The sequence below is a fragment of the Mustelus asterias genome, chromosome 6, assembly GCF_964213995.1.
Source record: "Mustelus asterias chromosome 6, sMusAst1.hap1.1, whole genome shotgun sequence".
Taxonomy (NCBI): domain Eukaryota; kingdom Metazoa; phylum Chordata; class Chondrichthyes; order Carcharhiniformes; family Triakidae; genus Mustelus; species Mustelus asterias.
Genome location: NC_135806.1, coordinates 97,503,703 through 97,575,791, shown reverse-complemented (window position 1 = coordinate 97,575,791; position 72,089 = coordinate 97,503,703).

Here is a 72,089-nt window from a genome sequence, read left to right as displayed (position 1 = left end):
GTCAGCTTCATTGTGCTTGATGCTGAATCAATGGGCTCAAGAAATGAAAATAAGGTTCGGGGACAGAACTTCTAACTGGGTCACAGTGGAGCCCAATTCCCACACAGCCTCTCAAGTACAATAACCTGCTCATGAGTAGAAGTACTAATGTGAAAAATAAAAGAAGGATTTCTCTATTGCTTTATACCAAGTGTTCATTGCTGGACGAACGTGTTGCATATTTTAAGATAATGGAAATTTCCCGTCCTGCCCACCATGGGAATCGTAGCAGGCGGGACATGGGCCATGCAAAGGTCTGTTGACCACGGGTGGGATTTTCTGGCATTGGGGTGAACGAGGCCGGAAAATCCCGCCCAAAATGTTCAATTAAATATTGGGTGGGATTTTTCCTTATTCGCACAGACTGCCGGCTGAGCCGGGGAAATCCGTGGGCAGCTCGCCGGCTGCACAGGCAGCTTTTCTCACCACATTGTACAGCAATCTGTGCAAAAGGAAATGGAGGCATGGCCCAAACCATCACACTGGCAGGACAACGCTGGGCAAAGCTGGCAACACCAGGAATCCCGAGACCGGCGTGCCTTTTAATAATTGTGCCTCAATCTCCGAGGTTCGTGACCATTCTGGATGGGAAGGGGAAAATCTGAAAACGAGATCTCGCCAGTGCGATTCTCCTTTTCTGACAGTCGGGGAATTTTGCGCCCACATTACTGTTTGCAGGTGCGAAATCCTGGCCATAATATTTAATGTTCAGTATTTGTAGCAATAGTGGGCTTACGATGAGAGCAAATTGCAGGAAGTGATATTGGGGAAGAGTTTAATCTGACGGCTACCCAGAAAATACAAATAAAATTGCAATTAACCAACAAAAAAAAATCAAATGCAGATGATCAAATTGGCTTCTCCAGTGCTAATAACCTGTTAGAAAAACAGCAGAGATCTTCAATGTAAATACTTGGATTGTAAAAATGGTATTGGGATCACTAAAATCTCTTATTTATTGAAATTATTGATTTGTTAATATGTACAGTGCACTGTAAATGATTGTGGGTTCAAACTGCACTGTAGGACTTCAGTTGACATGCAAGCAAGTGCAACATTATTGGAGGCGCTTGTGAGTTTTAATGCACAAAATCCGTTCGTGCGCATAAAAAATGACATTCAACCTGCTGGCTGCAGTGTGAGATTTCATGCTGTATCGTGCACTCAAATCACATTTAACATCCATTCACAGAGACCATGCATCTCGCTGGTGGGCGGCATCTGATTCACACGCCCAGCCGTGAGCTCAGCACTCCCTAACTCTGGGTGCCATATTTAGATGGCGGCCCTGTACCGTGTACACGCACTCTTCAGACTAGGACAGCTCCAGTGAAGACCTGTCTCCCGTCTCACCCGCTGTGGGAATCGTGGCAGGCGAGACAGAATATTTGGTGGACCATTAAAGTCTCGTTGAACTTAGGTGGGAATTTTTGGTCTTGGGGCGTGCATGGCCAGAGAATCCTGCTGATGGTTTCCAAAGGCAGAAAGCATACAGTCCCGAAATTCAGCGATGCCTCACTGTTGTGCCTGTTGGCTGCATTCAAAGTCCAACAGGAAATGTTGTACCCCCGCAGTACCTACAGGAGTTCCACCAATCTAGCTTGGGATGTGGTCGCAGAGGTGGTCAGTGGAGACCACACTGCAGAAGAGAACAGCCACCCAGTTCAGGAAAATAATGAATGATCTCCTCCATTCCGCCAAGGTAAGTCAACCATCTCATCACTCTCAACTCACGGACTCGCAAACCCATCAGACATTCACACGGAACTCATTCACTGCCATCTCTAGGGACATCATTGCTCACTCTCATACACCCTCACATCTCCATCTGGCTTCATCGCCTCTGGAGTTGTGCCACTCACCACCCACACTGCCCTCATATGCGTCTTGTTCACACTCTTTCTATCTGTCTTCACGCAGAGCAAGCTGGTTCACAATAAGAAGGAGAGGACCCAGAACCAGGGTGGAGATCCTGAGATCAAGGTTCCCATGGACTTCAAGCCATAGAGCTGGCCAGAGAGAAAATAGACTGTGCTTGCTCTGATAGTGAGGTTGGCGGCACATACCAAACTGAGGATCCTGCATGACAGCATCCATCAGATAACTATACTGTGAGTCCTGTTTCACAGTCCCCTGCCATGCACTAATCAATTCTTTTTTTCACAGGCATCTCTCAGGGAAGCTGCCAAGAGCATCGCTGAACCAGACCCTCAACTCCAGCCCTGACGACATCTTGGATGAGGAACATGAGGACAGTACCTTTGAAGATCCGTCATACAGCTCATCCACACCCTCCACCGTCTCAGAGACACACGCCTCGGCGGCATTTATATCTAGAGTAGCTTTGCTATCACAATCTGGTGAGCACAATGCACTATCTGGTCCACGGCACATGGAGGCAGTGACATTTGAGGCCAGCATCAATTGGAGAATTCCTGGAGGCCAGGGATCTGCCCATGAGCCTCTGATCTTGGTCCTAAATCAATCCTCGACACCTGCTTATCCTTCAAAGCATCAGGGCAATGTAAGCGTGCTGTGCCATGATGCAGTGTCATTTGGAAGTTTCTGGGTGAAGTTAGAGGAGTAGCAATGCCTGTGGTCAAGTTGACCCAGGATAGTGGAGAGGTGTCCATGAGAATCCTCAGCACAGAGGCTCATCCTTCTCCTGAATCAGCTGGCAATGAGAGCCTCACGGGCATGTCCTCAGTTTGAAACTATCCTTTCTGTTGGCTCACCCTTCAGTGTGTTTTCACGCCCCCCCCATCCCACCCTCCCCCAGTCATGTGTCTCAGAGCAACCTTCCCTGCTGGTTACCCCCAATGGAGCCCTTGCCCTGCAGCCCCTTCCTTCCCTCAGTCCTATCCGGACCTTTCCCCAATGGAGCCCTTACCCTATAACACAGGGAAAGCTACCTCTGGCTGATGGGTAGCTGTTGAGACTTGCCTGTGGGGTATCCAACGTGGTGCTCTCAGAAGCCTGGCGCTGATCCCTGTGAGTTCTGCGTGATACAAGGTTCCCATGAACCAACCTTGGAGAACTGAGTGAAGTGCAGGTTGCCAGCTGCAACTGTACAAAACTCTGGTGCGGCCGCATTTGGAGTATTGTGTACAGTTCTGGTCGCCGTATTATAGGAAAGATGTGGAAGTGTTGGAAAGGGTGCAGAGGAGATTTACCAGGATGTTGCCTGGTATGGTGGGAAAATCGTATGAGGAAAGGCTGAGGGGCTTGAGGTTGTTTTCGTTAGAGAGAAGAAGGTTAAGAGGTGACTTAATAGAGGCATACAAGATGATCAGAGGATTAGATAGGGTGGATAGTGAGAGCCTTTTTCCTCAGATGGTGTTGGCTAGCACGAGGGGACATAGCTTTAAATTGAGGGGTGAGAGATATAGGACAGATGTTAGGGGTAGGTTCTTTACTCAGAGAGTAGTAAGGGCGTGGAATGCCCTGCCTGCAGCAGTGGTGGACGCGTCAATGTTGAGAGCATTCAAGTGGTTATTGGATAAACATATGGATGATATTGGAATAGTGTAGATTAGAGGGGCTTTAGATTGGTTCCACTGGTCGGCGTAACATCGAGGGCTGAAGGGCCTGTACTGTGCTGTAATGTTCTATGTTCTATCCCTCAAATCCAGTTGTGAAACATGTTGTTCTAATTGCACGCTGATGTGGGCTCTTAATCCAGTGTGGAGGGGTGACTGTGACAAGCAGGCACCAAAATGAGATGCTGATTTATGCTAATTATATTCACAACATTGGGTGGCAGGAAACACGGCCTGCCTTGCTGGCTAAAACACACAATTGCTTCCTTGTTTCACATTGTTGTAAATCCGTTTTTTGGTCTTCCTGTGAGATTTTGCTTTTGCGCCCACCATGAAGCCCACTGCGATCAGGGGGAGAAAATCCAACCAACGTGTCTTGGAGACATCCAAGGTCAGGATCTGATCATCACCATATGTGACTCTCTGAGCTGCAATCTCAGCACACACAGCTCCCACAGAGCTGACCGTGACGCAGCTCACTCCCTGCTGTGCACCAGGGCAAGGATACAACCCGAGAAGTTTTATCATTCAAAGCAAAATTGCCGTCCTCCTATTAGCATCAGCCATACTGCCGACCCAGATAAAACCAAAGTACCTCCTGTAATTTTTTAATCAGAATTTCCTTTATTCACTTTCATTAAGATTCACTTCAGTTTTTCCTCACCATGTTCCCATATTAATTCTGTATCTATTATATTCCAAACGGTCTTGCATCTGCCATGCCTATCCATCCTCCCAATCTTCATCTCCTTCTCACATGTTCTGTACTTTTATCACCAAATTTAAATGCTATTCATCATGCGAGGGGGAGGGGAAGGACAATATCCTTCACTCTCTTTTCCGGTATTCCTTTCCACAACATTCTTAACTATTTGTTCCACCATTTTACCACACAAGTGTGGTTCCGCAAGCTTTTAGCATTTGAATTGCAGACAGATTAAATATCACCTGGACAATTGCATAGCTAACACTATTGCACAGACTCACATAGGTATGGGTTACTACTGAACCATTCTCAAGACCTTCAGTTATCTCAGGGCAAGACCTCCTTATCCCACATCTCGTTGTTTGTTTTTTAACTGTTCTCTCTTTTCCTAACCCATGAGTGAGGTGATCTGAAAAGAATTTGGTTGACATGGCTTCCAGAGTTTGGTTTCCTCTTTCTGCAATCGCAAATAATTGTGGGTGGTGAGAAATATAGGGTTGGTGTTAAATGCCCTTTTATGTTGTAAAAACCGAGAGTGGAATTCTCTGGCCGTTCATACTGCCAGGATTCTCCAGTCCCGCCGGCAGTGTGCCCCTGCCCGCAGGTTCCCGACAGCTTGGGGTGGATCCAAGGGGAAATCCCAGAATCACAGGATACTACAGTGCAGAAGAGGCCCATCGAGTCTGCATCGACGCATGAAATGTCCTGACCTGACTACCTAATCCCACTTGCCAGCCCTTGGCCCATAGCCTTGAATGTTATGGTGTGCCAAGACAGAAATCCCATTGACAGGGACCAGAGAACCCACCGCCAGTGAACGGCACACTGTCTCCTCCTGCCAAGAAACATGCGGCTGGGAGTCCAGAGAATCCCACCTCCAGTCAGTAAATGCGATTCCTGATTACAATCAGGTTGTAATCAGCACTCCCCACCTGCAGACCACTTCACTCAGTAACATTCCTTATTCTTTTGCAGGAGTGCTGCAAATTCTAAATTATTGGCATGTTTTAAGTACAGATGTTTCAAACAACACATGACTGAAAAGATCCCATAGCTTTAATTTTATTACATTATTGTCTGTTTTGATATTTCAAATTTGGTAAAAAGAAGTGACAATACAATTGAAAATTACAGAATTAAAATTGTTTTATATTTTTTTTCTTTCCTTTGCTCTTGTTCCTGTTTAGGTGGCACAGTGGTTAGCACTGCTGCCTCACACCGCCAGGGACCCAGTTCAATTCCCGGCTTGGGTCATTGTCTGTGCGGAGTTTGCACGTTCTCCCTGTGTCTGTGTGGGTTTCCTCCGGGTGCTCCAGTTTCCTCCCACAGTCCGAAGGACATGCTAGTTCGGTGCATTGGCCATGCTAAATTCTCCCTCAGTGTACCCGAACAGGTGGCGGACTGTGGAGGTTACTGAAAAACTAGGAGATTTTCACAGTAACTTCATTGCAGTGTTAATGTAAGCCTACTTGTGACACTAAAAAATAAACATTAAAACTTTAAACATTGTTTAGTAATTCTTTATTCTTTGCAGCATGGGCTTTCATCTCTGCAGTGGAAAACAGTGTTGGAGTATCAATACTCATTCAGTTAACTGGTCCTGTTTGAGTTGAGAGGCACGGATGGAGAGAGCGCATTCTGAACCATTTTAGGGGTGATATAGTCAAGAGTAAAGAGTTTCTTACAGCAAATCCTAACCTTTGCTTACACGTTTCCTCCGAACACTTCCCCTGCGTCGGGTGTTGGTGAGACTGCACCTGGAGTATTGTGTCCAGTTTTGATCTCCTTATTTGAGAAAGGATGTGGTGGCATTGGAGGCAATTCAGAGGAGGTTCACCAGATTGATTCCAGAGGCGAAAGGGTTGACGTATGAAGAGAGATTGAACAGTTTGGGCTTGTACTCACTGGAGTTAAGAAGGATGAGAGGAGATTTGATTGAGGTATATAAAATTTTAAGAGAGATTGATTAAAGTAAATGTTGACCAAATGTTTCCTCTTATGGGGCAATCTCGAATAAGAGGTCACAGGTATAGTTTGTGAGGTGGTAGATTTAAAACTGAGATGAGGAGGAACTACTTCTTTGCAGAGGGTGGTGAATTTGTGGAACGCGCTGCCCCATAGCACGGTGGAGTCTGAATCATTGAATGGTTTCAAGAAGGTGATAGATATATTTCAGATTTTAAAAAAGGGAAAGAGGGATATGGGGAATAGGTGGGGAGGTGGATTTGAGACCAGGGAGAGATCAGCCATGATCTGATTGAATGTCGGAGCAGGCTCAAAGGGTTGGATTTGCCTACTGCTAATTCCTGTGCTGCTATGTCAGATGAACATGTAAGCTTTTCTTTCAGTCATTTGCTCTTGTGCACAGTCTCTTGTTTAAAAGGGCGGTATGGTGGCCCAATGGTTAGCCCTGCTGTCTCACAGTGTCCAGGATCCGGGTTCTATTCATGGCTTGGGACACTGTGCGGAGTCCATATGTTCTCCCCATGTCTGCGTGGGTTTCCTCCGGGTGCTCCGGTTTCCTCCGACAGTTTGAAAGATGTGTTGGTTAGGTGCATTGGCCATGCTAAATTCTCCCTCAGTGTACCTGAAGAGGCACCGGAGTGTGGTGACGAGGGGATTTTAACAGTAACCTCATTGCAATGTTAATGTAAGTCTACTTGTGACAATAATAAATAAACTTTTTTAAAAGTCTCCATCATCCCAGATGACACTTCAGGCGAGAAGCAAAGTTGAGAAGGTGGGGAATTCATGAATAACTTCAGCCGGTATGGGAATTGAACCCACGCTCTTGGCGCTACTTCCTCTTGTGCAGAAGTTATCTCAGTGGTCATCCTCTCAAGTTCCATGTTGATCATAGCTGTCCTACATGTGTTATTGATCTGCTGCAAGGCGTCGGTCAGTCCCATGCATATGGAGCTAATGTTCCAGATTGCATGTTGAAGAGTTGGCATCTTCTTTCTTTTTGTTTGTTCTGTTGTTTGTCTTGTCCATACAAGATACAAAGTTCGTGGACTCTTAAACTCCTTTGTTTGAGTTAATGTTGGTGAGGCCCAAATTTTTAGATTGAGGCATTAATGCATGGGTTTGTTTGGTACAGAATTCTAATAATTGATTAAAGCTACAGTAAGATATCAATTAGGGGGCCAGTTCACTAGATGGCTAATATGTGGTTCAGAATAACGCCAATACAGCTTCAATTCCTGTTCAGGCCAAGATAAACTTGCGACCTGCCTCCTGAGAGTGGAAGGCAATGGCAAACCACCACTCACAAAAGCTGCCAAGAAAACAGTTCAGGATGAAGCATCAGCACACAATGGGCCAAACTTGCCTTCGGGCAGAGAATGAATGAATGAGGTTATCAGTTAGCAGGATGACCAGTGAATGGTAGTGACCTTAATTAGGATTCAGACCTAAGGCTTTAGTGGAAACAATTGACTTAAATATTATTTTAGAGGAATACTGAGGACGTTTTTTTTTAACATGAAAGAAACAAAGCTTCTAGGTAGTATTTAATGTTCATTCATATGTAAAAATGGACGTGATAACTAGATTACTCGAGAAAAAAATAGAGGCCAAGGCCAGGGAAACGGGCTTTAAATTGCACCATGTATATTGTGGCACTATTCACATTCTCCCATGTAATGTGTAGAATGGTTGACATCAGTAGCATGGAATTTATTTACTTGGATTTCATGAATGTTTTCACTTTTCTTGTAACTCTAATGCTGATTGATAGATTTTCTGTTCTGAAACAATATTTTTTCATCTAATTTGTTTTGCTTTAGCTGACCTTGAGGTGAAACAAACAGAAGACGTATTCCCTCAATTGAATGCCAGGTCCGAGGTGTTTCTCTTGCATCATCAGATCAATGAAAAGTAAATAGCCTACACTTCTTGTTTCACAGTGCAGTATTGATCTTTCTTCAGCTTTTGCTTCCCATTTTTCCCTGCGTCTTGTGTCTTTCAACCCTTGGGACTGAAGTGATTGCCATAGATTGGACAAGCTAACAAGCACATTATGATGACCTGTATTTTGTGACACAATCGCACATACAAGCATTGGTATAAAGCTTGCACTGCTTTGTGTTAAGATAATGGTGCCATTTTGTAATGGCACAAGGAAGACTACAATAAAGCAACTGGGAGAGCGTGTCAAAGCTTCTCGAGCTCTAAATCTGTGTCCAACTTTATCCTTTTAGCTGGAGCCACACTTGCTAAGGAGTCTGTTCTCCGGGAAAGTGAACCAGGTAGCTTGTGGAGAACGCCATACACTCTTCGCTTTAGAGAATGGAAAGATAGCGGCCTGTGGGTAAGTGATAAAATCGTTCATACCAGCAGGAGCCTTTTGGTTGTAGAGTGATGTCCTATTAACTTGTTCCTATGATGTGAATAATTTCCCTTGCAATGCTACTACTGATTTTCACCCATAGAATCTTGTTTTGGTTTCATTAAATTTAACTTGTTTCCATTCAACTTCTTTAAATGAGCAGAATTTGTGAATCATTATGGCAATTTCTTTCTAAGGGAATATTGCTTCTCACGTCGAGGTTAATACGATAAAGATTTCTCAGTGTTCTCAATGGTTAAATTGTATGAAGGAATAAGCTATGACTGCCACTCTTTAATGAACTGCTTTGTACCGTACATTGCAGCTGAGCTCGATATTGATACAAAGGGATTGAAAAACACTCTTATGCTGTCCCCAAAACCTAACGAACTTATTTTTCTCAGACTGTACAGTATTATATGCCACAGCAGGCACGACAACTTCTTCGTTAAATGATCTTATTATTAACCGTTGATACCTGAGCTTAACATGTACAAAAGCTACATCTGCAATGCAGCTTTTCATTGACAGCGTTTTGCTGAAAACACCATTAGTTCCTTATTGAATTACTATTTGTTTCAGATGTTGTTCGATGTATTGTTCCTTTTCTTTCTTCAACAAATGTCCGATCATTGTTACTGTGAACTGACTGGGGTTCAGCATAACCCTGTGGGATCCAATTTATTATTTACAGATATGGATCTGAAGGAAAGAAAGTTGAGAACTGTAAATCATGTTTGGGGTTAGCCCAGTTCTATAACTATTAACACCTTCTGAGCTGCCCTGCTTCACAACCAGTGAGAGAATTGGAAAGGTTATCAGAAGGTTGCTTTATTATTAGCTTATTAACTGTCTTCTTTTTTGCAACTATCAGCTCGCAGCAAAGTAACTGTACTCCTGAATGACACACATAGATTGTGTAAGAGGTAGGGTATGCTGATTAAAGATTTAATTGAGCCTGTGCACATATTCAGATGAAACATCTAGTTAGTACCTTTCAGTTCAAACAAGGCATGAGTGCTGTCAAATGGTTCACCTTGTGAGGATGTAAAATAAGAGTCTATATGGAAGAAGAAAATTTAAGTTATTCCAATAATTTCTTTAAAAAAACCTCTATCAGATCGCAAAAGCTACCTAAAATAAGTCTTTATCATAAAACATTTAATGATTGACATTCTGACAATAAATACACTCCTGTATCAGAGTGGATGCACTGTTTGTTTGTGTCTGGTATTAATTTTCTGGGAATTAGTAAATCGGCCACTTTCTTAATATTTATCCCCCCCCCCCCCCCCCCCCCCCCCCCGAAGTGTCAGTGAGCAGCTACAAGATCTGTGGGGCTCTGGAGTTGCACCTTAAGTTCTGTAGCAAATTAGTTATGCTCCAACTGATCCTCTGCACTCTATTAAAGCTAGCATGAGAGAATACTGGTGGCTGCTATCCCAGCATAATTGTTGGATTGCACCCTGCAGAATTTCAGCGTACGTCTTGAAAGCCATGTTTAATCACTTTTCAAATGTTTCAATGAAGCGGCCCACCATCAATGATATTGTCTATTCATGACTATTACAGACACTAGTTTTGGACATCCCAGCAAGTCAAAATATCTCTCCATGTCTACACCCCTACACCCTTCATAATATTAAAGACCTCTATCAGACAATCTCTGCATTTTTTTCCAGAGAAAAAAGCCCCTGCCTGTACAATAGAAAGGAACTTGGATATAGTGCTGTTCCAGTGCACTTGCTGCTCTTATCCTTCCTACTGGCAGAGATCATGGATTTGAAAGATGCCGTTGAAGAGTCCTTGGTGATTTGCATCAGTGTATTTTATAGATGTTACACACTGCAGTCACTGTGTTCTGATGGTGAAGTGAATGAATGTATAAGGTGGCGGTAGATCGGCTGCCAATCAAATGGGTTGTTTTGGCTTGATGATGTCAAGCTTCTTGAATGTTGGTGGACCTGCACACATCCAGGCAAGTTGACAATATTCCATCTGGCATATGCCATGGAAAGATGTTGAAAATCTCCAACTTACATTTTGAAATTTGAACCCTTGTCCTCAGATCCCTAATCAGGGGCTCTGGATTATGTGTCCAGTAATATAGCTGCTATGTTACCATCTCTTCATGAACGGGAAACAAATGTTCATTTTGCCATTGATACCCATATTCCAAGAATGATGTGTTCCTGTTGTATTACACCCAATGAAAAGTAAATACGCAGCACGGCGTTTAAATCAAGTGTCATGTCGTGGTGCATGTTAGTTGCCTGAGTTAACGTGATTTAATTGCTTGTACTTGTGCTTTGAGTGATATCTAATCTACACCTCAAAGTGTTTCTCTTTTGGAAGGGCTAAGTGAGTACTATAGATGTTGCCTATAATAGTCTAGTACCAATAGAACTCGACTAGAAATTATGGTATTAGACTAAGGACCCAGAGTTTGTGGGCTCAATTCCTACAATGGATAGCTGGCTGAATTAAATACATTTGTTGATTAACATCAAAGAAATAAGCTTGAAAGCTGTTATTGGTGCGCCAGTGTGGAACATGATATGAGTGAGGAATCTGTTAATCTCTTTGGAGTACCTTTCTGGATCTTATACCATACATAATTGTATTAGAGATACTTTTGACCAACCCACATTATGAATTGTAACACAGTTTTCTGATCACCACAGGGCTCATCCATGGTCATCTCCTGAGCTTCCATGACACTTTTATATTATCTGAGCTTCTTTTGCGTACTCCCACTTTTTACTGTGGCTTTTCAATCTGCAGACATTGGAAATCCTTATGCTATAGTTAGCATTCCCCTGAATCAATACACAATATTCGCTAGTTAATGTTTCACATAAACATTGTGAATTGTTGGGAGAAAGAAAATGTTATTAAAAAAATTAAAACCATTTACTTTTTTTCCATCAACATGGCAGTCAACAAAATGGCTTGTACAAAAAGAAAACAGCAGTAAAACTAGAAGATAATTAAGAAAATAATAAAATGGACCACTCAACAATTGCATTGCTAATAGAACTTTCTAGTGAGCTCACTTCAGATAGGTGATGATTATATTCAACTCAGTCCTGGTAAGGTGTGGTGTAATTTGTTTACAGATGGCTGCATTTGCTTTTAATTAAAACTACTTTAAACAAGTCTAAAATGCCTTACAGTAAATTGTATGCAACTTTGAAGTGAAACAGTTCGAGCTATATTGGACCTAAGCAAGCTTTCCTGTCCACAATTGCCGGCATGACTTCTGCAGCATAGACATATGAACTGGAAAATGTACCATTTGCAAGAGAATGGATAAGTCTTTGTGGAAATTTTTATCTCAATTTCCATTGGCTTACTTAGATTTGGCTATGTTTTACATATGTGCAGTCATGGTGCGAGTGGAATTATTTTTCATCACTGGAAAACTAATTTTGGAATTTTCCCGTCCTGCTCGCCACAGGAATCGTAGTGGGCGGGACACGGAGCATGCAAAGGTCCATTGACCTTGGGTGGAATTTTCTGGTCTTGGGGCGAGCACGGCCAAAAAATTCCATCCAAATTGTATCATTTATGCCTTTATTTCATTCTCTTTTGTTGAAACACATTTTGTTGCCAGACGATCAGTCAGCTTCACGACATTAAATTGCTTGGAAAATGTTAAAGTTCAATAAAGAATTTTTGGATCAATTTTAAAATGAACAACAATCATATAGACCACATTTGAACAGAAAACATGAAACATGAACACACAGAAAAAGTCTCAGTAGCAAATCAGTAAAATAAAAAAGATTAATTTGTGACTACTGACCACTCATTGAAAGTGTGTAGTCCTTCTGAGGCCGTTATAAACAGAGCCAAACAAGCACTATCATATATCTCAAAATAATTTGTTGTAAGCTGAAACTAGTTATTTCAATCATATAAATCATTGGTAAGGCCCATTAGAAATATTGTGTGTGTTTTCAACATCCTGCCTTCAAAGACCTTTGATGCCTTGGGGAAGGTTCGGAGAAGAACGACAGGATGATTCTGGCTCTGATTTATAAAGAGTGATTCACAGAACTGAACATGTTTTCATTGGAAAAAAAAAGATTACAGGAGATATGTTTAGAAGTGTTTAAAATAATGATGTGAATGGATATAGTCAATATGAAGCAACTCATGTAACAGAACCAGAGGATACAAATAGACTCCAAGAAAAATATATTAAAGCTCTGTCAAATAGTTAGATAAAAAATTGAAGTAGTAGAAATAGATAATAGATCCATAAGTATAGAAAGAGAAAAGACTGCCTCGGTTTTTCAAGTGGAGATTCACAAAAGGAAGCGCAACATTCCTTACCAACAATAGTCAATAGCTATTGCAAGAACACAATTTATGCTTTTTTATATAAAGACGAGCAAATCATTTATAATGTTGCACATGATGCATTAGTACATTTGCAAAGGAGGTAGTGCAGCAGTAAGAAGGTTGAGGAGAATTGAGACTCTTAAGTGAAAGAATTATTACAAAGAAGGTTCAGATCTCTTCAGAGGCAATTAAAATAGATGTTTTTTGGCCCTGAAAATTAACAAATGGTATTTTCTTTACCCAGTGCAGATGGATAAAAATATTTGTGTCCGAAGGTACACGGCACTTGCCGCCCAGTTTTAACCGGGTCTCATTACCTTTCCGTTGGTGATCTGCTCATGCTCACTGATTGAAAGGGACCAAAAAAATCTGGTAGTTTCATAAGCCATCTGGGGCAGGAAGGTCACAGCGGAGGGAAGGCAATTGCTTCTGAAGGCAATGGAAAATTGGGCCCTGAGCAATCAATTCTTATCGAGCAAAAAGAACCATAAATGTGCTATATCAGTTTCAAAATTGATTTACCATTTACAATGTTGGTTGGAGCAGCCTGCAGTGGCCTGCGAGTTAGGCCACTCAATATGAAGGGCCAATGGGTGCATGCTCTCTCCTTTTGCAATTGAAAACTGCATTTGGGTTCTTTGAAGCCATGAGCTAGTTAATGAGGTCCCCATTTGTTTCCTATGGGCCACCCATTTCAAGGCCTCAAAATGGCAGTAATCTGGACATTGTGGAGGTAGTGAACAGGGTGAAGGGAGTGATGAATGATGTACTGCTGTTTTAATTGTGCTATCCACACCACATCTCATTCAGCCTGGGAGCATGGACATAGGCTCTGGGATGTTTCCAACTTCTTTTCATGGGACAGCAGCAGCTTAATGGCTGGAAAACCACCTGCATGCATTGCACAATATATTGTAATGGAGTTCACATATTACATTCTTATGAAGATTGATATATTATTTTGAATATATGCATCCATCTTTTGTCTTTCCACCTTTGTACTCTGACCATGTTCGTTTTTGCAATTATGAGGCTAATAAAGTTGTTATATTTGCGACAGTGTATTTAATTTGGGTTAAAATAAAGAGGGACCTGCTCTGAATTTGGCCTGGCAATATGCTTCGTTGGTTTGATTGTTAGAGGTTTCCAGATTGTTTTACTGAGAAGAAGGTACAAGGTTTTTAGACTTGAAGTCAATGGCAGCAGCATGTGTGCTAATAGTTGATAGACTGTGAGATTCCAAAGTCCCAGGAAAGTGTTGAGGATGTCAATGTTGAGTTGTGCTTTAAACTGTTAACTTACTTCCAAAGTAAAAAAGAGTTAGGCTCTTAAGGATAACTAACAGTATCTCTCCCTTGATACAAGGCCCATATGATGCATATTGCCATGGAAATGGGCTTTGAGAGGGGAACAATTTTGAAGATATACCTGAAAACACAACACAGCTCATGTACCAGGGTCGTGGTGAGAGAGAAGGGGCAGCGAGAGGCTGAAGGGCTCTTTGGCTCACTGTGCCATTATGCAGATGGAAACTTGCTCTCAGATTAGAAAAAAACAAATTCATGGGGAGTAAAGACAGGGTGGGAAGCTTTACCTATAGATGTAGTTAGAGGGAGGGGTCTCCAGGAAAACTCACACCATGAGTTAAAAGTTTCCAAGCTGGAAGAGAAACAGATTGGAAGTTAACCCTTGGGATGTAAGAATCACCTTGGATTGATTCCAGGAGAATTGAGTGCATGCGTAAAGGATCATGTAAGGTATACCTGTGCAGAAGAAACATAGGAACAGGAATAAGCCATTCAGCCCCTCAAGCCCACTCCACCATTCAATGGGATCATGGCTGATCTATGGCCTAACAACCTTCCCTGGGCCCATATGCCTTGATACCCCTGCTCAAGATAAAAACATGTCAATCTCTGACTTAAACCGAACAGTTGAACCAGTGTCCACTGCCATTTGAGGAAGACCGTTCTAAAGATCCACCACCCTCTGCGTGTAGAAGCGTTCTCTGACATCTCTCCTGAATGGCTTGGCCCAAATTTTTAGATTATGGCCCCTGGTTCTAGAGCCTTCAACTGGTGGAAACAGTTTATCCTTATCCACCCTGTCTTTCCCTGTAAATATTTTGAAGATTTCTATCAGATACCCCCCTCCCCCAACCTTCTGAATTTGCGAGAACAAAGGCCTAATTTAATTAATCTCTCCTCATAACTTAACCCCTGAAGTCCAGGTATCATTCTTGTAAACCTGTGTTGAACTCCCTCCAGGGCTAAAACATCCTTCCTAAGGTGTGGTGCCTATACCTGCTCACAGTACTCTAAGTGGGGTCTAACTATGATTTTGTACAACTGCAGCATAACATCTGCATCCCTATACTCCAGCCCTTTTAGATATGAAGACCAGTATTCTGTTGGTCTTCTTGACTATTTTCTGCACCTGTTTATAACATTTTAAGGAGCGATGCACCTGAACCCCCAAATCTCGGACATCCACTGAATTTAATTGTGTGCCTTTGAAAAAATACCCTGATCTATCAAAGATGTCAGAGTCATAGAAGTTTACAGCATGGAAACAGGCCCTTCGGCCCAACTTGTCCATGCCACCCTTTTTTTAACCACTAAGCTAGTCCCAATTGCCCCCGTTTGGCCCATATCCCTCTATACCCATCTTACCCATGTAACTGTCTAAATGCTTTTTAAAAGACAAAATTGTACCCACCTCTACTACTACCTCTGGCAGCTTGTTCCAGAGACTCACCAGGGTCTATGAAAAAATGGCCCCCCTGGAGTCTTTTGTATCTCTCTCCTCTCACCTTAAACCTTTTTTGATCTGAAATGGATAACCGCACACTTGTTTATATTAAAAGCCATTTGCTACAGCTTGGCCCATTCACCCAGTCTATCAATACCTAGTTGTAATTTAATGCTGTCCTCAACACTATCTACAATGCTGCCCAATTTTGTGTCATCTGCAAATTTGGTAATTGATTTTTTATGCCATTATCTAAGTCATTAATGAATATTGTAAATAATTGAGGCCCCAAGACAGATCCCTGCAGGATGCCATGAGTCACATCCTCCCAATTTGAGTACTTTCCCATTACTACATCTCTCTGTTTCCTGTCTCTCAACCAATTTCCTATCCATGTCAGCAATTTCAACTCCACCTTAGTTAACAATCTCTTGTGCTGAACTTTATCAAAAGCCTTCTGAAAGTCCATGTAAATTACATCCATCAACTTGCCTCTGTCCTCTGTCTTTGTCACCTCTTCAAATAATTCTGAGGTTTGTCAGGCATGACCTACCCTTCATGAATCTATGCTGACTCTCCCCGATTAACTGAATTTGGTTGTGCGAAAAGAAAAGAGGGGTTATTACACACTGTGGTTTAAAGTATAAGTTACCTTCAAAGATAATGTTTAGCCAATAGTGATTTTAGTTTTTTGTAACAGTAAATGTCTTAAAAGGTGAAAACTTGTTGCGTCATCTTTTCAGCTATTAACTGGAAGTTTAAGTTTATTTTCAAATGTTATTGATCTCTACGGAGATCATAGCAGACTTAGTACTTCAAGTTGTGTTACTTTCTGCTCAGTCAGGTCCATATTTAAGTCTTTAACTCATCTCGAGATCTTTCTTACTTTCTGACCAAATTGATAGGTCAACAATTAAGCAATATCTAAATCATATAAGAGGTATTGAATTAGGTGCTATTGTCACATCTCAAAAGTATCACAACGTACAAATGTCACACATGCACAGTCTGTATCATAAGGCATATTACAAATATAGCATTGCTGAGAAACCGCATTGTTGCAGCTGTAGTTTAAATGCAATGTCAATCCAAAGTCCAGGCCTGATCCAATGCTGTAGTGAAGATTGGGAGACTCCCTGCCTCTCACCATTCCACTTTGGAGTCAGTTCAAGCCTTAACATCCAATTTATGTTCTGCAAGTTTAACAGTGTAACGAAATAGAAAACAATTTTCACTGATGCTAAACATGTGTGATTGCTTCAAGATTTGCACCTATTTGCATACATATATTATTCATTAGCTACAACACCGAACATTCTTTTTTAAAAAAATTAAAGGAAAGCCAGCTGGTTCCTCATGACCTTGATAACCTGTCCTTGGCATGAAAGATGCTGCAGAATTTCAAGCAGCTGCCAACTTTAGAGTTGCAGGACACCAACGTGTTCTTCCTTTCCCCGACACAAGAAGTGGTGCAGTATTGCTGCCTCATTGTGTTCTTGACAAACATCCTTCTGCAACAACAAATAGGATCTAATTGACATAAGGATGTGTTTATTTAGAACACTTCCCCAGAGGGTGATTAAACAGGTAGATCATTAGACCTCTGCTTTGTTGAATACACTTTGCTTTTTTTATTCTCCATTCACATGATGTGGGCATCACTGGCAAGGCTAGCACTTATTGTCCATCCCTAATTGCCTTTGAGATAGGGTTGGCAAGTCACATTCTTGAACACAACTGAGTGGCTTGCTCGGTCATTTTAGCGGACATTTCAAAGTCAACCACATTGCTGGAGGTGAGGAGTCACATATAAACATACTGGATCTGGACAGCAGATTTCCTTCTATGAAGGACATGAGCAAAGGCACAAGGTTTTTATGCCAAGGCAATAGTTTTGTGGCTAGTTTTGATACTATTGAATTTTAAGGTTTTCCAGTTTCCATAGTAGATGTGAACTCATATCTTCTTCATTAGTTTAGGCTTCTGAGATACTAATCCGGTAACATAATCACTCTGCCACCATACCCCTGTTTAAGTGTTAAAGGGACAGACCAGATTGAACAAAACTTTTCCTCAGTTATAGAGGAGTCATAGAGGTTTACAGCATAGAAACAGGTCCTTCGGCCCAACTTGTCCATGCCGCCCATTTTTTAAAAACCCCTAAGCTAATCCCAATTGCCGCATTTGGCCCATATCCCTCTATACCCATCGCACCTATGTAACTATCTAAATGCTTTTTAAAAGACAAAATTGTACCCGTCTCTACTACTACCTCTGGCAGCTTGTTCCAGACACCCACCACCCTCTGTGTGAAAATAATTGCCCCTCTGAACACTTCTGAATCTCTCCCTTCTCACCTTAAACCTATGCCCTCTAGTTTTAGACTCCCCTACCTTTGGGAAAAGATATTGACTATCTAGCTGATCTGTGCCCCTCATTATTTTATAGACCTCTATAAGATCACCTCTCAGCCTCCTACACTCCAGAGAAAAAAGTCCCAGTCTATCCAGCCTCTCCTTATAACTCAATCCATCAAGTCCCGGTAGCATCCTAGTAAATCTTTTTTGCACTCTTTCTCGTTTAATAATATCCTTTCTATAATAGGGTGACCAGAATTGCACACAGTATTCCAAGTGTGGCCTTACCAATGTCTTGTACAAATTCAACAAGACGTCCCAACTCCTGTACTCAATGTTCTGACCGATGAAACCAAGCATGCCGAATGCCTTCTTCACCACTCTGTCCACCTGTGACTCCACTTTCAAGGAGCTATGAATATGTACCCCTGGATCTCTTTGTTCTGTAACTCTCCCTAACGCCCTACCATTAACTGAGTAAGTCCTGCCCTGGACTACTGAAGAAGTTACTGAAGAAGTTCCTAAAGGCAGTTCTTCTACGTCTGTTAGAAAAGAGCAATCAAAAGGCACATATTTCCTTTTCAATTACATTATAATGCAGTGTGTGTTGTATGGTATAATGCTGCTGCTAGAAAAATAAATAAGCACAACATGTGCTCTATCCTAATGTGAGCACTGCTAAGGGAGATCTCCCATTGATATGGGAGATTTTTTAGCTATACCTAAAACTTTACAGCAACGAAAGAATATTTGGCCCATTGCACCTATGCTGACTCATCAAAAGACTTATCCATTCATTCCCATTCCCTTCTCTTTTCCCCAGAACCTTTTAGATTCTATTGCCAGGATGTTCTGGTCCTGCCCGCCGCGAAGCCGGAAATTCCCACCCAAAGTGAACGTACCTTTGGCTGCTCTGTCAAATTTCTGTCCACCCGTGACAATTCCCACCACGTGGGATCAGAAAGTCCAGCCATATGTTGTTCTTGCTTTCTGTCTGATGACTTTGTCCATTTAGCACAAAATCCAGGCACATTGATATGAGCATAAGAATGTAAATCCTAAGACGTAGGAATTAGAATAGACCTTTGGGCTCTGTAAGCCTGCTCTGCCATTTAACAAGGTCATGGCTGATTTTCTACATCAGCTCTAATTTCTAACAATATCCTCAAATCCCTTAGCATGCAAATATTTATCAACCTCTGCCTTGAATATACTCAGCAACTGAACATCCACAGCCTTCTGTGTTAGAGAATTAAAAGATTCACAACTTGTACATATATAAAGAGCAAGAGGGTAGCCAGGGAGAGGGTTGACCCACTCCAGGACAAAGGAGGGAATCTATGCGTGGAGCCAGAGGAAATGGGCGAGGTATTAAATGAGTACTTTGCGTCAGTATTCACCAAAGAGAAGGACTTGGTGGATGAATCTGGGAAAGGATGTGTAGGTAGTTTTAGTCATGTTGAGATCAAAAAGGAGGAGGTATTGGGGTTCTTAAGAAACATTAAAGTAGACAAGTCCCCAGGGCCTGATGGGATATACCCCAGAATACTGAGAGAGGCAAGGGAGGAAATTGCTGGGGCCTTGAGAGAAATCTTTGTATCCTCACTGGCTACAGGGGAGGTCCCAGAGGATTGGAGAATAGCCAATGTTGTTCCTTTGTTTAAGAAGGGTAGCAAGAATAATCCAGGTAATTACAGGCCGGTGAACCTTACATCAGTGGTAGGGAAATTATTGGAGAGACAGGATTTATTCCCACTTGGAAATAAGTGGACGTATTAGTGAGAGGCAACATGGTTTTGTGAAGGGGAGGTCGTGTCTCACGAACTTGATCAAGTTTTTTGAGGAAGTGACGAAGATGATTGATGAGGGTAGGGCAGTGGATGTTGTCTACATGGACTTCAGTAAGGCCTTTGACAAGATCCCTCATGGCAGACTGGTGCAGAAGGTGAAGTCGCATGGGATCAGAGGTGAGCTAGCAAGGTGGATACAAAACTGGCTCGGTCAAAGAAGACAGAGGCTAGCAGTGGAAGGGTGCGTTTCTGAATGGAGGGCTGTGACAAATGGTGTTCCTTAGGGATCAGTGCAGGGACCTTTGCTGTTTGTAATATATATAAATGATTTGGAGGAAAATGTAACTGGATTGATTAGTACGTTTGCGGACGACACAAAGGTTGGTGGATTTGCGGAGTGCGATGAGGACCATCAGAGGATACAGCAGGATATAGATCAGTTGGAGACTTGGGCAGAGAGATGGCAGATGGAGTTTAATCCGGACAAATGTGAGGTAATGCATTTTGGAAGGTCTAATACAGATAGGAAATATACAGTAAATGGCAGAACCCTTAAGACTATTGATAGGCAAAGGGATCTGGGTACACAGGCCACTGAAAGTGGCAATGCAGGTGGAGAAGGTAGTCAAGAAGGCATACGGCATGCTTGCCTTCATCAGCCGGGGTATTGAGTTTAAAAATTGGCAAGTCATGTTGTGGCTTTATAGAACCTCTGTTCGGTCGCACTTGGAATATAGTGTTCAATTCTGGTCACCACACTACCAGAAGGATGTGGAAGCTTTGGAGAGGGTACAGAAAAGATTTACGAGAATGTTGCCTGGTATGGAGGGCATTAGCTATGAGGAGAGATTGGAAAAACTTGGTTTGCTCTCACTGGAGCGACGGAGGTTGAGGGGAGACCTGATAGAAGTCTACAAGATTATGAGAGGCATGGACAGAGTGGATAGTCAGAAGCTTTTTCCCAGGGTGGAAGAGTCAATTACTAGGGGGCATAGGTTTAAGGTGCGAGGGGCAAGGTTTAAAGAAGATGTACAAGGCAGGTTTTTTACACAGAGAGTAGTGGGTGCCTGGAACTCGTTGCCGATGGAGGCAGTGGAAGCGGATACGGTAGTGACTTTTAAGGGGCGTCTTGACAAGAACATGAATAGGATGGGAAGAGAGGGATATGGTCCCCGGAAGGGTAGGGGGTTTAGTTAAGTCGGGCAGCATGGTCGGTGCAGGCTTGGAGGGCCGAAGGGCCTGTTCCTGTGTTGTAATTTTCTTTGTTCTTTGTTATGTTCTTTGTTGAGTGAAGAAATTTCTCCTTATCCCAGTCCTAATATACCAATCCCTTATTCCGAGATTATGTAACTCTGTGTTCTAGACTCCCTATTCAGGGATAACATTTTCTCAGCATCTACCCTGTCAAGGCCCTTATGAATTTTACATCATTCAATTCGATGACCTCTTACTTTTGTAATCTTCAGGCCTAGTCTACTTAATCTCCTCACAGAACAACCTGCTCATACCAAGGGGTGAAGCATGGGTGGTGGATAATGATTGGATGGCTCAGAGAACACGGCCGGGATTCTCACAGTCCGCTGGGCTGCTCGAGTAGGGCAGTGAGCCGGGAGACAACAGTGGCGGGCCTTTCACGAGATTCCAAAGTGCTTTTCTTTCACATAATCAGCTCCGTGCCAGAAATCGGCACAGAGCTGATTATCAGATTTCCATATGAGTAGCGGGCCCGGGACGATATTCCGGGGCTGACCATCAGAAAGGGGGGGTCGGGGCTGGCCACTGGGGGGTGAGATCGGGGCTGTTCGGACTAGCCCGGGCAGGTGTGGTGGGGCGGGGGGGGGCCCTGGTTGGCTAGTGATCGGGGCAGTGGTGGGGGGAGGGGAGAGGGGGATCCAGTAGGCCAGCGATTGGGATGGGGGGGGTCAGTGTGCATGCATTGATCTCTGCACTGGCAGATTGGCGCATGCGCAATGGCCCACTCAGCACTATGCTGCTGGCCTCTCCAGCGGGATGATTCACTCTGAGACACTTTGCATTGCACAGTATCGGAGATTCATTCAGGTAAGTATGCCCAAAAGACAGGCTGGAAATTCTCCCGTCTTCCCACCCGTTGGGCACTTAATTTTGTTTTGGGAGAATCCTTGCCCACATGTTGGCAGCCATGATGTCCAGAAACTCAGCACACATGGAGCAGTTGAACCAGGAGCACTCCTCGTCACAATGGATGTCTCGGCACTCTACACCAGCATCCCCCACGACGATGGCATTGCAGCAACTGCCTCAGTACTCAACGCCGACAACTGCCAATCTCCCAAATGCAATTTTACAACTCATCTGCTTCATCCTGGACCACAGTGTCTTCACCTTCAACAACCAGTTCTTCATCCAGACACATGAAACAGCCATGGGGACCAAGTTCGCACCTCAATATGCCAACATCTTCAAGCACAGGTTCGAACAAGACCTCTTCACCGCACAGGACCTTCAACTGATGCTATACACTAGATACATCGATGCCATTTTCTTCCTTTGACTCATGGTGAACAATCACTGAAACAACTATATGATGACATCAACAAGTTCCAACCACCATCAGACTCACCATGGACTACTCTCCGGAATCGGTTGCATTCTTGGACACACGTATCTCCATCAAGGACGGTCACCTCAGCACTTCCCTGTACAGCAAGCCCATGGATAAATTCATGATGCTCCACTTCTCCAGCTTCCATCCTAAACACGTTAAAGAAGCCATCCCCTACGGACAAGCCCTCCGTATACACAGGATCTGCTGAGGTGAGGAGGATTGCAACAGACACCTCCAGACGCTGAAAGATGCCCTCATAAGAACAGGATATGGCGCTCAACTCATCGATGGACAGTTCTGATGCACCACAGCAAAAAACCGCACCGACCTCCTCAGAAGACAAACACGGGACACAGCGGACAGAGTACCCTTCGTTGTCCAGTACTTCCCCAGAGCGGAGAAGCTACGACATCTTCTTCGGAGCCTTCAACATGTCATTGATGAAGGCGAACATCTCGCCAAGGCCATCCCCACACCCCCACTTCTTGCCTTTAAACAACCGCACAACCTCAAACAGACCATTGTCTGCAGCAAACTACCCAGCCTTCAGGAGAACAGTGACCACGACACCACACAACCCTGCCACAGCAACCTCTGCAAGACGTGCCGGATCATCGACACGGATGCCATCATCTCATGTGAGAACGCCATCCACCAGGTACATTCACTTGCAACTCGGCCAGTGTTGTCTACCTGATACGCTGCAGGAAAGGATGTCCCGAGGCATGGTATTGGGGAGACCATGCAAGCGCTATGACAACAGTTGAATGAACACCGCTCGACAATCATCAGGCAAGAGTGTTCTCTTCCTGTTGGGAACACTTCGGCGGTCATGGGCATTTGGCCTCTGATGTTCGGGTAAGCGTTCTCCAAGTCGGCCTTCATGACACACGACAACGCAGAGTCGCTGAGCAGAGACTGATAGCCAAATTCCGCACACATGAGGACAGCTTCAACCGGGATCTTGGGTTCATGTCACACTATCTGTAACCCCCACAACTTGCCTGGACTTGCAAAATCTCACTAACTGTCCTGGCTGAAGACAATACACATCTCTTTAACCTGTGCTTAACCCTCTCTCCACTCACATTGTCTGTATCTTTAAGACTTGATTACCTGTAAAGACTCACATTCCAACCATTATTTTGTAAATTGAGTTTGTGCCTTTATATGCCCTGTTTGTGAACAGAACTCCCACTTACCTGATGAAGGAGCAGCGCTCCAAAAGCCAGTGGCTTGAGCTACCAAATAAACCTGTTGGACTTTAACCTGGTGTTGTGAGACATCTTACGACATGTTGGCACCATAGGAATTAGCTTGCAGCAAATAAGTGGGTGTTATTACAAGTGTCTTGTAACTGGGAGAGAGGACAGAAACCCATGCAAGCTGAGGCCAGGACTTTTCTTATGGGTCTTGGAGAAATACTCTTGCACCCACTGGTATTGACTTACATTATGGGGGCTTGCTGGCTTCCCAGCGATTGTAACTGACAGGATGATTGTCGCAGCCTCCTCGTCTGGACCAGCTTAAAAGGTAATCCAGGTCCTATATCCACCATATTGTACCTGCTGCTAAAGCCAGCAATGTCCTCATGAGAAATCAGTCAAACGTGAAGCTGCCCCATTTCAATCACTCTTTTGCTCCTTCTCATTGACTGGAGAGAGTTAAAATTTATCCTCAGCCAACATTTCAGAATATGTCAGACTAGTGATTGAAAGAAATAAGGTTAAAGGAATATTAAAACATTGATTAGAGCTGCTTAACTTGAGAATAGTCATGAAATAAAAATAAAGAACATGGACTTCTGAAGTGCCTTTTATGTTCTCGAGATGTTCCAAAGCATTTTACAGTGAAGGAAGTACTTTTGATGTGTTATTATACTGAAGGGAGCCATAGCAGCCAATTTGCACACACCAAGTTTCCACAAACAGCAATGAGGTAAGTACCAGCTAATCTGATTCAGTGACTTTATTTGAAAGGTAAATCCGACAGTACACAGTGGGTGTGCAGTGAATCCTCTGCTCTTCTTTGAACAGTGCCATGGGATTTTTACACCATGAGAGGGTTGCTGGGGCCTTAGTTTTAATAGAAGCATTGCAAAGTATAAGGAGGACAGTGTAGAACTTCAAAAGGACATAGACAAATTGGCGGAATAGGCGGACAGATGGCAGATGAAGCTTGGTGCATTGAAATGTGAAGTGATTCATTTTGGTAGGAAGAGCATGGATATGCAATTTAAAATACAGGTATAATTCTAAAGGAGTTGCAGGAACAGAGGGACCTGAGTGTATATGTGCATAATTTATTGAAGGTGGCAGGGCAGATTGAGAGAGTGGCTCATAAAGCCTGCAATATCCTAGGTTTTATAAATAGTGGCATAAGGTGCAAGAGCTCTGAGGTTGTCCTTGTATATGTCACTTGTTCAGTCTCAGCAGGAGAATTGCATTGAGTTATGGGTGCTGCACTGTAGGAAGGATGTAAAGGCATTGGAGAGAGTGCAAAAATGAATGGTTCCCGGAATGAGAGGAACCTCAGTCATGAAGATAGATTGAGAATTTGGGACTGTTTTCTGTCAAGAAAAGAAGGCTGAGAGGAGTTTTGATAGAGGTATTCAAAATTATGCAGGATCTGGACAGCATAGATAAGGAGAAGCTATTCCCATTAATGAAAGGATCGAGAATGAGAGGGGACAGATTTAAAATGATTAGCGAAAGAAGCAAAAGTGATTATGAGGAAAATCTTTTTCATGCAGTGAGTGGTTAAGGTCTGGAATACACTGTGAATGTGGTGGAGATAGTTTCAATTGAAGCATTGAAAAAGGAATTAGAATGTTATTTGAAGAACAAAAATGTGCAGGGCTTTGGGGAGAAGGCGAGAGGATGGCTCAAGGTAAATTGAGCAGTCAGTGAGCTGGTGCAGACACAGTGGGCCAACTGGCCATCTTCTGCACGGAAACACATCTGTAATTCATTGCAGCCTTCCATCAGTCCTTCATTGAACTATCCATTTATGTTTGATGCTTAGGTCTCTTGAGTTGAACATGAAGACACAATTTTCCGATGAAGGGGCAGGAATGCTACCACTGAGCCAAGACTCATGTTCACTCTTTCAGTGACAGCAGTTGGTTGCTTGTGTTGAGAAGCCTTTGGTACATTACCTTCTGATGATTGGCCTGGAGATGGTTCTGTGATTAATTATGCCATGCTGGCTATTTTGAATGCAATCATTTGAGTAGAGGATCTGGCCTGGATAAATGTGGTGGTTGCTTGAGAGACTATCTACTCCAGCATGCTGTCTCAGATAAGCCCCCCCTCGGCATGTCCATTCATCTGTGTAAGACCAGAAAAGAAATATTTGAATGTTTCCCTTCAATTTCTCCATCTTCAAGTACATGAAAATCTTCACAAGTTAATTACAAATGAACATTTATCCATTTCTTCCATCCACAAAGCCCTACAGTTGTCCCATTCTATCAACGAATTATTTCACAAATAGTGACATAGGCTAGAATTCTCCAACCTTGCCTCCAACTGGGATTCTCCAGAGCTGCTGCTGTGAACGAAGGTTTGGCTGTGCACCAAATTCTCCTTTCTCACTGGTAGTGGCAGTGGGGCGTGCGAGAATGGAGAATTCCGTCCATGATTTTTGTTTCCATTAATCTATCGATAAACCTATTCTACATATTGATCATTTTGTATCTGAAGGAGAACTTTTGTGATTCTGGATACATCAAGCTACTGGAGGTTTTCCCATGAACCTCAGTTTTACCAGGATTTGCTGGTATCATATTTCGTTCGTGCGAGAAGCTTTGGTATCAAACGTTTCCTCATAAATCTGATCTCTGTAGCACGTCCATTATTTGAAAACCATTGCAATACACCCACTTGTACATTGAATTAAAGGTATGTGGAGCAGGAAAATACAAACATACAAATTAGGAGCAGGCATAAGGCATGTTTCTAATTGGAAAATTAGAGAATTTACACCTGAATTCCTTCATGGTTATGTTATGTGAACTCCGTGTAAGTCAAAACAAAATCTTGGCCTCCATTCCCTTTGATTTTGAAGTGTCCACTCAAAGAAACTGAAAGGATTGAGATTTCTGGGCCATCTTCCAATATTGATTTACTCCTTCCCATGTTTTATCATCAGTGTCAAAAAGGTGTTGCTATTTTAGTATTAATTCAGGATGGCTGTCACTGAATTTAGACAGTTGAATCTCAGAATTCAGCCAACTACTTTACAAGATTGGAGCCATTCTCCGAAACTTTACAGCTTCAATCAAACAACTTGCTTGTTTTATTTTTGTTCAATTCACTGCAATTTTCTGCTATGATTGCATTTTAAAATGTACAGATTATTTGTCAAGCACAGAGGTTTTCAGCAGGCTTGGCAATCTCAGTCTTAGCTTACTTTTATTTTAACGCATGTCACCAGAAAATCTTTACAAAATCTGCCTTATGATTGCCTCTTGGCAACATGTCTGACCTTTACTGTTGTAAATTAAAATGCCATGCTCTAAATATATGAATATAGCTGAGAGGCATGTAAATATGAGCCAGAATTAAACATGTTAACCAAACTGATTATTTTCATGAACAATCTCTGTATTAAGTTCAAAGTGCATGTATAGTATTTATTTCAGAAAGTCTTGATGATAATGCTATCTTCTGAATATGGAATACAACACACTGTTCTCGTACTAACCCTTCAACATTGTATAATCAATCAGTCACTGCTAAGATTGACTGTGCATGTATTATTCGCTTGTATAAAGCAGGAGACATCAGAAATATATTTACGTATAATACAAGAGCATTAAAGTTTGGGGGTACAAAATTAACTAACCTTCATAAACAGGCAGCAGGATCAGAAGGCACAATTAACCTAAGATAAAGGCAAAACACTGCGTATGCTGGAATCTGAAACAAAAACAGAAAAATGCTGAAAATCTCAGCAGGGGTGACAGCATCTGTGGAGAGAGAATAGAGCCAACGTTTCGAGTCTGGATAGCCCTTCGTCAGAGCTGCATGGCAGCGGCACTTACCAAGCAACTGAAAGTGAATAGGTGTTAATCATTGTAGCAGAAAGCTGACATAGTTGCAACTTCGTGGAGGGGGGGTGGGGGTGCGGTGGGGGGGGGGGTGGTGATATTTGAGCTCTTTGAGAAAGTAGACAGCTTTTGTGTTTGCTACTTGTGATAGGCTCAGATGTTTCAACAGACTAATGGATTTCTGGGCTTCTGGCTAAGCCTCAATATGTATTTTTGGCTGAAAAATACCTGAACACAGAGAAAATACTGCTTTATTGACAGGTTTGACTCTGTCACATCTGCTGTCAACTCCACAATTTTTATTTACACAAGATTAAGTTATGAATCCGTGAATGTTTTGTTTTAAGTTTGTTTTATACACATTATTGTCACAAGGAGTTTCATTGGCTCTGTACACTGTGTGGTGGTTCAGTAGGCTTGGGATTGTCAAAGCTTAGCATAGGGAGAATAAAGGGCCTTGGGAAGTGGCTGAGGGGCATACCTTGACATAGGGGGCATAAGGATTCATTGGAGCCAGGTGGAGGGGCATAGCTTGGCATAGGGGGCATGAGGAGGGCATTTTGAACTTGCCTTTTAAGAGGTCCCCTCATGCAGACTGTGGTTTATGACACCAGTGAGTATACCTGAAGCAAAACTCATTGAAAACCTGGCCTAATTCCATGAAATTTTAAGTTTATTTATTAGTCACAAGTAAGGCTTACATTAAGACTGCAATGAAGTTACTGTGAAATTCCCCTGGTCGCCACCCTCTGGCGCCTGTTTGGTGTCAATGCACCTAACCAGCATGCGTCTCAGACTGTGGGAGGAAACCCACATAGACACGGGGAGAATGCGCAAATTCCACACAGACAGTGACCCAAGCCGGGAATCGAACCCAGGTCCCTGGTGCTGTGAGGCAGCAGCGCTAACCACTGTGCCACCCTGAAGCAGCCCACACCCTTAAAGATCGCTCCTGGAAATCTAAATCCCTGGAAAAGGAGTCAGGAATCCCAGCATCGGGTCCTGACCACCATTTATAAAGGGCTCCCAAGTCATCCTGACTCAGGAAAATGTAACCTATTATTGCAAAGTGACCAGAGCAGGGATCTGATCAAACAAGGATATTTGACATTTCAGGAAGAACTGAATGAAAGGGTTGGTTCTGTTAATTAAAGATGCAATCAATAAAGTAATGAGAAATTATTTTGGTTCAGAGGATGAAAATGTCAACTCAGTTTGGGTGGAGAAAATAACTCGAAAAGGAAAGAAATCACTAGTGGGAGTAATGTCATGTAATTCTGCAAATGTAATATTTCCAAGTTTCCAAATTGGTTGGCAACACACAACTAGATGGGAATGTGAGTGGTGACGAGGATGTAGAGAGGCTTCAAGGTGACTTAGACATGCTTAGTGAGTGGGCAAATACATGGCAGATGTAATATGACATGGATAAGTGTGAAGTTATCCATTTTGGCAGGAAAAACAGAATGACAGGGTATTATTTCAATGATGATAGATTGGGAAATGTTGAAGTACAAAAGGAACTGGGTGTCCTTCTGCACCAGTCACTGAAAGCAAACATGCAGGTGCAGCTAGCAGTTAGGAAGGTGAATGATATGATGTCCTTCATTGCAAGAGGATTTGAGTCCAGAAGGATGTCTTACTGCAGCTGTCCAGGGCCTTGGTGAGACCACATCCAAAATATTGTCTTTTGTTATTCCATTTATGGGCATCGCTGGCAAGGCCAGCATTTATTGCCCAACCCAAATCACCTTTAAAAAGGTTGAGGTGAGAGCCTCTTGAATCACTGCTGTCCATGTGGCGTAGGTGCACCCACAGTGCTGTTTGGGAGTGAGTTCCAGAATTTTGATCCGGGGACAGTGAAGGAACAGCAATATATTTGCAAGTCAGGATGGTGAGTGATTTGGAAAGAAAGTTTCAGGTGGTATGTGTCTGCTGCCCTTGTCCTTCAAGATGGCAGCAGTTGTGGTTTGGAAGGTTCTGCCTAATGAGCCTTGGTGAGTTCCGACAGTGCATCTTGTAAATGGTGCACAGGGCTGCCACTGTGTGTTGGGGTGTAGGGAGTGAATGTTTGTAAATGGGGTACCAATCAAACGGGCTGCTTTGTCTTGGATAGTGTCAAGCTTTTTGAGTGTTATTGGAGCTGCACTTATCCAGGCAAGTGGATAGTATTCCATCACACTCCAGACTTTAGGGGCAACATGGTCGCACAGTGGTTAGTGCTGCTGCCTCACAGCGCCAAGAATCTGGGTTTGATTCCCGGTTTGGGTGACTGTCTGTGTGTAGTCTGCACGTTCTTCCTATGTCTGCGTGGGTTTCCTCCGGATGCTCCGGTTTCCTCCCAGAGCCCGAAAAATGTGCTGATTAGGTGCATTGGCCATGGTAAATTCTCCCTCAGTGTGTCTGAACAGGCGCCGGAGTGTGGCGACTCGGGGATTTTCACAGTAACTTCATTGCAGTGTTAATGTATGACTACTTGTGACACTAATAAACTTTAAACTTTAAGACTTGTGCCTTATAGATGGTGACAGGCTTTGGGGAATCAGGAAATAAGTTACTTGTTGCTGGATTCCTAACCTCTGATGTACAGTTGTGGTCTCCTTAACCAAGAAAGACTATACTTGCCATAGGGTGCAGTGACTGTCCACCAGACTGATTCCTAAGGTGGCAGTCTTGTCATATGAGGAGAAATTGGGTCAACTAGGCCTGTATTCACTCAAATTTAGAAGAAATCGAGGGGATCTCATTGAAACATCTAAAAATCTGACAAGGCTGGACAGGCTGGGTGCAGGGTTGATGTTCGCCCAGCAGGGAGATTTAGAATAAGGTGGTCACAGTCTCAGGATATGAGGTGAGCCATTTAGGAATGAGAAGAGAAACTTCTTCACTCGGAGGGTGGTGAACCTCTGGAATTCTCTACCACAGAAGGCTGCACAGGCCAAGTCACTGAATATATTTAAGAAAATAGATAGATTTCTAGACACTAAAGGCGACAAGGGATATGGGAAATGAAGGGGAGTATGACATTGAGATAAAGAATCAACCACGGTAATATTGAATAGTGGAGCAGGGTCGAAGGGCCAAATGGTCTACTCCTGCTCCAGTTCCCATGTTTTTATTTTTACAGGTCACCTGTCACTAGTTACAGTGTAGGACAGAGTAAGAATCAAGAAATACTGGGGGCATGTAAGTAAAGTACTGCAATAATCATGAGAAATTTTAATCGTCATATAGATTGGAAGGATCAAATTAGTACAAGTAGCCGGGATGATGAGTTCAAAGGCGGAACACTTTCTTTGAACCATTTCTGGGATGGGTTATTTTTCTGCAACCAGTCATTCTGGAACCAGTCATGGAATGGACCTGGATGATAAAACAGGAAACAGGAATAATTAATGAACTCATAATAAAGGATCTTCAATGTTAGAGTGATCATAATATGATAGAATTCATATTCAGTTAAGAGTGATAAATTTGGGTCAGAACCCAATGTCTTAACTTTAAATAAAGGCAATTACAAAATAGAGTTGGCAACAGTGGAATGGTAAAATAGGTTAATAAACAAAAGGGCAGAGAAGCACGGCAGACATTTAAGGAGATATTTCATAACTCGCAGCTAAGATAATCACAATTGAGAAAGAAATGCACTATCCATAGCTGACTAAGAAAGTTAAGGATAGTATCAACTTGAAAGAAAAGATGTATGATGCAAAGACTACTAAACCAGAAGATTGGGAAGATTTTAAAAATCAACAAAGGATGACTAGAAATTAATAAGGAGGGAAGAATTAGCGTGTGAGAAGAAACCACGACGAAGTATAAAACAGACAATAAAAGCTTCTACAACTATAGAAAAAGGAAGAGAGTAGCTAAAGTAAGTGTTTGTTCCTTAATAGGTGAGATTGGAGAATTAATAATTTGAAAGATTGAAATCGCAGAGACTTTGAATAAGTATTTTGTTTCTGTCTTCACAAAAGAAAGCATAGAAAACATCCCAAGAATAATAGAAAATCAAGAGGCAAAACCAAGGGAGTAACTAAATGTAATTACAATTGCTGGAGAAAAAGTACTCAAAAACAGTGGAACTAAAGGCTGACAAATCCCTTGGACCCAGTGGCCTGCATCTTATGGTGTTAAAGGAAGTGACTGCAGAGATAGTGGATGCATTGGTTGTAATAATTCAACGTTTCCTAGATTCTGGAAGGGTTCTAGTGGATTGGAAACCCCAAATGTAACATCATTTTTCAAAAAAGCAGGGAGATAAAAATCAGGTAACTAAAGGTCAGTTAGTACAACATCTGTCATTGAGAAAATGCTAGAATCCATTATTAAGGAGGTACCTGAACATTTAGAAATCGTTATACAATCTGGCAGATCAACACAGTTTTGTGAAAGGGAAATTATGTTTGACAAATTTATCAGCACTCTTTAATGACGTAGCAAGCAGGATGGATAAGGGGAAACTATTTGATATAGGGTGGGAACTTCCGGTTGTGCCGCTGTCTATGGCATTTTGTGTGGCTCACCTGCCCTGCCACTTGGGAACCCTTCTAGTGGGGTTGCCTTCAGTGGGACCGGAAGATCCCATCGGCGGGAAGGGTCGGAAAATCCCACCCATAGTGTATTTGGATTTCCAAAAGCCATTAGATAAGGTGCCACATAAAAGGTTATTGAACATAGTAAGACCTCATGGTGTTGGGGGTGAAATGTTAGCATGGATAGCGGGCCAACTTACAGGAAATAAATAGAGCAAGAATAAATAGCTCATTTTCAGTTTGGCAAACTACCTAGTGATGTGCCACAAAAATCAGAACTGGGGTCTAAACTATTTACGATGTATATTAACGACTTGGATGTAAGTATGGACTACATTGTAGCCAAATTTGCTGATCACACGAGAGGTGGGAAATTACGTTGTGAGGAAGATTATAGATATCTTGCAAATGGACATAGGTAGGTTAAGTGAGTGGGCAAAAAACTAGCGAGTGGAGCGTAATATCGGAAAAAGTGACCTTGTCCGATCTGGTGGGAAGAATAGAAAAACAGAATATTATTTAAATGCAGAGAGGTTGCAGAATGCTGTAGTACAGAGGGATCTGAGTGTTTTTGTACATGAATCATGAAAAATTAGCATGCGGGTACGGCAAGTAATTCAGAAAGCAACTGGATGTTGGCCTTTATTGCAAAGGGGGATGGAATATAAAAATAGGGAAGTATTGCTACAATGGGACATGGGTTAGACAGCATGTGGAATACAGTTTTGGTCTCCTTACTTAAGATGGAACCTAGTTGCATTGTGGGCAATTCAGAGAAGGTTCACTGGGGGAAGTCTTAGCATGAATAAATGTGACATACAGGGCAACGGGGGGGAATTAAGTTTCAAGGTTCTCCGACACGTAAGTGGAGGAGATGGAAAGAAGAGAAGATGTGGTCTATCCACAGGGACCAGGAGGCCCTTCAGACAAACTTTGCAAGGGTAGTAGGCGCAGGCAGCTGCAGTGATCAATCCCAGGAGACAGGTCCCAAGGACCTGGATGCATTTTGCAAAAAATATAATGACCTTGCACAAGTGGTCAAGGCCGGTGAATGTATCTTCCAGCAGCCCTGCTGCAGCCACTGGGGTAGCACTGCGTAGGTTTTAACAACTATAAAAAATATAGAAACCACAAAACGCTTCTACAATCAGACCTACAGCTAGTAGAATTCAGCCAGCAACTAACCTTTCAGTAGTTGATTATACTTTTAAACAGTTCTAATCCTTCCTGCTGCTGAATGTGTGTTCAACCGTGCATGTTTAAAAGACAGGGTTGCTGGATGCTGAATCTCATAATGACAGCACTGGCATTAAATCAGCATTACATGCAAATTGACATCACAATCTGGCTTTTCTACATCCTTCCTGCAGGTGTTCCTGGTGTTTGTGCTAGTGCACTCACCTAAATGGTGTCCAGCGCAGCTCACACTAGGAGTGTATATGAATACTGTGGATTCAATTTTGAAGCTAGAATGATATTTGTAGCACCAACAAACCGGGCAATAAGCCTATGTGAAGCCACACTGTGTGCTGTTTAACTCATCCTTCCTCTATCTTATCTTTATAGCTTTGCTGTTTCCTTACATTATGGAGTTTCCCACTGAAAAAAATATAAGTTCCAAATATTCAACATACAGTTTGGTTCTGTCTGTTATTTGCAAACATATTAGCCCACATTTCATTAGTTACTCCCTGGGAAATTATCCTGGTGCAGATCCTTTTTGTTGTCTGAAACAGGAATCACCCGTGTAATCACCCTCTGACATCCATATTCCATAGCCTTGTTCTCATGCAAACCAGTGATAAACATCAGCCTATCTGAAACAGCATTTCCAATCTCAAAGTGGAATGAATTAAGATATTTTTCTGTTAATTAAATAGTTCTCTGAGATATGCTTATAGTGAAGGATATTCTGTTGCAAACCAAAGCAAAATATATTTTGACTTCAAGCATTTTTTTGTGGAAATTCATTCTCTGGAAGTGGAGTAATTTTATATTGTAATTAAAATAATTAAAGCTACTCAGTAGAACAGAGTAAATGAAGCGTGGCTAAAATCAGGAGTATTAAAGTTGTCTGAAAGCACTGTGCAATAACATCTATGTAATAGATATTAATGAATTCACAATCAGGTCATATATTAATAAATATTGTTTTTCTTAGTTCTTGCCAGAAATGGGCAGCCGCAACATTGACCTTACGGCATGATTAACATTAAAAGTCAAACCAACTTCACAATTTGCCCAGAGGTTTTTTTTAATCAATAAGCTGGCAAATGCATGCACATTTGAATTGTTGTTTTAGGGAGATTTGCCCATGACCTCTATGTCTCTGTTGAGAGACATCATTAGCTTGCCCTGTAGTGGAGGTTTATATAAACTGGAGCTATTTCAAGGGCTTTAATTATCACCAGCTGACATTAGCAGATAAATACTTGACTTGAAAAAATAGGCTGCACGATTAATCATCAGATTTCACATACCAAATTAAAACAACATTTACTGCATATAGTGTCCTTACTGTTGAAAAGTCTCCATATGCTAAATAATGGACGATATGCTAAATTCTGGGCGGCATGGACAAGTTGGGCTGAAGGGCCTGTTTCCATGCTGTAAACCTCTATGACTCTAAGTAGCATATTTGAAAAATCTCCCACAAGCTTAATCAAAGGTAGGTTTTAAGGAATGTTATATAAGAGTCAAAAAAGATGGAGAAGCTGAGGGATTTAGGCAATGAACTAGAGAGTTTAGTGACTGAAAGTGTAGCAACACTTTGCATTTATATAACCGCTTCAACAAAGGAAAATATCTTCAGTGTTTTAGCAATCAAAATTTAACACCAAGCCACACTCGGTGATTTTAAAGCAAATAATAACATTTGCTCAAAGTTCGCAGATTACTCACAAGAATGGAGACATCATTAGTAGTTTGTTGGGGAGCAACAGTTCAAAATACAATGCACAATCAGAATAGACATAGGAGACATATGACCCAGAATAGGTGAGAAGGTTTAACAGTCCCAGAACAGAATGATGATGCAGAGCAGTTTGCTCTCTGTAGTCTGTAGTAAGATTTCTCCATCTCTCAACATTTCTCAAATTAGCTGAGTTGTTAAGCTGAAGATGGAATGGATCCATCTTGAGGATGAGTTGACTAAGCTGCTCAACTGAAGCTAGCATGGATCCACCTGGGGGCTCCTCCATCATTAAGTGGATTTCCCCTGTTTATATACATTATTTTGGACGCCTTGGCTGTAGGTTTTCACCAAGTCGGGTGGACTTGGTAGACTTTTAAAAATAGTGGGCAGGTCCCCAATTCCAGGATTCCCGACTCCATTGTCAGGCCATGTGATTTTTGGGAGTGTCTTGAAAGGATGGGGGCTGCTTCTTGTCAAAAGCCCACATTAGGCACACCTGACTTGGTCGGCTCCATTGTGAGGATGTCTTTTAGACCGTGGGAGGAAACTGGAGCACCCAGAGGAAACCCACGCAGACACGGGGAGAATGTGCAAACTCCACACAGACAATGATCTAAGGCTGGAATCAAACTTGGGTCCCTGGCACTATGAGGCAGCAGCACTAACCACTGTGCCACCCAGAACAGCTGTTCTCCAGTGGGAAAAAGTGTTTAATTGACAGCTCAGGCTCTCTAACCTCTACTGTCAATTTCGCTGTTTGTTGACATGAGTAAGTAGTTTCAGATGTTTGTGGCTTTTGAAATGGGTGATTGACACTTTAATTCACTCGCTGTCTGAAGCTTTTTCTATTGGAGAATGTGATCATTGGATTACATTTTTTCAGAGCTTTCTTTTAGACATCCCACTTTAAATTGTGGTGTCCATTGGATGTAAACTTGTACAGTAAGTCAAAGGCTATGGAAGTCCCAATGGCTGGCATGAGGGCATGAAGGTACATAGGAGGTGGATAGAAGGGCAGTGCCTGGCACAGTGGGCAAGAGGGGGAAATAGGGTGGGTGGAAAAACAGAGCTTGGAATGAGGGGTCTTAGACATTGGCTGGGGGCATGAGGTTGCATGGGTGGTTCATGGGGAGTGTTTTGGAGGGAGAAGGAGTTGTGAGGGGTGAGGGATGGTGCACCTTTGCATTCTTTTCACTGAGGGAAGTCCCATGCTACTGAGGTGGGCCTTTTAAACAGGCTGCCCCAGCATCCTGCAGCCCCTATAGCTACCACTACACTTCTTCTTATGTTCACTGACTGATGACCCTTGAATAAGATAGAGTACATGTAATACACGCTGAATATATCATACAAGTTATAGAAAGTGCTTAATCATTCATATATTAATAGAACTATAATCAGCTTCAAGTGTTAAAAGCAAAATAAATATTTTGGCTTGGTTGGACTCAGAGCAAACTGATGGCACTCACAGTCAATATTGTGTGCAATCAGCATACATTTCACTTCACATGCCCTTGCTTTACATGTGTATCGCTTCAGTTACACTGGTTGGAAAAAAATCTGTGTGATGGAAACCAGCTGAATATGGCAACCCTCAGCATGAGCAACAATCAGCAAAATGTCCTGTGTGCTACACTCAGAACCCTGATGGGCCACATGTAACTCCCAGGCAGCAGGTTGTCTACCACTGATATAGGGGGTAACATATTGGCATGGATATAACATTGGCTAGCTAATAGGAAACAGAGAGGAGGCATAAATGGGTAATTTTCTATTTGGCAAGATGTAACAAATGGTGTGCTACAGGGATCAGTGCTGGGGCCTAAACCTGTTATAATTTATATCATGACTTTGAATTTACTGATGATTCAAAAATAGGTAGCAAAGTAAAGAGTGCACAAGGAGGCTACAAAGGGAAATAGATAGGTTAAGTGAGTGGGCAAGGATCTGGCAAATGTGGGAAAAGTGAAATGGTCGACTTTGGCTGATGGAACCAACGAAAAGCATTTTAATTAAATTGTGAGAGATTGCAGAGCTCTGAGATGCAGAGGGATCTGGGTGTCTTAGTGCATGAACTGCAAATGGTTAGGAGGCAGGTACAGCAAGTAATTAGTAAAGCAAATAGAATGTTATTGTTTATTGTGAGGGGAATTGAACACAAAAATAGAGAGGTTCTGCTTCAGTTATACAGGTATTAGTGAGAGCAAATCTAGAATAGAATAAGTTGGTCTACTTACCTACTTATCTAAGGAAGGATGGAAATGAGTTGGGAAGCAGTTCACAGAAGATTTATTAGACTAACACCTATAATGGGAGGCTTATTTTATGAGGAAAGGTTGGATAGGAAAGGTTTGTATCTGCTGGAGTTTCAAAGGGAACAGGATGACTTGATTAAAACCTTTAAGATCCTGAGGGGTCTTGACAGGGTTGATGTGGAAAGGATGTTTCCTCTTGTGGGAGAATCTAGAACTTGGCATCACTGTTTAAGAATAAGGAGGTGCCTATTTAAGGCAGGGATGAGGTGAAATGTATTAACTCAGAGTTTTGAGTCTTTCTCTCTCCTCAAAGGCAGTAGAAGCAGAGACTTTGAATATTTTTTTAAGGCAGAGGTGGAGAGATGCTTGATAATTAAGGGGGTGAAAGTTTATCAGGGGTGGGTGGGATGTGAAGTTAAGGTTACAATCACTTCAGCCATGATTTATTAAATGTTGGAGCAGGCTTGAGGGGCTGAGTGGCATCCTCCTTTTCCTAATTCCTATGTTCATATGTAGCTGACTCCAGTTGATTAAAAGGCACAAATGTTAATTTAAGAAATCAGTGCTCTGTTCTGAACTTGGGTTATCTGAACGAGCAACAGCATCTCCTCTACGTAAAAACATTTTTTCCCCAGCCAGCTTAATCTGCTCAGAAAGAATGTTCCCAATTGTGGGGAGTCCAGAACTAGGGGTTATAGTTTGAGGATAAGTGGTAAACCTTTTAGAACGGAGGTGAGGAGAAATTTCTTCACTCAGAGGGTGGTGAATGTGTGGAATTCACCATCACAGTATGTAGTTGAGGCTAAATTGTTGTCTGATTTCAAGAAAAAATTAGATATAGTTCTTGGGGCTAAAGGGATATAGGGGAAGGGGAGATCAGGATGTTGAATTTGATGATCAGCTATGATCAAAATGAATGGTGGAGCAGGCTTGAAGGGCCGAATGGCCTACTCTTGCTTCTAGTTTCTATGTTTCTAATCTGTCTTATTTCATTGTCCCTTTCTGTTGATAATTCCTCCTCCAGCTTCACCAACTAGAAGATTTGCAATCTCTCTCTTTATGTTGGATTTCGCCCTTTCTTACCTTTCTCATTCCTCTTTTCCATAAGACCATAAGACATAGGAGTGGAAGTAAGGCCATTCGGCCCATCGAGTCCACTCCACCATTCAATCATGGTTGATTTCAACTCCATTTACCCGCTCTCTCCCCATAGCCCTTAATTCCTCGAGAAATCAAGAATTTATCAATTTCTGTCTTGAAGACGCTCAACGTCTCGGCCTCCACAGCCCTCTGTGGCAATGAATTCCACAGACCTACCACTCTCTGGCTGAAGAAATTTCTCCTCATCTCTGTTCTAAAGTGACTCCCTTTTATTCTAAGGCTGTGCCCCCGCGTCCTAGTCTCCCCTGCTAATGGAAACAACTTCCCTACGTCCATCCTATCTAAGCCGTTCATTATCTTGTAAGTCTCTATCAGATCTCCCCTCAACCTCCTAAACTCCAATGAATATAATCCCACGATCCTCAGACGTTCATCGTATGTCAGGCCTACCATTCCTGGGATCATCCGTGTGAATCTCCGCTGGACCCGCTCCAGTGCCAGTATGTCCTTCCTGAGGTGTGGGGCCCAAAATTGCTCACAGTATTCCAAATGGGGCCTAACCAGTGCTTTATAAAGCCTCAGAAGTACATCCCTGCTTTTGTATTCCAAGCTTCTTGAGATAAATGACAACATTACATTTGCTTTCTTAATTACGGACTCAACCTGCAAGTTTACCTTTAGAGAATCCTGGACTAGGACTCCCAAGTCCCTTTGCACTTTAGCATTATGAATTTTGTCACCGTTTAGAAAATAGTCCATGCCTCTATTCTTTTTTCCAAAGTGCACGACCTCGCACTTGCCCATGTTGAATTTCATCAGCCACTTCTTGGACCACTCTCCTAAACTGTCTAAATCTTTCTGCAGCCTCCCCACCTCCTCAATACTACCTGCCCCTCCACCTATCTTTGTATCATCGGCAAACTTGGCCAGAATGCCCCAAGTCCCGTCGTCTAGATCGTTAATATATAAAGAGAACAGCTGTGGCCCCAACACTGAACCCTGCGGGACACCACTTGTCACCGGTTGCCATTCTGAGAAAGAACCTTTTATCCCAACTCTCTGCCTTCTGTCTGACAGCCAGTCGTCAATCCATGTTAGTACCTTGCCTCGAATACCATGGGCCCTTATTTTACTCAGCAGTCTCCCGTGAGGCACCTTGTCAAAGGCCTTTTGGAAGTCAAGATAGATAACATCCATTGGCTCTCCTTGGTCTAACCTTTCTCTCCTGCCTTTTTCTTTCCTATGACCTTGCCTGAAACTCTAACTTTATCCTCTGTTCATAGAAATCATAGAAACCCTACAGTACAGAAAGAGGCCATTCAGCCCATCGAGTCTGTACCGACCACAATCTCACCCAGACCCTACCCCCATATCCCTACATATTTTACTCACTAATCCCTCTAACCTACGCATCTCAGGACACTAAGGGGCAATTTTAACATGGCCAATCAACCTAACCCACACATCTTTGGACTGTGGGAGGAAACTGGAGCACCCGGAGGAAACCCACGCAGACACGAGGAGAATGTGCAAACTCCACACAGACAATGACCCAAGCCGGGAATCGAACCCAGGTCCCTGGAGCTGTGAAGCAGCAGTGCTAACCACTGTGCTACCGTGCCGCCCCAAAAGGTTCTTCCAAACCTTTTCTGTTGTCAGGTTCTATATCTTCTGCCTGTTCCAATTCTAGGGTGAGGCCAAAATGCTCAGCCGGCATTTAAAATGTTCTCACGTTAGGTCCCACCTACTGCTTTAAGTTATTCAATTCTTAAAGTTGAAATCTTCCTGTTCTACGAATGTTTTTACATTAAATGCAGCCATTCAACTTCATAATGCTAACATGTGAGTTCTGCTACTGCCATCCCTTTTTTCAAATAAATAATTTCAGCCATTGAACATTTCTCTTTTTGCTGCTAATTTTTGCTTTTTCTGTCAGATTTGTTTCAGGTCCCTGATTTTCCACTCAATTCTGTTATAGACAGTGACAGGAGAGAACTGTAACCCTTGTCCCCTTTCCATTACTGTCTGTAATCAGTGTGTTTCTGGAAGCAAAATGGGTATTCTTCTCAACTTCTGAGTGTGTGATCAACAGTTGAAAATAATCAGCAGCAAGCTTTTGTGGGTTTAAAAAAGATGATTATTTGTTCATACGTTCACTCCAAAAGTCTAAATGCTAGATCAGTTGCTCTCACACATGCATGCAGTCGAAAAAGATACAGTTCAAGAGGATAGTGTACTTCCAAAGGTTGTGAAAGAAAAAGCAATCGTTCAAAATTTACATTTTTGATTCATTGTCGGAGAAACAGTTGTTGTGGGCCTGTTAGTCTAGGTGGCTTCAGTAACTGGAGTCATATGTCAGCATTGTTTCAGAGTTCCCTTGAAGAGATTTTTTTTTGATTAAATCATGAAATTGGATACTTATGGTTTTCTTATCAAGAGGTCAAGTTCTGATCTGGTGAACTCCAAAAAGGAATACCTGGGCGACTTTAATATGTAGCAATCTCCAGTTGAATAGGCATGGATGCTACTCATTTTGAGTCATCCAGATTCAAAATGTTGGCTCTATTCTCTCTCCACAGATGCGATTAGACCTGCTAAGTTTCTCCAGCATTTTCTGTTTTTGTTTCCGATTCCAGCGTCACAGTATTTTACCTTTATGGATGTTACTGCCTTTTTTTGCAGCTACTACCTTTTGCTGTGTTCTTCTGCAAACTGGCCAGTTTCTCCCTGGTTTTTGGCATTTTTTGGAGTTGGGAAGACTGCTCAGAAGGTTTAACATTGTGGGTGGGACTCAGATGTAGAAGCTATATCCCATTCTGACACATTCAAATTTTGTCAATGTAGGAAAGGGCTGGAGCGCAGGAAAGAAACCTGAACTCAGGAGGACCAGTTGCACTTCGTGCTGAAAAATAGACTCCATTTTGATTGTTGCATGGGCTCAATACACAATGTGGCAGTCAGAAATTAATGGACTAAACATAGATGCTTTTGAAGGGTGGATGAGGTCTGTTTAGCTGTCAAGATCTGATGTTTTTTATGTTGTCTGCTCTTGAAACTTTATAAAAAAACAGGCACAGCTGCCATTTGAGAATTTTAAAACTGCTTGTGTTGGACCATTTTGATTAACAAGCCTCATTGAGCCGAGAAAAATAAATCCTAGCACATGTTGATGCATTTCCAGTTGAATCATTGTTGACATTTCCCCAATGGCTACAATTACATCATTATGAAAGTGTTTGCAACACTACTATTATATTAGCAGTGAGCCCTGAGTTCACAATTTGATTGACAATTTAATTGGCTATTAAAGGATTAGCTATCTTTGATTTGAGATCTGAATAGAAGTTTTTTGTGTTTTTGCAAGAGATTAACCACTTGAGGCAATGTAAAAGCTTTGAATGGGTTTCTGGATTGGGAGTTTTTATTCACTATCAAGTGTATAAGAGGGGGAGCTATATCATTTTGCTAGACATTGCTTTTCATCTCCATATGTCTCCTGAGATCTGCCCATGGTTTGCACTGTTGATCTGGTATTGAGTTGGCATGTCACAGATCTATTACTTGACCAGCAATAATTATCTGATTCTGAGTCAGACTGACCTTGGATTGTGTTTGATCCTGAAATGAGTTTCTGACTACACATCATCAAGACTGCCTACTTCCACCTCCAATTTTGATCCTGCCTTACCTCATCTGCTGTGCAAACTCACATCTGTGCCTTTGTTACCTCTAGACTTGACTACTCCAATGCCCTCCTGACCAGTTTCCCATTTTCCACTCTGCATAAACGTGTGCTCAACCAAAATGCTGCTGTTCATTTCTTAACTTGCTTGCTAACTTACACTGGCTCCCCATCCAACTGAGCCTAAATTTTCTAATCCTCATCCTTGTTTTCTAATCTCTCCATTGCCTCTCTTCTCTCTGCCTTTGTAAGCTGCTCCACCACACAACTCTCTCAGATCCCTGCATTCTTCCCATTCTGCCCTTTTGCACATCTGGATTATCATACTTCCTCCAGCTTTCAGCTGCCAAGGCCTAAGCTTTAAATTCTCTCCCAAAACTTCTGCGTATCAACCCATCTCTCCTCTTAAAATGATTATCAAAACCTCCCTGTCTGGCCCAGCTTTTCATCATATGCTCTGATATCTCATTCTGTGATTCAATGTCAAAAATGTCCTCATTCATAATACTCTTTCTAAGTGCACTGGGACTTCTTACTATGTTAAAGACGCTATATAAATGCAAGTTTGGTTTTGTATGTTATATCATAATGAAAATTATGTAAAACTCTGGTTAAAGGAAAAAATATAAGATTATTTTTACCAAAATCAGTACTCGTTTTTCCATTAAATATGGATAACTGGATTCATAGGTTGTATTGAGTGGGAACTGGCCTGGGCTGGATGAAAAATTCAGAGAAGCAATCAAACGTCCATTGGCTTTGGATGGGAAGTCAGTGGGATTGGAAAATCCTGGCCACAGTCTGTAGATCTATTGTAGGCATAGTGTTACAATTTTAAAAAAAAATCGGCTGGAACCTCTTGCAATGTTGACATGTGCAGATGTTTGTGAATTTCTGTCAGTAGTTTCACAGAAAAGTTTTCAGAACTCTTTTTTCCCCCCCAAATTTTCATATGAATCAGCTATTTTCAGTTCAGTAGTAGTGAAGTGCCGAAAGGTGGGTCCCCTACTCATTTCTCTACACCTCTCAGCCTTGTACTTTCCTCTCTGGTTGCTCATAAGTGCTTTCCATTTCTAATTTCAATGAACAATATGACTCGGTGAAGAACACATGGTGGTTTCTTGTTGCCTTCCTCATGTGCGCTTCATGAAAAGACGAGTCCTGTTCCTAAACAATTCTTCATCTGTAAGCAGCTGCTTTTCCTTGAGGTTTTAGCTCTTCCATCACCACCAAAGATTTGCAGGTTTCACCATTGGCCTTAGCTTGTAACCCCAACCATGGGAGCCATACCTGGGCCTTGCACAACTTGTAAAAGGGCAGAGATGAACAACACCTGAAGTTTCAAGTGACCCTGGTACCCTTCATTGCTGACCTCGTTATAAACAGGTCAGATTGAGAATTTTCAGAGGAAACCTTCGAAGATTTGAAAGACCTCACCCCAGGAGCTTTTTAAGGTGGAAGTCTACTTGTTGCCAACGTATCATGTTCATGTTCTGTGTCCTGTCTGCAATGGTAATCAGCCTTTCATTACTTAAAATTAAGACAATGAAATAAGACATTCTAGCCTTTTGTATTCTTACTACCCAGGGGTTGTGGCTGTATATACCAATGTGACAGATACCTGATTACTGGGAATGCAAGACATAATAGACTACAAGATGGAAGCATGTAAAATTGCCAGTACCAATGCACTCCTCCCCAATAAGCTCAGTGCATTCTATGCCTGTTTCGAGCAAGAGGTTAGTGAGAGAATGCCCTCCACCCCAGAAGCCTCAGACAAAGCTGTATCTGAAGTCACCATTGCAGGCATCAGAGCAGCCTTCTCATAGGCCAACCCACGGAATGTGACTGGCCCAGATGGGGTACCCAGATGAGCACTCAGATCCTGCGTGGACCAGCTGGTGAAAGTATTCGCAGACATCTTCAACCTCTCTTTACACCAATCTGAGGTCCCTATCTGCTTCAAGAAGACAACCATCATCATCATACCAAAGAAAAGCCAAGGAGCATGCCTTAATGACTATCACCCAGTGGCTCTGACATCCATCATTATGAAGTGCTTTGAAAGGTTAGTCATGGCACGAATCAATTCCCTCGTCCCAGATTGCATGGATCCACTACAGTTCGCCTATCACCGCAACAGGTCCACAGCAGATGCCATCTCCCTGGCCTTGCACTCAACCCTAGAACACCTAGATAACAAGGACACCTATGTCAGACTCCTAGTTATTGACTATAGCTCATCCTCCCACACCATTACTCCTTTGAACCTCATCTCCAAACTCCGTGGCTCCTCCCTCTGCGAGTAGATCCTTAACTGCCTAACCAGACCGCAATCAGTAAGAATAGGCAACAATACCTCCTCCATGATCATCCTCAACATCGCTATCCCACAAGGCTGGGTCCTTAGCCTCTTACTATATTCCTTGTACTCCTATGACTGTGTGGCCAAATTCCCCTCCAACTCGATTTTCAAGTTTGCTGATGTCACCATTGTATGGGTCAGATCTCAAACAATGACGAGACAGAGTACAGGAAAGAGATAAAGAATTTGGTGAACTGGTACGTGACAATAATCTTTCTCTTAATGTGAGCAAAATGAAGGAGCTAGTCATCGACTTCAGGAAGCATAGTGGAGGATATGCCGCTGTCTACATCAATGGGGATGAAGTGGTAATGATCGAGTGCTTCAAGTTTTTAGGTGTCCAGATCACCAACAACCTGTCCTAGTCCCTCCATGCCAACACTATAGTTAAGAAAGCCCACCAACAACTCTACTTTCTCAGAAGAGTAAGGAAATTTGGCATGTCCACTACGACTCTCACCAACTTTTACAGATGCACCATGGAAAGCATTCTTTCTGGTTGCATCACAGCTTGGTATGGCTCCTGCTCTGTCCAAGACCGCAAGAAACTACAAAGTATCATGAACGAAGCTCACTCCATCACTCACACCAGCCTCCCGCCCATTGACACTTCCTGAAAAGCAGCCAGTTTAGTTAAGGACCTCACGCACCCTGGACATTCTCTCTTTCACTTTCTTCCATCAGGAAAAAAATACAGAAGTCTGAGGTTAAGTACCAACTGACTCAAGAACAGCTTCCTCCCTGCTGCCATCAGACTTTTGAATGGACCTACCTTGCATTAAGTTGATCTTTCTCTACACTCTAGCTATGATTGTAACACTACATTCTGCGCTCTCTCGTTTCCTTCTCTATGTAAGGTATGCTTTGTCTGTATAGTGCGCAAGAAACAATTCTTTCCACTGTATGTTATATATGTGACAATAAGAAATCAAATCAAATCAGTCACAAGTCTGAAACAAAGCAAGACCAATACTTTTACCCCAGAAGAAGAGAGTGAAAAGTGACTTTTAATCTTTCTATGCACTTGTTACTGAATAGTGTAGTGATATTAGTATCATTGAGAAAGGGCTGTGAAAACAATAATGACAACCCACCTTTTCAGACAGGGAATGGTGTATGACATGTATGAAGGGGAGCTTTAAAGAGTTTTTTAAATTCGCTCATTGCTGGCATTTATTGCCCATCCCTGACGGCAATTAGCAGACAACCACACGTGTCGGCCAGACCAAGTAAGGATGACAGATTTCCTTCCCTAAAAGACATTAGTGAACCAGATGGGTTTTTACAGTAAACAACAATGGTTTCCTGGTCATCATTAGATTTTCAATTCCAGATTCTTATTGAATTCAAATTTCACCATCATGGGATTTGAACCCGGGTCCCCAGAACATTACCCTGGGTCTCTGGATTACTAGTCCAGTGACAATACCACTACGCCAATGCCTCCCCTCTTAGGGCTATATATTCTTTACTAAATATATTTCAGAAATTAATAAATAAAAATAGATGGTAGGTCATTCCCCTTCACCCCAACCCCTCCCCCATTACCGCCTACACCCACTGTACTCATATCCTCCCAGAACAGAGTGGGAGTAAAAATGGTCTCTGCCGGAACTAGCAGATTGTTTTACATTGGACATAATTTTCTTATTGTAGTGTACTGGTTACATATTGGAATAATGATGAGTTCAAATCCAGCATGGCAAGTTTTGAAGTTACAATCAAAATGTCTAGAAACCTTTGAGTCAGCATCAGAAAACAATAACCATGAAGCTTACCAGATTGCCATAAGTATCTAACACATTCAACAATGTCCTTCACAGAATGCAACTGGCCACTCTTGCATCTAGTCCAACTGACATGTGGTTCCAGTCCCATACAACATAGTTGGTTCTCAATGTTCTTTTAGTGAACCTGGCAATCACTCAGTTATAAGTAATCGCAACATCATTCAGTAAAAATAAATAAATTGGACTGACAAGACAGAAGGAACCTTTGCCCCATTGAATCTGAAAAGATTACCTCGTAAACATATGGTCACAGACCATTCAAGCCACAGTCTAACAAAATGGCATCTGTCGGTGAATTTTCTTATGTATTCCACCATCAAATCACAGTATGGGTAGAGTCATCGGAGGTTGGACAAGTGAGATGGTTAGCTGGGCTCTGAGCAGTGAGTCTTTAATCTTACCTCTGGATCTCAGGAAATCTCACAACATTAGGCTAACCAAAACCAAGGAAACCTTCTGCTGTTCCTCACTTAATGTATCAATATTCCTTCATGTTGAAAAATACATTTGAAGGTGATAAAGCTAATTGTATACGTTTTTGAATTTGAACTTGAATAACTTACTAATGGTTTTAAACATACCTTCTAATTTATAGCTCAAAGAAAAAAAATTAAAATGGTCTCAATTCACATAATCTTGCCAGTTTTGCAGTCAAAGAGCAGAATAATAATACAAATGCTACAGTTGTGACATCTACAATTGTAGAGATACACAATGTAGAGGTATGGATTGTTATATTTATGACTCCAAAATATTGGCCTGGAGGACTGCATTATTCAGTGCAGAGACATGCACTTCTTAGCAGTAATAAACTGTTTCTCTATTACATAGAAAATAGCTTAAAAATATGACTTGTCAATCGTATCTTTATGGTGCACATAACGCCATAGAAATGGTAGTATTTTACTCCCTAATAAAAGCTAAGAGACAGAGATTGACAGAAGGAATATTGGGGCGTGCTGACAAGTAACACAGAAAGAAAAATGAGCACATCAATAAGAGAAGTGCAAGTTATAGGTCAGTGACCAAGAAGGAATTTTATAGAATTTAACTCTGCAAGCTCCAAACTAGCCAGTAAGTTAAAAACAAATCATGAAAGTGTGGCAACACTTGAATATTTTATCTTTTGTGACAATAATGAGGCACTAGCCTTTCTAATTGGAACAATATTATTTTATTTTCTGGTGTTGCTGATTCCAATGTTGGTTCTTTTCTTGATGTGAGTAAATATGAACTATGAAGCAATCTGAAATAATGCTGTGGCCTTTAGGTTTTTCTTATGGAGTTAATCTAAATGCAGACAGGCGTTGGGAAGTAGCTTAGGAAATTATTTTTTGCTGCAAGCATACTCCTTTATGACAACTTTGAAAATCTACTAAATGTATTAAAATATCATTCTACCATTTGACTAGAGTTTGTGACAGTGCAATTGTCCTGTTTGATGCATTCGACAGACAAATGAGTTAACCCATTGAGGCAGCAATTTTGTACTCGTATCATTGCGACATTTAAAGCAAAATATGTTGAGGTTTTACACTTCACCCTAATTTATTTATTCCATGAATATAATGAATTAATAAATGTTCTATGGGTCACAATAGTTCTCTAATTCTACTTTGTAAGACTCTGTAGAAATGGAAATACAATCAGGTTTGTGAATATAATTTAAAGAAGAGACGTATTTTGAAAGCTGAATGAATGAAATTTCCTGAGTAATAAGTACCCCAGATTTTTTCTGTCCATTAATTCATCTATTATTGTCAGCTCAGTGGCATCCTCCACAATTTTCAGCTCACATAATAGGACAGAGGACAAAGTAATTCTGCTGATGGACAAGGTGGTATAGAATGAAAGGAATGATAGGAAGCCATTTTAATTACCACCATATTTCAGTTAATCTTTTAAACCAGATTTAAAAGCTGTATTATCCTGCCCGTAGACTACATACATGATTATTCTCAGAAATAGAACAAAGACACATCTGTTTGGATTTTGTAAATTTTGTACAGTATCACCTTCTACAAGTTCTTTGAAATTTGTTAGAATAATGTACATGCTATAAAATAACCTACATACTGAAAACTAGTCCATGACTACTGAAGTGATATTAGCGGACACAAAAATAAAAATTCATATTAGGCTAATTGACAACAATAAAAGAGTTACGATGTAGTGTTACCCAGAAGAATGCATGTTTATGTGAGAATTTGCACCGATATTTCAATAATACAGTGAAAAGTGGTCACAGTCCCTTAAATGCTGTAGTATATTGTATTCATTGTGGTGAACAAACACCTCAACACCTTTGAAAGTAGAGGGTAAAAAGGAGTTTCAGAGATCAGGGAGCAGATGTTTGCTAATTGAGGATGATTCCTGAGCCATTTAAAAATGACACATGAGACTGAATTCCGGGATTCCCAGTGATGGAATTTTCACAAGCGCAGGTTAAAGATGCGGATTACAAGCCCACACCCTGCGCTCCCAACTTGGCCAGTTCTATTGTAGAGGTATGCACCTCTATCCCCACGCAGTTTTTGTGGAGTCAAGCCAACTTCTCCGTGACTTGTGGTTCGCAGTCCCTCAGAGGAGTCATAAACCATAGTCTGGATTCGGAAACCTTTGAAAGGTAAATTCAAAAGGATCACCCATACCCTCAGCCGCTCCCCAAGGCCTCTCATGCTCTCCATACCAACAATGCCAGCTCATGTACTACAATTGGTCTCACCACCTCTTGTCTAGGATGGTATTTCTGCCTGGATCTATTGTCCTAAATTTTCACGCTGTAATATGCATAAATGTGAATATTGGGCCAAGGGGGGGATATATCAAGGCTGTGAAGCCCTATGTAGCTGGATAGCCTGACAACATACTCTTGAGATTTACACGTTAAGGGCTAGTTAAGTGAGACGGTTGAGGACCACCAGCTTTTGCAGACCATAGGCAAACGACTCAGTGTTTTAAGAAAAAAGAATGAGATTTAGTTTTTAATAAGTGAGACCAGTGTTAAAATTCACCATCACGAGCATATCACACTTCGCAGACATAAAGTTGAGATGATTTTTGTTTGAATTCCCTGTAATTTTGGATATTACATGCCTGTGAAAGGGTTGTCAAACTTATACCTAGTTTATGGAGATGTAACAAAGACTCCACTTCATCAGTTGGTACGATTCAATGAAGATTAAATTAAAACTAACTGTTATTGCATCCCAAGTTGCATTCGCTTTGATGAGTGTACAAATACCTTTCTTTGTTATGTGTGCATGATCCTGCAAATAGTGTGCGTGTTTCATTATACAAGTACACCTGAAAAGATTGAACATTATCCCTTTGCCACTGACCTGTGGCCACCACTGAGTTCATTAGTGCAGAACATCCTTTCCACTGACTGAGTCTGCCCCATTGTTCGTATTGCCCAGGGTCAAGTCAAGGGCGTACAGCCTAGATTGGACTCATTTGTCACAGAGTCCAGTAACAAAGCTGATTTCAGCAGAGACGGGGCAGGTTTCATGGGGCAGGCTGCAACCTTTGACCTTGAGTGCTCAGGGCAACTGAAGCTCACACAGATGGTACGCCACAGTTAGAGCATTTATGTGCAAAAGGGTGCAAATTACAAAAATAAAGTTTGGTTGCTCAGCGATTTTTTTTTTAAGAGCTCAAGTTGTTTGCAGGTTTTTGACAATCCAAAATTGCACCTTAAGCATTTGTGATAATCACAGCACTTTACTATCTTAAAAAAAAAGGAGAGAAAAAAATCAGTTGGGAGCTTATTGCTTAACTTGTGTGTAAGTGCAGTAATTTAGACTGGAGCCTCAGTTTTTCATGGTCAGCAGGACTCTGCATGAACAATGGATCGTGCTGAGGTAGCATGTGGAAAATGACTTTAATACAGTATATAGAAAGGCTTATTGCTTTGGTCAAAAGGCTTCAGTGAAGATGGTGTATTCAGACACTTGGGAAGCACAGAGCTGTCACAGGATTCCATGACTGATACGCTGGAGCTGCTTATGAGGTCTCTAATGGAAAAAACGACAAGCAAAGTTAGAAAGGTTACATTTGACATGTACGTCACCATTGTCTTACATTTACCCACAGTTCTTTTCAAATCTCTTCTACTTTATTGCTCCTACGCATTAATATAAATACATTGAGTTTAATTGAATTTCTAGAAATTGTTTTGAGCACTCTTATTTTCTTCCTTTTGAAAAATGTGTCACCCATGAAAAACTTTTTTTTAAGATGTTTTCAATATTGAACATTAGAGAAGATATAAAATTGAATGTTTTTGTATGAGTGGTGTTTTGGAAATATAAAGGGCGGTATGTTGCGCAGTGGTTAGCTCTGCTGCCTCACAACACCAGGGACCCGGGTTCAATTCCGGCCATGGGTGACTGTCTGTGTGGAGCTTGCACATTCTCCCCATATCTGCGTGGGTTTCCTCCAGGTGCTCTGGTCTCCTTCCACACTCCAAAGATGTGCAGGTTAGGTGGATTAGCCATGCTAAATTGCTCCTTAGTGTCCCAAGATGTGTGGGTTAGGGAGATTAGCGGGGTAAATACCGTGGGATTACGGAGATAGGGTCTGGGTAAGATGCTCTATCAGTGCAGGTATGATTGGCCGAATGGCCTCCTTCTGTGCTGTCGGGATTCAATGTTAGATAATGATGTGGAGATGCTGGCGTTGGACTGGGGTAGGCACAGTAAGAAGTCTGACAACACCAGGTTAAAGTCCAACAGGTTTATTTGGTAGCACAAGCTTTCGGAGCACTGCCCCTTCATCAGATGAGTTACTCACCTGATGAAGGAGCAGCGCTCCGAAAGCTCATGCTGCCAAATAAACCTGTTGGACTTTAACCTGGTGTTGTGAGATTCTTAGAATGTCAGATAATGTTATAGTGCTACATGTTGGGTTGTATTATGTTTAATTTGCTTGGAAATATTGATTGCAGCAAAGCTTCCACAAGGTACACTATCAAGGAAACTGCCAGGTTCAATTGTTGGTGTTTGCTGACAATTTTCCATGATTGGTCTCAATATCCCTAGATTTAGGAGCGGTAAAAATGGTCAAGATCCAACTCCTGGTCATTATTTAGAGATCCCCAGCTTCATATGTGAGCCTTCGGCAAGAGAATGATTTAATTTGACTTCCTCTCACTTTCAAATAAACTCCTGACTATCAGTATCAAGGAAACAGCAGGTAGACAAGGGACCAGAGGGTAACCAGTGATTGCAGATCCTTAGTTCGACAAGATGTCAACACCTTCAGGAAAATAGGAAGAGAAAATAATATAATATAACTTACTTGTGCTGAATATCTCCCATAGTTTTGTTGTCAGTGTATTGAAATGTTATTGGAACAAAGAACAATATAGCACAGGAACAGGCTTTTCAGCCCACCAATCCTGCACCAATATGCAGTTTCTATCCCTCTGCTCGCCTCCTGTTCATGTGTCTATCACCTTAAACATTGCTAACGTGCTTGCTCCCACCACTTCCACTGGTAATATGTTCCAGGCACTCACCACCCTGTGTGTGAAAAGCTTTCCCCGCATGTCTCCCCTAAACTTGCCACCTCTCACCTTTGTGCCCTCTTGTTGTCAACCCTTCCATCCTGGAAAAAAGCCTTTGGCTATCCACCCTATCTATGCCTCTCATAATTTTGTAGACTTCTATCAGGTCACCCCTCAGCCTCCGCCTTTCCAGTGAAAATTATCTGAGTTTATCCAACCTCTCCTCATACCTAAAGCCCCCCAGATCAGGCAACTTCCTGGTGAACCTTCTTTGCACACTCTCCAAAGCGTCCATGTCCTTCTGGTAGTTTGGTGACCAGAACTCCACACAGTGGCTGCGATTCTTCCATCCCAACCCGCAACTTTTCTGTTGGGTCGGGGTGGCAGATGCGCGTCGCCGGCCTTGTTCTGGGATTTGCGCATGCGCCGGGAAAGCATGTGCAACTCCCAGAGCCGGTGAACAGTTGCCAGTCAGACCACGCTGGAAACCGGCAGGAAGGCAGGTATATAATTTAAATCTTTTTAAAATGTATTTTAAAGATGTTTATTAATTCATTATTGGGAACTTTCAGGTCCAGATTGAATCTCCCACCCCGCCAGGAGTACTTGATTCTGGCGGGGTACAGACTAGCTCCCCACGTTTGGGCAAGGGGGGCAATCGGGGGCCCACAGGTGGTCGGGCAGCTGGCGGGTGGTGCCCCCAGGCATGGGCACACTGGCAATGCCAGCCTGTGCCCCCTGGCACTGCCCAAGGGGCAAAGTGCCCATGCCCAATGGGCACCTTGGCACTGCCCACTGGGCATCGGGCAGTGCCAAGGGGGACAGGACCCATTGTGGGCAGGACTTTGGGGCGATTGGTGGGGGAGTCCTGTCGCCAATCTGCAGACAAAAATGGTCTGGGATGGAGGGAGCGCAGCGATTGAGGTGAGCTGGGGGAGGGGGTGGTCTGCTAGGGGTGGGCTGCCAGTGCGGGGGAGGGTCTGACCCTGGCAGGGGGGTCTGCCGGGGTGAGGGGGGTGGGGGGATCGCCACTGCTGGGGGGTGGGTTGTGCTTCGGGGTGCTCCAAGGCGGGGGGTTGAGGGGGGGGGGGGAGGGGAGTCAGGGCTGGCCCGGGAATTGCTAAGGGTGCCGCGATTGGGCTGTGGGGGTGGGGCTGGAAGGGCAGCACTGCGGTGGTCCCGGGTTGGCCAGCGATCGGGCTGGCCAGCAAACGGGGAGACCGACAGATCGGGACCACTGCGCATGCACAGAGTTCCAGAACTGTCAAACTCTGGTGTGAATAGGCCCTGTTCCCCCCCCCCCCCGGGTTTTTAATTATATTCACGACTGGGACCTCTGCGTGCAGAGAGTGCAGAGATTCAGCTGAGAAGCTGAACTGACAAAACAGTCGGGATTTAGAACAGTTTTCCCCCCAATTCAGCATTTTTGGGAGGATCGCTCCCAATATTCCAAATTCGGCCTAACTGAAGTTTTATAGAGCTGTAAAATTAATTTAGAACGTTTCAAGATGTCATGGATGTTCATTACCTATATGATAAACTGCAGACTCGTATGTCCCAATAGTTGATTCTTCCTTATCCTCTAACGACTGCTTAATTTTGCTTTTCAGTGACTTAACAGTTAAAGCAGCGCTCATTCTGAACTTTGCCAGTACTTTTAAGTTCATGATCACTCTTTGGGTCTCTAACTTCTGCCATCCCAAGAATTTTATTCTTGACTTTACTGTAAGCATATGATTCTGAACAATTATGGAGAAACAAAACTATGCTCATATTTTGACAGCATGATATTGACTCTTTAATGTTCCCTGTTCCTGCCTCCAAATGCCAGATTTCCTTGTGAAATTAAGACAATCAGTATTGTGGACATGGGGACAAAAAAAACCAGTTAATAACATCTTTCAGAAAATTACTGATTAATCTCCTGTGGGGCTCAATGAGTACGAGTTCCCCTGGTAACAGGCAGTGGCCTCACTAACTGGAACTCATTACCTGAGCCTTTCATAAGCCAGGCCCAGGACCTGCTGAACTGTAGTCCCAGGCAGGGACTAGTGTGCATACACCATGATAGTTGTTTTACTTTGCATTCTATAATAATGCATAATAAATTATGTTCCTTTCCAGTTGGGCGTCCTGAGTCATTGCACTCTTAAAATTGGCTGGCCCTTTTTAAAACCAAGAAAAATACAGGAGTGTAAATGCTACGTTGCTGTTTCTGTCGGTGGTGTTATTTTCCCATTAAATCTGAAATTCTCCAAATTTGTGTTTTGAGAGATTTTTTTTGAGCAATGAAATTAGAGTTCCCTATTGATACTCTTTGGGAAAATTTGCTGGTAATTTTAAATGCAGATATCTTTGTCAGGTTTGTAAGGGACAAATCCTGGAACAGAAAAGGCAACAACCTTTCTGCTGAGGTAAGTAAGATATAGATAAAACAGAGTTGTCAATTTAACAAATAAATTTCTAATTTCTGCCAAGCAACAGGAATTGCAGTTGTATTCTGATTGGGCCAGCATTGATTGGGTGTGCATGTGTACGCACACAAATGCACTCGGTGTCTCCACTGAAGTCCCCAAAATATATCGTCCCTCATGCTCACTTCCTTCATCACAGAAACATGATAAGGGATTGTTTGAGTAATAGATGAGATCTCTCATCACCATTGTGATATTTTTTTTACGATGTGGAGATGTTTTTCTGGTGGAGTCTGTTGGACTTTAACCTGATGTTGTTAAAACTCTTACTATATTTTTTTTACATCAGACACAAATCTTGGCATTAACATTTTCTTCTCCAAATTTGCTAGTAGCTTAAAAACACAGTTTTGCACATTTCCATAAAAAATGGCGGAAGTATTCTTCCCCTTTAGCTTGTGTGTTGCCTCCTGCTGCAACCACAATTGTTAAACATTTACAGTCAGACCTATGGGATTAAGACCTCTTTCTACTCTTCAGTGCTAACCCCAGACATGCAAATGGAAGGTGAGTGATTCAATTTATAGGGCTGAAAAATCCTGTGTTAACCAGCTACCTCCATGACTGATCCGGGTGAGACTTTCTAGGGAATATTTTTTCATTTCCCTTCCACTGGTGAGAACCCACAACATTCAGTGTCCCTAAATGCCTTCCACTGAGGAGGCCATATCTCCCCCCCAAATAATGCCAATTTTGAGGGCGGAAATGAATGTCCTCCTGGGAAGAAGGAATAGCTGCCCTCTTTAGAAGGAGCCTATTTTAATAATTCCCAGTCTCCCACCAAATGAAAACTTGTCCTTTAAACTTAGGGGTATCCAGGCCGCAAGTTATGATACTGACCAGGGTGCCTAGAAAGTACCCACAGCTGCCTAATCCAACCAGGAGTATCTCTGTTTTGTAACTCACAGAGGGGGTTGGGAAAGTGATCATTCCAGATATAGCAAATTCTAAGCCCCACCCTATTTTATGCTGTATGCTTATGACATGCACCAGAAAGGCTACACATATTTCTGCTCCATAAGTCTTCTAACCTTGTCAAGTGTCACCACTAGTTGTGGATCATCTGTAGCATGTCTGCAAGCTCTTCTTAGTGAAGCTTTAAGGGTGTGAACGTGGATGATGATGGAGGCTTTAACAATAAAATCTTGTGTTTATGAGCTTAGCTCAAATGCCTCGCTCTGCATTGCGAAATCAGTTGATGTAGATCATTAATCCATTCTGGTTGGATGTTACAGCTTTGAATCCATGTCCTTTGTGCAGTTTGCCATGTTAGGGGCCTTGGCCATCTACTGCCAAGTTTTACTGCTCTGTATTTTATTTCTATTCCTCATGGACAAAGGATATAGGACTACCTTCCTCTTTCTCGCTCTTGCAAAATTCTTATGCTCAACATTGGGGAAAGGAATTTGAATATAGAAAGCTAGACTGAAGATCATTCTTGGCAGCAGGACAAAAGCATTCACCTTCTGACACAATCACAAAACTCACCCCATACATTAAGAATGCAAAACCTCCCACAAGGACAATAGTACACTCAAGCAAGGAGCCTCACAACCGACCTTTAAAGTGTTAGTAACATTTATTTTCCCTGTGTCTGTAAGTGGCATCCAACCAGAATCCCCAATTGCCATCATTACAGTGCTCCCTCTTTACAAATGAAGGAGAACAGGAAATTTGATATCTATTACTTGGTTACAGCTATCTATTTGATATCTATCACTTAGAACACACTGGAAGTGCAATTAAATCATTTTGCCCTGATCGTGCCATTCCTCAGGAAAATTCACCCTCTTTTGTACTTTACTTCAACAAATTAGTTGGAGAAAGTGTATGGAAATGATGTGAAATTATATTGTATGTTCCAAGTACATTGTACATTACTTGTACATTACAACTGACAATATTTCAAAAAATATTATATTGTCTGGAAACCACACTGGGATACCTTGAGGTTGTGACAGATGCTGTGTATAAGTTCAATGTCCAAAATCTAGCAATCGCAGGACTGAATCCATGTGAGATCTTGGACTTTCCTGGCTTTTGGGTAATTAAATCAAATAGAAATCCATGAAATAATATGAAAAATAAAGAATAATTATGATATAATTAAAGCGTTTGCAGGTTGCTTTAAGGGCTAATCACGTGATTTGATGATGATGTCATTCGGGTGTTGGCAGAGGCTGTTGTTTTACTTTCAGTTTTGTATTCTGTGCAGTGCAGAGAACATCTCTTTCAATAAAACCTCTTGTGTGTTATTTTGAATCTACGTGTGAAAACCACATCTTTTCGTTTTGCCCAAAAGCCTGTACCCAAACATAGTTGGCTCAATAAGAAAGTTTTGTAGAAACATTATGCCATATTGCAAGAAAGCCTCCAAAGCCCTTCTTGAGCAGGCATTGAGTTACAACTAGTTGAGGAGGTATTTGTTGGCTCTACTTCATATCAGCTCAATTGGTTGCAACAAAGATTTTCAAAATTTATTTTCCACGCAGATCTTGGGGCGGCACGGTGGCACAGTGGTTAGCACTGCTGCCTCACAGCACCAGGGACCCGGGTTCGATTCCTGGCTTGGGTCACTGTCTGTGCGGAGTCTGTACATTCTCCCCATGTCTGCGTGGGTTTCCTCTGGGTGCTCCGGTTTCCTCCCACAGTCTGAAAAACGTGCTGGTTAAGTGCATTGGCCATTCTAAATTCTTCCTCTGTACCTGGCGACTAGGGGATTTTCTCAGTAACTTCATTGCAGTGTTAGTGTAAGCCTTTTGTGACACTGATAAATAAACTTTTAAAAATGCCTTTGTAAAGTAAATGTATTTATTTGTTAATAAGGAGCCAATCAAACCAGGTTTTCTTGAGTCAAAGAAAGGATAAGTTGATTAGTACTAAACCTGAGAAAGAAATAATGACGCAATGGCACACATGCACAGATATCGGCAGTGAGAAAGCTAAAGTCCAAATTAAGTCCTTTGGTTTGTCCGTGAGGTGTAATTTGTTGAACATTGCAGCCATTTCAGGTAAGTCGATTTATTTTAAAATCCAGCAGTTGAATTGAAGTTTAGGTCCTGCACATGGCTGTGAACATTCAGCTTCAGGGAGAGAGAGCAAATTCTCACATTTTCGGGCAAAATGGCGCAGCTGGGGGGAAAATGGGGTTGAAGACGCTGCCCCCCAATGGTGTCTTTTTCTGCCGTATTGTTCAGCTGATAGGGGAACAAGTGAAAGGGGGGTCCCACAGCATAACACTCACCCTGCCAGCAACTTCGTTTTTTAAGGGTACGCAGATACAAAAAAAATCAGACTCGCCGTCACCCCCCTCTGAATACCCTGGTCCCACAGCACCCCTATGCAGAACCCAGCACTATGCAACACCCACTGGCACTGCAAGATAGTGCTAGGTGGAATGACCCTCCCTCCCCCCAAGTGGTGCACTCACTGAGCTACTCTGGTGCATTCTACTCTGGTGCAAAGCTCCTGCCTTGGGAGCCCTGTCATAATTCACATCAGTGTGAATGGATTGGGTAAGTTGGGAGGCGGGGGGTGGGGGGTGGTGGGTTGTGGGTTGTGCTGTCAGGCATAGAGGCCTGATAATTGAGTGTAACTTTATTGAACATTGGGATTCCCATTATCTAACTGGTGGGGACAATCGAGTCACGTTTTTGCGTCAGCGTGAAATGTGATGTGGGCCTCCGGCAGGATTTTCTGCTCCTGTCGTTGATCCCACTCAATGAAAATGGGAGCAGAAAATCTCCCCAGAGAGAGAGAAAGAGAGATTCCTCACTGTTTTTTTAGCAGCTCTTTTCCACATGGCTTTGATGATTTCTCTCTGCTTCTGGCTTTGTAAAGTAAGTTCTTAAACCTGCTGTTTGAATATTCCCAGGGAGGTATTCGATTAGCATGTCTCGCAGTCTTTTCTGTAGACCAAGTGTCACAGTTGTTTGATCTTTCGTCTCAGAAACCTTCTGACACGTTTTGAGATCATAAAAGCAAGCAGAGCATGGCATTATTTCATCCTCCACAGGGGGTTTAGAGTGCCTGATGAGGTGCAATGGTTTGGGTAGCAGCGCCATCATCTTGACAGAATTACAGTTGGTTAAAAGTCCAGTGCCGGAAGTTTCCGGCTGTTCACGCTGGCGGGATCTTCTGGTTCTGTTGACTGTGCATCCCTGCTGCGGGTTTCCCAGCGATGTGGGGAGGACAGCGGCGGGACCAGAAGATCCAGCTGCTGGCCAATGGTGTGCCCATTCCTGCCGATGAGGCAGATCCCCCAGCACATTGCGTTATTAATGCTTTCATTTCAAGATTCACATTGTCCAGGTGTGAAATTCCATGCAATATCTCCAAGCAGACCTGCAGTGCAATCCATATAGAAAGCTTTCAGAAAAGTGATCACTTACAATAGCAGACAACAGGTAATTGCTGGTATCCATCTTTGTTTGGTCTCCTAACTTGTATTTTAAACGGGTCCTCTTTCAACAGTTCAGTATGCCTTTGGTTAGCTGGTGAAGTTTTCGGTAGATCTCACTTAATCATCATTTCTCATTGCTGCGACATCGACAATATAAACAACTTGGATTTATATGGTATTTTCAATGTTAGAGAGTGTCAAAAGGCACTTCACAAATATTTAATCAGAAAAAGTATGCTAAATTATGGGAGAAATTAGAAGGGGTGGTAGGTGGGATTTATAAAATGTTCTGAAGGCGAGAAAAAGAGGTGAAGACTCAAAGGAATTTCGGAAAGCAAGTCCACAGCATGAAATAGCTAAGGCCTAGGAGTGATAAGTCCACTCAGTGCAGTGGTGAGGGGAGAATACACAAGAGGAGAAGGCGGGGAGGGGGGGGGGAGATAATTCTAATTCCTTCACTGAAGATGTTTTGTTGGAGTGAAAGAGGAGCTGAAAATGTCTTGGGAGATGGTGGGCATGAGGACTTGGAGTGGTGGGGCACAGCTCTGGCAAAGATTGTAAGGTCTGGAAAGTATCCCTGAATTGCTATACCAATCGTGGGCATCTAGCTGCGCATCTGCCTTGTGCTACATATACAAATATCCTCTGAAGTAGTTAGTTCTGAGGGTGAGCTGCTGACCCCATTTTTAAGGGAGCTGATACAAATATTTCAGAAAATCATTTGATTGTTCTTTCTTCTTTGCCCACAGCATGATCCTAGCCTTGCTACTCCCAGATAAGAGCTATTTCCCAATGCTGTTCCTGCTGAGGGAGAGACCAGAGATGCTGGAACTGCAGTGCTCAGAGTTTCCAATTCCCCGTTTCTTCTTATGATTCACCCCTTACAAAACCAAGTGGATCTTCCTGTGCAAGGCTAGGTCCAGATTTGGCCTCTACCCAGATCTCAGCATAAATTTTGACCCTTCCAATATATTGATGCCAGATTATGGCAGAAAGTTCTATGTAAGTTTGGACTATTGGACCAAAAGTTTAGGCAATGAATCTGACCACAGAACAGATGAATTACAAAGTCATATGGTAAAACACATTTTTGTATTTCGCATCATTTGAGTAATATTTGTAATGTTTTTATTTTGAATTTTAATTTCCTCTTTGTGGTTTATAAGAGCAAATATTTCACAACGGTTGATAACTGAGCCACAGAACTGCTGTGTTAGATGCAAGAAAACATCGTCGAAAGTAAAATGGGCAGTAAAAATGCAGGGGTGTTGGATAAATTAACAGCAAAGGTGCTAAATATACTGATGAAAGTATAGATATTGAGATGTGAGAGGGGAAAATTAGTCCATCGAGAATTAGTGCAGACTTACTTGTAGACAGCAAAAATTGAAAGAGGAATCAAAGATGGACAATAAAGAAAATATTCATTATAGGAGCTTAACTTTCTTGTTGAGGTTTTACAAGCTATGTTTAGTACCTTTGGTCTGTTCGTTTATGATTTGTGCTGAATCCTATTGTGTCTGCAGGAGGAAAGTACAGTAGCTCCTTAAAAAGCTGATGTTATCAGACTACCGAAATGGTAACAATGTATTTTGTAGAATCCCTGATAGGATCTGGTGATTCACTAAAGGAAAAGAAGAGGATTTAATGAAAAATGGATGATAGGTTTTCTATTGATGTGGAATTTGTGATAGCCTATTTAGTTGCAAGATCAAAAGTCTTTATATAAATGAGTATTAAACAATTGATACGACATATAATTACATTTACTTTCAGATATTTCAACAGATATGATAAACTGCTATAACACAAGTATTAATATTCAATTATTGAAAAAAAATCCGAGACCGTAGCCAAACCAAATTGCTTACAACAATAACTTAGCATAAATTTCAGATTATAAATCAATCCAGTGTATAAAATGATCCAATTTTTTGTTACCAAAATGCATGCTCAGGCCTATAGGCAGTGTATAAGTCAACTTCCCCACCCCACCCTGCCATTTTACTGCTAATAAATGCATGTTTAGGGCTTTATTTGCATTAGGAATTGGCCTCAAATTTTCAGAGCAGAGATACATATTTAATGTTATTCTTGGCTTATAAGTCATCTCATGGGATCAAGCAGGTGATATGGGCCATGTTGCCAAGGAGATGTATGGGAGTTTCCAGACCACACAGGCTGACAAACAAAGAGAAATGGGTCATACTGCACCAACATTGGTGGATTATACTTTATACTCAGTGTGTCATTTAACCCCCTATTTTGGAAGTATTTTTCAAAACTTCAAAGATTGACTATATTGTGATCTAGAGTACATTCAAAAGGGAGCTGCACAAATGTTTTGGGCACAGAACTGGCACAGTCTTGAGCTGTGGAGGAATTTGGTCTGAACAAATTTATACCTCTTTACGGTCAATCTGAAAGATTCTACGAGCATGGGGGCAGTGCTTCTTCCACCTGTCCCTTCTCAATTGCCACATTTTGAGGTTGGAATGCTGAACTCTACAGAAGCCCTGTCAGTTCCGCCAATGTATGGTAGATGGGATTCCTGTGACATAGATATCACCTTTCCCAACTTTATCTGGTACCAAGTCAGTGGGCTTTCCAGACAGCCTGCAACAGTGATTATAGAAATATATAAATTTATATATGTAATGCTGTGATGCTTGACATAGTGAATCAAGGTAAATAACCAATCACATTGAAGAATCTCTGAGGCTGCAAACCGGGCAGTAAAATTCACTGATTATTCCTCACTTCAAATTCCATTTACAGAATGAAAGAAATATTGGGAAATATGAATTTCCTCATCAACAGCATCCTTCCATCTTTGTAAGGTGATGGACATGCAAAATCAAATCAGTTGGGAATGAGGTAGTTTCATAAGGTGCACTTTTGCCGATGGCTGAAGAGACCAATCTAGGAGAAGCATGTCTATATTATATATGTGTGTGTGTATGAAGTGGTTATCAGGTGCTGTTGTGGGTTGTTGTTTTTGGCATTGGCTAAGCCACTGCAGCCACTGATCGTCATGGTGGTACATGCTGGCCCACAGGTAATGATGCCATTTCCCGTCATTGGCCAGTGACCTACAGATGTGAAAATCAATGTATAGGACCTTCATGTCGCATTTGAAAGTATCCTTGAAGCGGTGCTTTGGGAATACTACTCACCTTCCGGCTCCAGCTACCTGACTATACAGAAAATCCCAGGCTATGCGTCTGTCTTCCATCCTGAAAACAGCAAAGTCAACACAGCTTGATGAGTTTCAACATCCTTGGGAGATTTGCCTTTGTCCTTCCATGAGTGTATAGTAAACAGCAATCATTGGAATCATCTATGGCTAATCTGTTACTTTCTTTCCTTGACACACTTATTTTATTGCATGCCAAATCCTTGTATTGAAGGACCGCTGTGTTAAAAGATAATTATGATATATATGAATTTTATTTTTAGAAATTGCTCATCCTAGATAAGTTTCACACACACATTCCTCCCGGAATTTTGACCCCCAAGCAACTTTAGCTCAACCGTTCTATGCACAGCTGTATTCTGGCTCAACTGACTGTCTTTGTTGTTATTTCTGGACTATTTTGTAACCTTTTTGCCCTGGAGATTAGAGAAAGCCAGATCTGTAAATTACTGCTGTAGCACTGTGAAGCAATGGATAATTGGATAGGAAATCTGCTACAAATCAACCTGTGTGCATGTATGGGTTTCAAGCAGGCAAGACTTAGAAGGCTTTATCTTCTGCCTTAAGCCAGAGAAAAAGCAAAAATGGGCCTCAAGTACAAAAATATGATCATATTTTAGAATCTTTTTTAAAAATATGGACTGGCCAAAAAATAGATAGATGGCAAACCTTCTTTTCCTTCCAAAAACCTTGTTGAAACAAAGAACCAGCTTACTTGTGACCATTGTCAGGAACAACTATTACATAGTGGTCAATCTATTCCAGTTTTCCATGATATATTCCCAATATTTGTGAGAAGGACCTCATGCTGAGTAGCCATGGTTCATGGTCCAGATCCTCCCATAATGGCATGGTGGCACAGTGGTTAGCAATGCTGCCTCACAGCACCAGGTACCTGGGTTCAATTCCGGCCATGGGTCACTGTCTGTGTGGAGTTTGCATGTTCTCCCCGTGTCTGCGTGGGTTTCCTCCGGGTGCTCCGGTTTCCTCCCACAGTCCAAAGATGTGTGGGTTAGATTGATTGCCAATACTAAATTGCCCCATCGTGTCAGGGAGATTTTTCGGTAAATACGTGGGGTTACGGGGATAAAGCCTGGGTGGGATTGTTGTCAGTGTAGGCTTGATGGGCCTCTTTCTGTACTGTAGGGATTCTATGATATCGGAAGGAATCCTTACTTGTTAAGATGCACTTTCAGAGACTCCATTAGTAAAAACAAAAAGGGTTTATTAATAAGAATTGTTCAGCAGCCTCATGGCTGCACCCAATCCCTACATGTCACTGTTTATGAGGATTCCACCCCCTGGTGTGATTTCCCAGCTCTGAATCCCAATCGGTCACCCAAGCCAGGTGACACTTATCTGCTGTGTTGCCCTTAAAGGGACAATCACCACATGACTCCTTATATTCTCCTGATGAAAAATAGAACAATGGACACATTTTGTTCAAACGGGAGCACTTTTGTGAAAACATTCCCTCTTCTTTTTCACAAATTATCAGAAGGCTGCGTTCGCTGCCAACATGGTGCATGCGCAGTTGTACCAATGTGATGGAGATCATTTACTCATTCCCTCAACCTCAGTGTGACACTCCTCCTCTCCATTTAGCTTTTTTTAAGCAAAATACAAACTCGCAGCAACCTTGTGTGAAAATCCTCACAGACACAACAGCTTTGCTCCAAATCATCAACTGCTCCTGTCCCTTTGTTCAATGGAACAGAAAATCTTACCTCCAAGCCTAATTTGCCAACCATGCCACCTTTTTTATTTAATAAAAAGGCTTGAAAAAAAAAAAAAATTGGTTTCTGCACAGAATTTGTTTTTCATGCAGGTACTGATGGGTAGCAATGGCCTTCTTACGTGGGCGGGAGACAGTGTTATCAGAAATGTGATGAATATAAATTTGGATTAGCATCTTTCTTTGCCAAGTTTTGTGCTCATGGACATCCTCCCTAACGAGGTTGTCCTATTCAACGCAATGATGTGGACAGCTCATACGCTTGAACATTGGAATTCTGGTGGTTTTTGCAATGGTTGCACTCAATGTTTCACCAACCAGCTTCGGTTTTAGAGATGGCTCCTTAATTACCAATATAAGTATCTTAAGCCATTCGAAGAACTGTATCCCTCTTCTGTCAAGCAAGAAAGGATACAATAATGGAACCTACAAAAGACTTTTAGTGACTTTGCTGGCTGGGCCACATCTCAGCTTTCCGGCCCTAATCAGACATTATCTTTGGTCCTTAATTTCATGGTTCATGAGTTTCTTTGAGAACAATCTTTCTGTTAATCAAAGCTAGCACTGATCAAAACAGGAAACCTATACAATATTTTCTGCCTGCCTGCTTGCCTTAATAAACTGCATCTTAATCTGGGAGTGTAGTGTGGTCAAGGATGGAGACTTTTCTGTGCCCGGAATCAGTGTGGTTTTATATTGGCTAACAGGAGGCAATGGTTAGCTGGACAAGATAAGTCTCTGCAACTAATTCTTCCACCTCTGAGACTGCTGACACTGTGTGAATTGAACAAACTATAAACTGCTAACGATTACCAACACTCAGTTATAAAGTGTGGCTCCTCCCATCACACATTGATTAAGGGCTGAATCTTCCACTCCCGTCAGCAGTGGGAATCTTCAGTGCGCGGAGCATTAATTTAGCGTGAATGGAAAAAATCTGTTTCCCGCCTGTGGAAATAGTTTGGAATTCTGTTCTCCCGACTTTCAAAGCAGTAAAAGGCAGGTTGAGTTTCCTGCTGAGCAATGTCAGCAACCATATTTACACTCATTTGCATCTTTTGGATGCTCATTAAGGGGCCGACTTGCAGGAATCACCTTCCCCCCTCCAAACCCAGCATCCCTCCATCAGCTAATAAGAACAGAGTGGCGAGCTTCACTTCATCCCCACATGGAGGTCAGTAGACGCCGCTTCTACCTCCCTTTTTAGACTGTCACAGGGTTCCTGTAGCAAAAACTGTGCCAAGGCTGGGCATGGGAGACAAGGCCAGCAGGGAGGGGTGAAATGGAGGCAAGCATGGGAGAGGAATGACAAGAAGGGACTGGTGAGATGAAGGCAGGACAAGGGGCAGGGGGAAAGGAACAGACAGAAAGAGTGAAAGGTTGTCTGGGAGTAAAATGTGAAAGACGGCTGAGGGAAGACTGAGAGACTGTCCTGAGGCTTACAGGCCATGTTAGGCAGATCTGCATGCCACGCATGTATTGCTCCTGCTCTTGAGCAGTGGAAGGCCTCTCTGGATCATAACAGTCAAACACAGAATGGTGGGTAGGGCTTGGTCAGTGAACGAAGGCATTTGGTCCAGAGGTTTAGAGTCATAGTAGTAGGAGCGCACAGTAACATCCAGGCGAGGCATCTGGAATCTGTAGCTTCGCAACTGAAAAGTCATGTTAGGGGGGAGGCAGTTGTGATTGGATGATCTCATGTGGGGGGTCTCAAAGAGTAAGGGTGCATGTGGTCTTGAGAAGGATATGGATCAGATTGACAAATGGTGTGGGGACAGCAACATTGAAGGGATTGGGGAAAACAGGAATATTAACATGAACAATGATGAGTTGAAGGGTAATGGGGGAGACTGGAAGATTGCAGGAGGGAGTGGAACTAGGAGGCAGTGACTGTGAAGGTGGAGAGGAGGAACTTGGTGGGTGAGAGGTGGAGATTGGAAGCTGGTCATACTCACGTATCTAATGAGAACCTTGTCCGCCTTCAGTGCTCAATAACTCAGTTTGAAAAACAAGCTTGGAAAAATGATATGGGAGGGATGTCAAGGCCTGTGGAAGGAGTTCAACACTGTCATTTGGGACAACTGAAGGGGCACACTATTAATTACTTGCTCAAGCCCTTGAGAACAGGGTTCAGCTGATTGCTGGATTTGAGCATCAAATTCCCAATGAAGGAGCTATGCTCCTTTATTGATGATGCACATTCAGGTGAGAGTCCATTACGTCTTGATGCTGTAGTGAAGTCGGTGTATCCACCCTAATAAAGGCCCTCATTGTGAATGTGCTGTCTGAGGAGTGGCCTGAGAATGCCATGTCCAAACCGAGGGCAGTCCGGGGGCTGGAGACTAGATTCCAGGCTTGGAGATGAAGAGAGACCATTCAAGAGGAATTATTTCTTTCTTCATATATACATGGAGGAGTGGAGAATTCAAGCAGTGCCGTATTCTTGACAACAATGATTAGAATTACGGGAAATTGAGGAGCAAATATGTAAGAAGATTACAGATAGCTCCAAGAAAAATAGGGTGGTAATAGTCGGAGATTTTAACTTTCCCAACATTGACTGGGACAGCCATAGTATTAGAGGGTTGGATGGAGATAAATTTGTTGAGTGTATTCAGGAGGAATTTGTCATTCAATATGTGGATGGCCCGACTAGAGAGGGGAAAAAACTTGACCTCCTCTTGGGAAATAAGGAAGGGCAGGTGACAGAAGTGTTAGTGAGGGATCACTTTGGTACCAGTGACCATAATTCTATTGGTTTTAAGATAGCTATGGAGAATGATAGGTCTGGCCCAAAAGTTAAAATTCTAAATTGGGGCAAGGCCAATTTTGATGGTATCAGGCAGGAACTTTCAAAAGTTAATTGGGGGAGTCTGTGGGAAGGCAAAGGGACATCTGATAAGTGGCACACTTTCAAAAGTGTGTTAACCAGGGTTCAGGGTAAACACATTCCTCTTAGAGTGAAGGGCAAGACTGGCAGCAGTAGGGAACCCTGGATTACTCGGGATATTGAGGCCCTGGTCAAGAAGAAGAAAGAGGCACATGACATGCATAGGCAGCTGGGATCAAGTGAATCCCTTGAAGAGTATAGGGTATGTAGGACTAGAGTTAAGAGAGAAATCAGGAGGGCAAAAAGGGGACACAAGATCGTTTTGGCAGATAGGGCAAAGGAGAATCCAAAGAGCTTCTACAAATACATAAAGGGCAAAAGAGTAACAAGGGCGAGAGTAGGGCCTCTTAAGGATCAACAAGGCCTTCTATGTGCGGGTCCACAAGAGATGGGTGAGATCCTAAATGAATATTTCTCATCAGTATTTACTGTTGAGAAAAGCATGGATGTTAGGGAACTTGAGGAAATAAATAGTGATGCCTTGAGGAGTGTACATATTACAGAGAAGGAGGTGCATCAAGGTAGATAAATCCCCGGGACCTGATGAAGTGTATCCCAGGATATTGTGGGAGGCGAGGGAGGAAATTGCGGATCCCCTAGCCGAGATATTTGAATCATCGATAGTCACAGGTGAGGTGCCTGAAGATTGGTGAGTGGCAAATATTGTGCCTTTGTTTAAAAAGGGCTGCAGGGAAAAGCCTGGGAACTACAGACCGGTGAGCTTCACATCTGTGGTGGGTAAATTGTTGGAAGGTATTTTGAGAGACAGGATCTACAGGCATTTAGAGACACAAGTACTGATTAAGTTCAGTCAGCATGGCTTTGTGAGTGGAAAATCATGTCTCACAAATTTGATTGAGTTTTTTGAAGGGGTAACCAAGAAGGTAGATGAGGGCAGAGCAGTTGATGTTGTCTACATGGACTTTAGCAAGGCCTTTGACAAGGTACCGCATGGTTGCATAAGGTTAAATCTCACGGGAGCAAGGGTGAGGTATCTAAATGGATACAAAATTGGCTTCTTGACAGAAGCCAGAGCGTGGTTGTAGAGAATTGTTTTTCAAACTGGAGGCCTGTGACCAGCGGTGTGCCTCTGGGATCAGTGCTGGGTGCACTGTTATTTGTCATTTATATTAATGATTTGGATGAGAATATAGGAGGCATGGTTAGTAAGTTTGCAGATGACACTAAGATTGGTGGCATAGTGGACAGTGAAGAACGTTATCTCCAATTGCAATGGGATCTTGCTCAATTGGGCCAGTGGGCTGACGAATGGCAGATGGAGTTTAATTTAGACAAATGCGAGGTGATGCATTTTGGTAGATTGAACCAGGGCAGGACTTACTCAGTTAATGGTAGGGCATTGGGAGAGTTACAGAATAAAGAGATCTAGGGGTACATGTTCATACCTCCTTGAAAGTGGAGTTGCAAGTGGACAGAGTGGTGAAGAAGGCATTCGGCATGCTTGGTTTCATCAGTCAGAACATTGAATACAGGAGTTGGAATGTCTTGTTGAAGTTGTACAAGACATTGGTAAGGCTACACTTGGAATACTGTGTGCAATCTGGTCATCCTATTATAGAAAGGATATTATTAAACTAGAAAGAGTGCAGAAAAGATTTATGAGGATGCTACCGGGACTTGGTGGACTGAGTTATAAGGAGAGGCTGGATAGACTGGGACTTTTTTCTCTGGAGTGTAGGAGGCTGAGGGGTGATCTTATAGAGGTCTATAAAATGATGAGGGGCACAGATCAGCTAGATAGTCAATATCTTTTAGGGGAGTCTAAAACTAGAGGGCATAGGTTTAAGGTGAGAGGGGAGAGATACAAAAGTGTCCAGAGGGGCAATTTGTTCACACACAGGGTGGTGAGTGTCTGGAATAAGCTGCCAGAAGTTGTAGCAGAGGCGGGTACAATTTTGTCTTTTAAAAAGCATTTGGATAGTTACATGGGTACGATGGGTACAGAGGGATATGGGCCAAATGCAGGCAATTGGGATTAGCTTAGGAGTTTTTTTTAAAAAAGGGCGGCATGGACAAGTTGGGCTGAAGGGCCTGTTTCCATGCTGTAAACCTCTGTGACACTATGCCTTTAATGAGGAGAAGGGCTCGCCATCAATTGGCATCAGCCTGAGCAGCAAGAGGCAGCGGGACCACAGGACATCACAGATGCTCCTGAGGAGGGGTAAAATACACGAAGGGTCTACAGAAGATACAGCTCAAACATGGAAGTGAGCGAATGCTGCAGCCAACTTCGCTCGTCAAGGAAGGAGGTGGCTCATACTTGCCGCCTTCTCTGTAAGGAACCCATGCCACAAGGGCTTGGAGGGCATCCCATGCCAGTTGCTTTGAAGGTGACCATTGCACTGAGTGTTTTTACAAGCTGGTCCTGTTCAGGCTCCACTGGTGACCTTTGTTGAATATTACAGTCAGTGACACACAGATGCACAAGGTGATTGATGCCCTTTTTCAATAAAGCTCACCATTATGTCCAGTTCCACATGGATGATGCAATCCAGGCTGACAAAGAGCTATGGGAGTCACTATACTCCCAGGTTTCCTGCAATTGCAGGTCGCCATTAACTTTGCACATGTGGCCTTGAGAGTTCCCTGGCAGCAGCCTGTGGGATTCATCAGTCAAAGAAAGATTTCACCCTTTCAAAATCGAGCTAATTTGTAATCACAGAAAGCAGATTCTCAACGTTTGCGCCAAGTACCCAGAGAGCTCTCACAACTCTCACATCGTGACTCACTCGTAGGTCCTTGAGAGACCTTCGTGCTTAAACAGTAGCTCCTCAGTGACGAAGGGCCCTCCCAGAAGACTTGGCGTATCCGTGGTTCAACTCAGGAGAGTTACAATGCAGCACATTCCACCACAAGGTCCTTAATAGAACAAATTATCAGCCTCCTGAAGATGTGTTTCCAGTGTTTGGACCAGTCAGCTTGAGCTCTTCAGCACTCACCACACAATGTCCCGCATCATCATTGTTTGCTGTGCTCTGCACAATGTCGCACTGTAAAGGAGGAATCTGCTACCTGAGAGTGACATTGAGGAGCCTAATGTCTCCTTGGATGAGGAGGATCTTTAAGAGGATGGCTCTGAAGAGGATGAAGATTCTGACAAGTCACATGACGATGTTATTGCAGACGTGCCCATGACAACCTGGTATCTACAAGATTCCAGGGGGATTAAGAATTATAGAATATACTATAGTAGATACTAGATACTATAGTATACTAGAATCTCTCATGCAGAAGAAGGCCATTTGGCCCATTGAGTCTACACCGACAACAATCCCACTTAGGCCCTATCCACATAACCCACGTATTTACTTTGCAAATTCCCCTGACACTAAGAGGCAATTTAGCATGACCAATCAACCTAACCCACACATCTTTGGAGTGTGGGAGAAAATCAGAGCACCCAGAGGAAATCCACGCTGACATGGGCAGGACGTGCAAACTCCACACAGTCACCAAGGCCGGAATTGAACCTTGGTCCCTGGTGCTATGAGGCAACAGTGCTCACCACTGTGCCACCATGATGACAAATTTTCACGATCAATGTCTCCTTCTGCCTTTGATGTATGGGAAGACTCAACACCATCATTCCCAGTGTAAAAATCTCAACTCAAATATCTCACCTCCACAACCCCCTCACCCAATTCCCCACCTCTAAATCTTTGAATAAGTGATGAATGAGGCACCTGCAGGAAGGCAGAGGTATTTGCTAGAGCTCTTGCGAGCCGTGTGTAAGGACCCACACGCTCATCTGTCCCCAGGCCCTAGAATTGTGAAAGCTATATGCTAGTTGTCCAGTTGAGATTAGCTGCATCTCACCCCATCCCCACTAACCCAACTGTCTTGCAGCGTCCTGCCAGAGGCAATTTACATCCTACCAATGGGATGCAGATGAAAGCCTGAGCAGAATATATACAGATACACCACACAACACACACCACACACACACGTCCATGACATGAGTGGGAAATCATACTGGGTGAGAGTTGGTTTGGACCAATGTGGGATGTAAAAGTCAGCACTTATACTGAAGAAGACCTTGGGAGCTCACCTAGATGAGTACAAGGTGATGGCCTCCAGTGACGGGATTCTGGAGCTTCATGTGCAGCAGTGGGTTTGTGGAGAGTCAACCACTTGGATCTGCTCTGCTCACCAGCGTCCAGAAGGTGGTTGTTGTTGGGACAGTAGCTCCTTCCAGGGAATCTGCTGGACTAATATCTCCATGGAGTTGCCACCCTTCCCATGGAGACAAGTGCACAGGTCAACATCACTTCATCAGGCAGCAGGCCGCCTCCACCTCACATGCCACCCTGTTGAGGGCCTCCAACACCTCTGCCAGATGTTTTTCCATCTCTTGCTGACTCCCCACCTTCATTTGGAAGGCTGATTCCAGAGAACCGTCCTCTGATGTGGACCTAATGACTCTGATGAAACCTCTTACCTTGCACTCCACCAAATGCCTGTGAGCTTGGCTACCTAACCTCTTCCTGCTGTGGATATGTGTCTGTGCAGTGACCACCAGAATGTGAGACCCTTCCTACTCGAGAATTAATACCCACTGAGAAGTATGTTTCTGTGCTGGTGGAGGGTGCAGGTCGTCTATTCTGCTGCCACTACAGGTGCACTTTGGTCATCTGTCATTTCCACACTTCTCTTTGAACCTTTCTGAGTACTGGACAGGAGCTTCCTGCATATCAGGCCTTGCTCTTCCTGGTGGCACCTGCAAATGAGAGAGGAGAGCGCAAGTGCCTGCATGAACTGCCTCCAACGTTTGTGGAAATTAAGTTGTAATTCCAGCTATGGCCAAATATTTAATTCACTTTGTTCTGCAAGAGTAAAGATGCTCACTTCAAATAAAGCACTATGGGGTTGCTGGGATTTGTGAAACTATAGTTAAAAGCAGTTAAAAACTGCAGATGCTGGTGTGGAAAATTAAGGTACAACAACAATAAGGCAACTCTGTCAGCAAATATGGAAACAAGGCCTTCAATGAGGCCATTGCTTGCATATTCAGGATAAACGACTAATCTAAACCTTGTGTCAGTTTCATAAACACTGTGTTCCCAGCCTTGGCCACAGGATGACCCTTTCAATCGCAAAATTCCAAAGAGCAAGATATGGTGAATTATAATTGCTACATTGTCTGTATGAATTAGGAGAACACCTTGCAGTGCATTATGCTGAATGTGTGTTCTCCTTGCTAACAAATAATTAAAGCTTGGAAATTTGAGTACTCACCATGCCTAGTGTTGTTTGTACCCAGGTATTCGACACATTGAGGCACTCTTGGTGTAAGGTTTGTGTGACATGCATGGGTATTTAGTGGATGGAGGCTGCAGGACAATCTCTCCATCTCTGATGGTCCTGTTCTGTTCCACACCTGCCAGCTGACTGCCCACTCCCTGAATTCAGTGACTTCCTTCAAGTATGGCTGATCCCTCCCATTTTATCCCCCTCTTGGTTAATAGGGCTAGGCTTCTCCTACGCAGAGAACAAAGAAGATGCAGTTGAGAGGAATTGGGTTTTATGTATCCTCTTCGTGCTTCCAGCCTTAGAAATAACCCATTGGATTGTGTAGCATGTGATGGATGCATTGCAGGCTGTCTCGAATGGTTCTGGGGCAGCACCCTCCAGGGCCGTGAGTCCATGCAGAGAGAAGGATAAGGCTCAGAGAGGCATGTCATCTGCAGAGGTTTCTTGTACTGTCAACACCTGAGGCCT